General features: G+C 40.7%; 2 protein-coding genes and 1 long non-coding RNA gene across 4 annotated transcripts; 1 reads left to right on the forward strand and 2 right to left on the reverse strand.

Moving 5' to 3' along the window:
• Positions 1-478: 478 nt before the first annotated feature.
• Positions 479-38,025, reverse strand: LOC124146876 (CD151 antigen-like). Of its 2 annotated transcripts, XR_007218719.1 has the most exons (9): positions 37,960-38,025; positions 30,814-31,544; positions 14,563-14,754; positions 11,755-11,829; positions 10,557-10,655; positions 5,170-5,325; positions 3,639-3,722; positions 1,803-2,393; positions 479-1,762 (listed from the first exon to the last, which is right to left on the reverse strand). XR_007218719.1 is itself a non-coding variant. In XM_048385817.1 (8 exons), exons 2-8 carry the CDS (start codon positions 30,901-30,903, stop codon positions 2,328-2,330), a joined length of 762 nt encoding a protein of 253 aa, XP_048241774.1. In that variant the 5' UTR covers positions 30,904-31,544; positions 37,960-38,025; the 3' UTR covers positions 479-2,327. The 2 variants fall into 2 exon arrangements, 1 of the variants encoding a protein (XP_048241774.1); XM_048385817.1 differs by having other exon boundaries at positions 479-2,393.
• Positions 37,960-49,091, forward strand: LOC124146875 (protein arginine N-methyltransferase 1-B-like). Its single transcript, XM_046517395.2, has 10 exons — positions 37,960-38,114; positions 39,931-40,059; positions 40,617-40,772; positions 41,186-41,249; positions 42,954-43,102; positions 43,663-43,750; positions 44,439-44,554; positions 45,386-45,536; positions 47,009-47,133; positions 48,055-49,091. The coding sequence occupies exons 1-10, from the start codon at positions 38,094-38,096 to the stop codon at positions 48,136-48,138; spliced, it is 1,083 nt and encodes a 360-aa protein (XP_046373351.1). The 5' UTR covers positions 37,960-38,093; the 3' UTR covers positions 48,139-49,091.
• A 3,582-nt stretch (positions 49,092-52,673) lies between these two features.
• Positions 52,674-58,256, reverse strand: LOC124146878. Its single transcript, XR_006862743.2, has 2 exons — positions 56,637-58,256; positions 52,674-54,977 (listed from the first exon to the last, which is right to left on the reverse strand). It is a non-coding gene; the product is annotated as an uncharacterized LOC124146878 (long non-coding RNA).
• Between the last annotated feature and the right edge of the window lie 2,370 nt (positions 58,257-60,626).

Genomic DNA, 60,626 nt, shown 5'->3' on the forward strand with positions numbered 1-60,626 from the left:
TCCCTTGCCTCAGGAAGATGCTGCATCAAGGCCGAGCCTATGTATAATGGTGACACAGGGCTTTCAAATACAGGTCTACTCTAGTATCTACACTAAAATATTCAACGAAAGTTACACCCATTCCAATAACAACCAATCATCTTTGACTATATACACAGATATAGCCATTGAAAATAGAACGAACATATACATTTACCGGGATCACTATGACTTAATTTGACACAATTTCAACAGATTGGTTTTTTTCAGTCTAGTATCATAGGATGACTGATCAGCTACAGTAACGTGAAAGTGAGTGAGTGAGTTTGGTTTAACGCCGCTTTTAACAGTATTCCAGTTATATCGCGGCGTGTCAGCTTAATGTGAGAGGAAAGCCCGAAGTGATGCAGGTCTCAGACGTTTACCACTTCGGTGAAACCCACGAGCACAGGTATGGTGCTGACAAACCTAGAAACATAATAGAGGCGAACCGGGATTCGAACCCACAATCATAGGTTTCTGACGTGTCCAGGGGACGCAACTCTGCACAGCGAAACGCGGCGCCTTAGACGACTGGGCCACCCGTGCCCCCGTAATGTGAAAGAATCAGGTGTTGTTGTACTTCTTTGGGTAGTATATACGCAAAGACACCTGTGAGGATATTATATAGATTATCATCACTGTGTATTAAGTTTCCGATTAGCTGTGACAATGGAGTAATGTTAATGTTTGAGGTGCTTCATGTGTACAGTGTCAACATTACCAAGGTCAAGGTCAGCCTACTACTTTTCGTATCTAACAAAAGAAATGATGAAATTGAATTTTTGGATGCATTCATGTTTACAGTGGTTAAATATTTGGGCATCAGTGACAATATTTATGATGTTTTACATGATATATATTTATTTGGGGCTAATCCATTTGAGGTATGTCCAAGGGGTGTAACAATCTACCTGTCTTTTGATCAAAATAAGTGTAATGTATCGTGAGATCATGTACCTTCACAAAATAATATAAATGGGAGGGCATGCATTCATCAAATGATGATGAATTGTTAAAATCACTTTCTTAGGGCACTCGGGACCTTAATTAATAACCTGAAGCCCGTGTCAAGCAATATTTAAGATAGTCTAGTACATTTATTGTTACCCATATGTGCAGGGAATCATATAAAAAAACCATTGAGGTCAAGGTCAAGGTCAAACATTTATCATGTAATGTATCCCTCCCCACTTTATGATGTGAACCATTTCTAGTTACCATGGTTACCTCAAGTAACTAAGTTGTGCAGGATCTAAACTAATGGTGCCACATGTAACTATGGTAATACTATGGTAACCGGTAGTGCAAGTTAAAGATTAACAATAAATAGGATAAATAATGATATTAGTCATTTAGATGATATATACAAATAATAAAGCCGTATAGCCTAAACAGTATGGCCAGAGAGAACAGCGACCAGCTTCACTAAGATGTCTTAGCTATGTCGGACTAGGTCTTTGTTAACATGGTGTCACAAACACTTTGTCAACAAAGCAGTGATATACAAGATATCCTTTGTCTAAGAGGGTGAATTACGGCTGTTTAAAGTCTATGTTCAGAGACAGGGGTTCCATAATTTTAAGATTGCCCTGTCGACAAAGTGAACTTACCACAACTATCCCTCACCCCCACTACTATCACCTCACCCCCACTTCTATCACCTCACCCCCACTTCTATCACCTCACCCCCACTACTATCACCTCACCCCCACTTCTATCACCTCACCCCCACTTCTATCACCTCACCCCCATTACTATCACCTCACCCCCACTTCTATCACCTCACCCTATCCGTAGCTACAATCTAGCCATACTGTTTAAGCCACAGTTGTTTACAACACGAAGCATTTGACTAGAAACAACTGACATGATTCGTATGTCTGGGAAACACATTCTTGCACCAACCTTGAATCACTATTGGCACCCATTACTTACTGCAACATATTCCTATCATCAAGGGAACAAATACCGTGAAGCATTCATAAAATCACTGGAAACAAACTCATAAAAAAGACACAAGATACACCTTGTTCTGTGTGACAATCACATTGGACGTAACAGCATTTCAACAGCATATTGTTTACAATAACTATCTTCTACAAGTACAAATGTGGAAATCTATGGACATTTACTTTTAACAGGGGCTTCCTCTGATAAAATAGCACTTGTTATATGAAGATATTGTTAGGAAGCATGGACGCAAACTTGTCGATATATCAGCCATGGCTAGCTCTGTTCGATCATCTGGCCTGTCAATCTATAGCACTATGTTGACATTCAGACCATCTGACCTTCTTCTTTGATTGTCAGTATCCCTCCTTGCTTTCTTTAATCTTCCGAGCCAGGCAGCAGGCGAATATTATACCAAATATCTGAAACAATTTTAAATTGTAAATATGATTTTTGGTTTGTTGTTTAACGCTGCACTTAGCAATATTCCAGCTATATGACGGCAGTCTGTAAAAATTGACTTGACCTGATAATCCATTGATTGACATCATGAGCATCGATCCACGCAATTGGGATACGATGATACCAAGTCAGCAAGCCTGACCACTCGATCCTGTTAGTCGCCTCTTACGACAAGCAGAGCAGCCTTTTAAGGCAATGTAAATATGAATGCATAACATGCTGATGATGTTTTCAGATGCACAAGTCATTGAGAACAAGCTTGAAATACTCATATCCCCCACCAAAATGACATGTCCGGTTGTGTGCAAGGCAAGATATATCGTACAGTTTTCAAGATCTGCTCCGGAAACGAGCATTTTTCGCCATTTTCAGTCTAAGTCAAAGTAGTTGCTATGGAAACTCAAAAAATAAATTTTTAGAAAATCCCAAACTATCAAAAGGCTAGTTTACCACTAGACCTATCTATGTGCCAATTCTGGTGAAGAAATACTGTACGGTTTCAAAGATCTGCTCCAGAACTGACCACTACCGCCATTTTCAGTCAAAGTCGTTGCTATGGAAACTCGAAAAATACATTTTTTAAAAATCCAAAACTATCAAAAGGCCCCAGTTCACCACTAGACCTATCTATGTGCCAAGTTTGGTTGAGATATCTCTCATGGTTTTTGAGTTGAAGTAACTCTCATGCCGGACGCGGACGGAAGGACAGCACCCATTCTTATATCCCCCTTCCACTTCGTGGCGGGGATAATATAGGAACTAAAGTGCCACTGATGATATTTGTCTTTTCTGTACAGTGTGAAACTAGAACAAATTACATGCAGAAACACCAGAAATCATTACATACTCCAATGGATTTCCATATTCGATACCAGTACCTTTAATTGGGCTCAGTGAGGCCCGGACTTAAGTACCTTGGCTCAAGACAACATGGGGAACCTAAAGGCCTTTCCTCACTGATAACATCACTTCATGTTTACTGTCAAGTCAACTTTAAAACAGATAGTCCCATGCCTTGCTACAAAGTTTCTGAGTAATATGCTCAGGCTATCCATAGTCTACACACATGGCAAACATCACATACCTGTATGAGAAAGTTATTATAGTAATCTCTTAATGTAGATAGATAGCCCTAGATATGAGACACGTATCAGAAAGTTATTGTATTAAACTCATAACGTGGCCAGCTGTCATGTGATGCGTACCTGTATACAACACAGGCCAAGTCCTATCCCACCAATCAGAATCAGGTGCTTCTTGACGGACTCCTCCAGCCGGGGAGAGCAGCCCTGGAACAGGAAGATGAACCATGATTACACAGTGAACTTGGACATCAGCATCAGGTCAATATTGATAAATTACTATTTCCTCAGGCATTGTCAATAGGCTTTGTACATAAAGCCAAACATTTTTATTTTTAATTTTATGGGCGTGCCACCCCTACTGAGAAGCATCTGGAAAAGAAATAATGAAACATAAAACTTAAAAAAAAATAAAAATTGGTTCTCAGACTCTTGAAAATATCATGCTGGCGGGCAGTGGTTTTTTTGTTTTTTTTCTGCTAGTTCAAACTAGTCTGTAACCAAATAAACAGTTGTGTACCATCAACCTGGGAAAGGGCCTCCCTACACAAACAAGCACACAAACTCCTATTGTCACCATGACCATAACACGAGATGCGAAGTGGAGAAGTGAGTATGTAAAAGTAACTGCATGCTATATTGGATCGCATTGTTTTAAGTATCAGGATTTATTTTTTTTAAATTGAAAATGGAAATAAAAACAAAATGTGCGGCAGACTTTATGATGATGTGGGCAGTGCCTGAGAGCCAAACTATTATTTTTTTTAGCTTAATTTTTTTTTGGTTATTATGTCTCCTGCCAGTAATATGGATCCTCATATAAAAAATAAAATATTATATATCAATTCCATGTCTACATCACTATCAGTGATTCAAGAAGCCAGCTGCAGTTTTACCGGCAGAATGACTTTCATAAATAAACGATTGACATAGCTATTTATTTTTGCTTTTATTTCGACCGACCTTGTGCCGAAAAGCTGGAACAAATCCATGAAAAATAAATTAGAAAAAGTGTGGCCTTATCGTATGCAGAAATGCAGGTGATAAAAATCAGATATGCAGTTCCAAATTGAATTTAGCAAGGTTAGATCTACAGGTAAGCTGGCCCTCGTTGAAAACACAGTATGCTTATCTCTTACTGCACAGTCTTAAATAAAGATGACCGGCTTCGTGGTTTAGTGGTAGAGAGTCTGTGTGGAAAGAAGAATGAGTGAGTTGGTTTTAACGCCACTTTTAACAGTATTCCAGTTATATCACGGCGTGTCAGCTTTATGTGGGAGGAAAACACAAAGTGATGCAGGTCTTAGATGTTTACCACTTCGGTGAAACCCACGAGCATGGGTATGGTGCTGACAAAACTAGAAACATAATCAGGAAAACCAGGATTTGAACCCACAATCATAGGTTTCTGGCATGCCCAAGGGACGCAACTCTGCACAGCGAATTGCGGCACCTCAGACGACTGGGCCACCCGTTCTCCCCCGGGAAGAATAAGGTCGGGGATTTGATGCCTTTTGTGCCACACCAAAAGAAGGCACTTGTTGTTACCCTCCCCTAAAACAGCATAGGATGCTGGTGACCAATTCTAACCCAGATCACCCCCAGAGCTCCCATCAAGGAGTGATCAAGGGGTACCAGGGGCAGGGGGTCCTACCTTCCAGTAGATGTTGGAGGGGGAGTCACTCTTGCCGCACCGCAGCGTGGGGGAGATGCAGCAGCTGTCCGGCACCACGTTCTCCGTGGCCGTGTCCATCTTCAGCCAGCGTGAGTAGTGCCAGTCTTTGTAGGAGCCGGCGCCGCAGCACTGGAACTAGACACACCACCACCATGTACAGCTAGTACTGATCACTGGTTGTAATGCAGGGAGTGAGACAATCAAGGTACACTGACATATCAGTTACAGGGGACCTTATCTCCACTGGAATCCCTTTCCCCATCATAGGTTACTGGGGACCTTATCTCCACTGGAATCCCTTTGCCCACCAAGGTTACTGGGAACCTTATCTCCACTGGAATCCCTTTGCCCAGCATAGGTTACTGGGAACCTTATTTCCACTGGAATCCCTTTGCCCATCATAGGTTACTGGGAACCTTATCTCCACTGGAATCCCTTTGCCTATCATAGGTTACTGGGAACCTTATCTCCACTGGAATCCCTTTGCCTATCATAGGTTACTGGGGACCTTATCTCCACTGGAATCCCTTTGTCCATCATAGGTTACTGGGGACCTTATCTCCCCTGGATTCCCTTTGCCCATCATAGGTTACTGGAGACCTGATCTCCCCTGGAATCCCTTTGTCCATCATAGGTTACTGGGAACCTTATCTCCACTGGAATCCCTTTGTCCATCATAGGTTACTGGGGACCTTATCTCCCCTGGATTCCCTTTGCCCATCATAGGTTACTGGGGACCTTATCTCCCCTGGAATCCCTTTGCCTATCATAGGTTACTGGGGACCTTATCTCCAGTGGATTCCCTTTGCCTATCATAGGTTACTGGGGACCTTATCTCCACTGGAATCCCTTTGCCTATCATAGGTTACTGGGGACCTTATCTCCCCTGGAATCCCTTTGTCCATCATAGGTTACTGGGGACCTTATCTCCAGTGGATTCCCTTTGCCTATCATAGGTTACTGGGGACCTTATCTCCACTGGAATCCCTTTGCCTATCATAGGTTACTGGGGACCTTATCTCCCTTGGATTCCCTTTGCCTATCATAGGTTACTGGGGACCTTATCTCCACTGGAATCCCTTTGCCTATCATAGGTTACTGGGGACCTTATCTCCACTGGAATCCCTTTGCCCATCATAGGTTACAGGGGACCTTATCTCCACTGGAATCCCTTTGCCCATCATAGGTTACTGGAGACCTTATCTCCACTGGAATCCCTTTTCCCATCATAGGTTACTGGAGACCTTATCTCCCCTGGAATCTCTTTGCCCATCATAGGTTACTGGAGACCTTATCTCCCCTGGAATCCCTTTTCCCATCATAGGTTACTAGGGACCTTATCGCCCCTGGAATCTCTTTGCCCATCATAGGTTACTGGGGACCTTATCTCCACTGGAATCTCTTTGCCCATCATAGGTTACTGGGGACCTTATCTCCACTGGAATCCCTTTGTCCATCATAGGTTACTGGGGACCTTATCTCCCCTGGAATCCCTTTGCCCATCATAGGTTACTGGGGACCTTATCTCCCCTGGAATCCCTTTGCCCATCATAGGTTAATGGGACTTTATCTCCACAGGAATCCCTTTGCCCATCATAGGTTAATGGGGACCTTATCTCCACTGGAATCCCTTTGCCCATCATAGGTTAATGGGACCTTATCTCCACAGGAATCCCTTTGCCCATCATAGGTTAATGGGGACCTTATCTCCACTGGAATCTCTTTGCCCATCATAGGTTAATGGGACCTTATCTCCCCTGGAATCCCTTTGCCCACCAAGGTTACTGGGGACCTTATCTCCACTGGAATCCCTTTGCCCATCATAGGTTACTGGGGACCTTATCTCCCCTGGAATCCCTTTGCCCATCATAGGTTACTGGGACCTTATCTCCCCTGGAATCCCTTTGCCCACCAAGGTTACTGGGGACCTTATCTCCACTGGAATCCCTTTGCCCATCATAGGTTACTGGGGACCTTATCTCCACTGGAATCCCTTTGCCCATCATAGGTTACTGGAGACCTTATCTCCCCTGGAATCCCTTTGTCCATCATAGGTTACTGGAGACCTTATCTCCCCTGGAATCCCTTTGCCCATGATAGGTTACTGGGGACCTTATCTCCACTGGAATCTCTTTGCCCATCATAGGTTACTGGGGACCTTATCTCCGCTGAATTCCCTTTGTCCATCATAGGTTACTGGGGACCTTATCTCCGCTGGAATCCCTTTGTCCATCATAGTTAACTGGGGACCTTATCTCCGCTGGAATCTCTTTGCCCATCATAGGTTACTGGGGACCTTATCTCCACTGGAATCCCTTTCCCTATCATAGGTTACTGGGGACCTTATCTCCCCTGGATTCCCTTTGCCCATCATAGGTTACTGGAGACCTTATCTCCACTGGAATCCCTTTGCCCATCATAGGTTACTGGGGACCTTATCTCCGCTGGAATCTCTTTGCCCATCATAGGTTACTGGGGACCTTATCTCCACTGGAATCTCTTTGCCCATCATAGGTTACTGGGGACCTTATCTCCGCTGGAATCTCTTTGCCCATCATAGGTTACTGGGGACCTTATCTCCGCTGGAATCCCTTTTCCCATCATAGGTTACTGGAGACCTTATCTCCGCTGGAATCCCTTTGCCCATCATAGGTTACTGGGGACCTTATCTCCGCTGGAATCTCTTTGCCCATCATAGGTTACTGGGGACCTTATCTCCACTGGAATCTCTTTGCCCATCATAGGTTACTGGAGACCTTATCTCCGCTGGAATCTCTTTGCCCATCATAGGTTACTGGAGACCTTATCTCCGCTGGAATCCCTTTTCCCATCATAGGTTACTGGGGACCTTATCTCCACTGGAATCCCTTTGTCAATCATAGGTTACTGGAGACCTTATCTCCACTGGAATCCCTTTGCCCATCATAGGTTACTGGAGACCTTATCTCCACTGGAATCCCTTTGTCAATCATAGGTTACTGGAGACCTTATCTCCACTGGAATCTCTTTGCCCATCATAGGTTACTGGGGACCTTATCTCCGCTGGAATCTCTTTGCCCATCATAGGTTACTGGGGACCTTATCTCCCCTGGATTCCCTTTCCCTATCATAGGTTACTGGAGACCTTATCTCCCCTGGATTCCCTTTCCCTATCATAGGTTACTGGAGACCTTATCTCCACTGGAATCCCTTTGTCAATCATAGGTTACTGGGGACCTTATCTCCACTGGAATCTCTTTGCCCATCATAGGTTACTGGGGACCTTATCTCCGCTGGAATCTCTTTGCCTATCATAGGTTACTGGGGACCTTATCTCCCCTGGATTCCCTTTCCCTATCATAGGTTACTGGAGACCTTATCTCCCCTGGATTCCCTTTCCCTATCATAGGTTACTGGAGACCTTATCTCCACTGGAATCCCTTTGCCCATCATAGGTTACTGGAGACCTTATCTCCCCTGGAATCCCTTTGTCCATCATAGGTTACTGGAGACCTTATCTCCCCTGGAATCCCTTTGTCCATCATAGGTTACTGGGGACCTTATCTCCACTGGAATCCCTTTCCCTATCATAGGTTACTGGAGACCTTATCTCCACTGGAATCCCTTTGTCCATCATAGGTTACTGGGGACCTTATCTCCCCTGGAATCCCTTTGCCCATCATAGGTTACTGGGGACCTGATCTCCCTTGATTCCCTTTGCCCATCATAGGTTACTGGGGACCTTATCTCCACTGGAATCCCTTTGTCCATCATAGGTTACTGGGGACCTTATCTCCCCTGGAATCCCTTTGCCCATCATAGGTTACTGGGACCTTATCTCAACTGGAATCCCTTTGCCCATCATAGGTTACTGGGGACCTTATCTCCACTGGAATCCCTTTGTCCATCATAGGTTACTGGAGACCTTATCTCCACTGGAATCCCTTTGTCCATCATAGGTTACTGGGGACCTTATCTCCACTGGAATCCCTTTCCCTATCATAGGTTACTGGAGACCTTATCTCCACTGGAATCCCTTTGTCCATCATAGGTTACTGGGGACCTTATCTCCCCTGGAATCCCTTTGCCCATCATAGGTTACTGGGGACCTGATCTCCCTTGATTCCCTTTGCCCATCATAGGTTACTGGGGACCTTATCTCCACTGGAATCCCTTTGTCCATCATAGGTTACTGGGGACCTTATCTCCACTGGAATCCCTTTGCCCATCATAGGTTACTGGGGACCTTATCTCCCCTGGAATCCCTTTGCCCATCATAGGTTACTGGGGACCTTATCTCCACTGGAATCCCTTTGTCCATCATAGGTTACTGGGGACCTTATCTCCCCTGGAATCCCTTTGCCCATCATAGGTTACTGGGGACCTTATCTCCCCTGGAATCCCTTTGCCCATCATAGGTTACTGGGGACCTTATCTCCACTGGAATCCCTTTGCCCATCATAGGTTACTGGGGACCTTATCTCCACTGGAATCCCTTTGTCCATCATAGGTTACTGGAGACCTTATCTCCACTGGAATCCCTTTGTCCATCATAGGTTACTGGGGACCTTATCTCCACTGGAATCCCTTTGCCTATCATAGGTTACTGGAGACCTTATCTCCACTGGAATCCCTTTGTCCATCATAGGTTACTGGGGACCTGATCTCCCTGGAATACCTTTGCCCATCATAGGTTACTGGGGACCTTATCTCCGCTGGAATCTAGGGCTGGGCGGGCAAGTAGGATACTCAGGTCAGGTGGGTCCTGAGTAGGACCCAGGTACCCACAGGACTACCTGGACCCGTGGTTAGTCACGTGATATATTGTTATATGACAAAAATTATCTAGAATTCTATGGTTACACTACAAGTCACTAATGTTCACATTTCCTCGTGACTATGTACCCATTCCTTTTGATTTTATATATTTAAATAAAAATAAAACTTCAGTCAGCTTCAGTGTATGCTTGACCAGATCATTTTCTACGTGTATCCAAATACATTTTGCCAGGGCTATGCTCCAACTATTCCCAATCAGACATTTTGTACCCAACTCTTGAGACCTGTAGCAGGTACCCGGGTAGGGTTGGGTAATAGCGGGGTGGGTACCCGGGTAGTAAATTTGGACTCGTCCCAGCCCTACTGGAATCCCTATGACTATCACAACTTGCTGGGGACTGTTGTAACCCTGAATCCTCACAGGAATATTTCAAGACTTATCCATTGAAAAAAATATAGCTGTATTGAATAGATGGATTATTTACTGTGTCAAATACCAACATCAGTACCGTGTGTAAGAAATGCTTTTATTATTTTATTCTAAATCATAAGGAATCATAAAGAAAAGAGTACAAGTTTCATAGCAACAAGAAGGGGAGGCAACTCACCTCCTTTTGCATGTCGTTGACTGCGTCTGTGATGCTGTTGTAGAAGTTGTAGTTGTTGATGATGGTGTGATTCAGGTTCCTCGTCAACTCTTCTCGGATCTGCATCAGTACACAATGTGTTCACAATACCCTGGTGCATGTACTTCAGGAATAACCTGAGTCAGCATTCTCAAATGAATCAATGTATTTGTAATGTATATTGTCAACCCATCCTGTCCCGCACTCCCTACAGAAAACCCACAGATTAGTGTTTAAGACTTGACAGTGCAGTCAGCCACATTCCAGCAACATAACAGCACAGTGATCCCGTTTACTGGTAATTACCAGTTTTTTACCGGTAAAATTAGGCTTGGACCAGTAATTCATGTGACTGCCAGTCCCTATGGACCGGCAAATAAAGTACCTTATAAATCTTTAATGTTGAACAAAACAATGGTGATATTCATAAAAGTATATTTTCCGAACAAAGTCAGCTTGTCTGTTACAATCAGGGTTTCCCCTTTTTGATTTTTAGAGAAAGGAAATAACATTTCGCTTTGCTTAAATATATTTTTGTAGTGACTTGGTCTTGAAATATTCAAAAGAAAGAGAAAATTGTGACTGAACCTTGTGTGAACGACGTGTAGATCTAACTAAATTACTTCAGAGATGACATCATTGCATTGAACATGATGTTGAAAGAATTATGACCAGGTAATTTTCATACGTTTTTTTATTTGTTGAAGTTGGGACTGACAAAAATTAGGGGGGACTGGTAATTTTTAGAGTTACCAGTCCACCAGGACTGGCAGTTTCAAAAGCCAGCGGGAACTCTGCAGCATCTTGTATATAATAGACCATGGATCAGACAAACCCATGATTGATAGCATGAACAATGACCTATGCTGTACGATATCAGATCAAAGGTACGATGACCACGATAACAAACAGCCCAATATCCATTGTAACCATCTAATAACAATTTTAGTTATAATATTCTGCCCTTGAATCCCCAAAGGGAGACAAGTCTTGGGTACAGGGAACCCATTCTGCCCTGGAATCCCTATAGGGAGACAAGCATTGGGTACAGGGAACCCATTCTGCCCTGGAATCCCTATAGGGAGACAAGCCTTGGGTACAGGGAATCCATTCTGCCCTGGAATCCCTATAGGGAGACAAGCATTGGGTAGTGGTGTATACAAAGTGTGAGATCACCTACCGCTCCTTCATACATGTAGGCCAGCACCCCAGCTACAGCCTCCAGCAGGAAGATCACCAGCAGCAAGAACGCGTACTGCAGAGTAGACAAGACACACATAAAACCACTTGTTTTACCATGGAGGGCTACTTACTTAAACAATAGACAGCTACTTACTTAAACAATAGTCGGCTACTTACTTAAACAATAGACGGCTACTTACTGTCACACATAAAACCAATTGTTTTACCATGGAAGGCTACTTACTTACAATAGACGGATACTCACTTAAACAATAGACAGGTACTTACTGTCACACATAAAACCACTTGTTTTACCATGGAAGGCTACTTACTTACAATAGACGGATACTCACTTAAACAATAGACGGCTACTTACTGTCACACATAAAACCAATTGTTTTACCATGGAAGGCTACTTACTTACAATAGACGGATACTCACTTAAACAATAGACGGCTACTTACTGTCACACATAAAACCAATTGTTTTACCATGGAAGGCTACTTACTTACAATAGACGGATACTCACTTAAACAATAGACGGCTACTTACTGTCACACATAAAACCAATTGTTTTACCATGGAAGGCTACTTACTTACAATAGACGGATACTCACTTAAACAATAGACGGCTACTCACTTAAACAATAGACTGCTACTTACTGTCACACATAAAACCAATTGTTTTACCACGGAAGGCTACTTACTTACAATAGACGGATACTCACTTAAACAATAGACGGCTACTTACTTAAACAATAGATGGCTACTTACTGTCACACATAAAACCACTTGTTTTACCATGGAAGGCTACTTACTTACAATAGACGGATACTCACTTAAACAATAGATGGCTACTTACTGTCACACATAAAACCACTTGTTTTACCATGGAAGGCTACTTACTTACAATAGACGGATACTCACTTAAACAATAGACGGATACTTACTGTCACACATAAAACCAATTGTTATACCATGGAAGGCTACTTACTTACAATAGACGGATACTCACTTAAACAATAGACGGCTACTTACTGTCACACATAAAACCAATTGTTTTACCATGGAAGGCTACTTACTTACAATAGACGGATACTCACTTAAACAATAGACGGCTACTTACTGTCACACATAAAACCAATTGTTTTACCATGGAAGGCTACTTACTTACAATAGACGGATACTCACTTAAACAATAGACGGCTACTTACTGTCACACATAAAACCAATTGTTTTACCATGGAAGGCTACTTACTTACAATAGACGGATACTCACTTAAACAATAGACGGCTATACTTACTGTCACACATAAAACCAATTGTTTTACCATGGAAGGCTACTTACTTACGATAGACGGATACTCACTTAAACAATAGACGGCTACTTACTGTCACACATAAAACCAATTGTTTTACCATGGAAGGCTACTTACTTACAATAGACGGATACTCACTTAAACAATAGACGGCTATACTTACTGTCACACATAAAACCAATTGTTTTACCATGGAAGGCTACTTACTTACAATAGACGGATACTCACTTAAACAATAGACGGCTATACTTACTGTCACACATAAAACCAATTGTTTTACCATGGAAGGCTACTTACTTACAATAGACGGATACTCACTTAAACAATAGACGGCTACTTACTGTCACACATAAAACCAATTGTTTTACCATGGAAGGCTACTTACTTACAATAGACGGATACTCACTTAAACAATAGACGGCTATACTTACTGTCACACATAAAACCAATTGTTTTACCATGGAAGGCTACTTACTTACAATAGACGGATACTCACTTAAACAATAGACGGCTACTTACTGTCACACATAAAACCAATTGTTTTACCATGGAAGGCTACTTACTTACAATAGACGGATACTCACTTAAACAATAGACGGCTACTTACTGTCACACATAAAACCAATTGTTTTACCATGGAAGGCTACTTACTTACAATAGACGGATACTCACTTAAACAATAGACGGCTACTTACTGTCACACATAAAACCAATTGTTTTACCATGGAAGGCTACTTACTTAAACAACAGACGGCTACTTACTGTCACACATAAAACCAATTGTTTTACCATGGAAGGCTACTTACTTACAATAGACGGATACTCACTTAAACAATAGACGGCTACTTACTTAAACAATAGACGGCTACTTACTGTCACACATAAAACCAATTGTTTTACCATGGAAGGCTACTTACTTACAATAGACGGATACTCACTTAAACAATAGACGGCTACTTACTGTCACACATAAAACCAATTGTTTTACCATGGAAGGCTACTTACTTCCAATAGACGGATACTCACTTAAACAATAGACGGCTACTTACTGTCACACATAAAACCAATTGTTTTACCATGGAAGGCTACTTACTTACAATAGACGGATCCTCACTTAAACAATAGACAGTAACTTACATACATGATGGCACACCATGGCAACCATGACAACTTTTCTCATTCCAGTATCACCTTTTAGAACTGACCTGTTTGAAACCTGAACTGACAGAATGAGTGAGTGAATTGTGATTTATGCCACTGAATTTGAAATTGAGCGAGTATGTTGAAGTGTAACAAATGTCTCTGAAGCCTTCAAGTATGGGTATGGTATTGACCAAACAAGGATCATAATCAGGACAATTATGGGATTCAAACCTAACACCAGGAGATCCTGCATCTAAGGGAAGCAACTCTGCACAGACAGTTGCGGAGCCTTAGACATGTTATCTTCTGTCATTTTGACAAAGGAGCAGAATCCACATTGTTACCGAGACGAGGCAGCATCGGTTATCTTTGACGGTGCCGAGACATCCGAGGATTCCCACGAAGATGATGATGGTGCCGATGGCGAGGAAGAGGAAGGTGGTGGCAGGGTAGGTGTTGTTGCCAAGGAGACCCACATAACGGTGCTTGTTGATAATTGTCCATATCCCCATGATCAGGAACGCCAGACCAGTCGCCTACAAATCATAAATCATTCCTCAAATTCCAGACCAATGATTAGCACTAGATTCATGCATAGATTTTGTTTGCTGTTGAGCGCTGCACTCAGCAATATTCCAGCTATATGATGGCAGTCTGTAAATAATCGAGGCCGAACCAGCCAATCCAGTGATTGACATCACTGATCTATGCAATTGGGAAACAATGACATGCATCAACCAAGTTGGCGAGCCTGACCACTCGATCCCTTTAGTCAGTGGTGTGCATGGCTAGTGGGCTACTGTAGGCTTGTTTGATTTTTGTAGTGACTGATATATTTAACATTCAAAGACACTCTGGTGATGTATATGAAGTATGATTTTTACCATCAATCAGTGTCTAACTTGACATTCTAAAATATTAGAATATAGATTGTACATAACAAAGAAAAAATATGTCATATCAGGTAAACAAAATATCATTTACAAATCTGCCAATAAAAAACAAGAGAAATTAGTAAAAAAACAGAAATAAGTATAACATGAAAACCCCAACTCATTTACTCTTGCTATCAATATTCAATACAAATTAATTATTAAAAAAATACTGATGGAAACAAATCAGGGAACAATGACAAATATAGCAATCTCATTAAAATCAGATCTTAGTTCCTGCTATCGCTAAACAAAGATCTAAGGACATCCCATTATGGGTCACGTCAGACAACCTTTCGCAAACTTTGACCGACCACTGAAATGACTAACAAGAATCGACATCAGCCATTGGGAAGGCAGCTTTCTCGAGCTTTATGGGACTCGTTTCAACCTGGCGACTTTTCATTTCAGACTACGCTTGAAAAATATGTTAACCCAGTTCTCGATTAAAATTTTGAAAACTGAACAAAAGAACATTGTGGAATGTCTAATATATGGTTGCGATTGTATGGCAGTGCTTCCCATGTACTGTGCAATGGCTCTTTCATTCAAATGTTTCTCCAATGGAAGTGAGAGATAGGCGATGATTTTGACAGAATCAGTTGTACAGGCCGTAACTTAGCGCTAATGTTTTCGAGGTTGCATGATTAGAAAACACATTCCGACTGTCACTTTCATGATCTGGTAAGGATGAAAGGTTGTTCTGACGTGACCCGTAATGGGATGTCCTCAGATCTTTGTTTCGCGATAGGGAGAACTAAGATCTAATTTTAATGAGATTGACAAATATAGTGAACTAAGCTTAACTGTCAGTACATTTGAAATAGCGCACATACAAAATCAACACATGTCAGAATCAAACGTTGAGATGTGTTTTTGTGCATTGTTTCCAAATCGTATTTGGTAGACAAGGCTTGGAACTGATGACAGCACATCTTTTTACTGAGTCAAAAACTAAGTGTTCCCTCATTTATCTCCATCAGTATACGATAATTAACAACTCTTCATGTCGGAAGAGGTGACTAACAACATCGGATGGTCAGGCTCGCTGACTTCGTTGATGCATGTCATCGTCCTCATTATGTGGATCAATGCTCATGGTGCCAATCACTGGATTGTCTGGTCCAGATTCGATTATTTACAGACTGCCATCATATAGGTTGAACATTGAGTCGGCGTTGAACAACAAACAAACAAATTGTAATTAAAACCTGTTGAAAATTTATCTAAATACTTTAAAACACAACAAATTATGATGAACCCGTATTCCACCAGCCAAAACTTTCTTCCCCCTACTTACTTAACATTTTCAGGAAATCCAAAATATGTAAAGATATTGTTGAAACTGGAATTTTAATTCTAAATTATTTTTTTGACCTACCAACACTTACTACTGAATTTTATAAATCTATTGGCTTATTTCCTATGTACTAATTTGGCCACACATTTTTTATTTTTTGTTTCACAGGCCCATCGCCCCTACTGAAAAGCAGCTGGAAAAGCAATAAATGAAACAAAAATATATATTTTGATGTTTCCCACTAGTAATTTATACCCTCTTACACAACATAAAATGTTATACATAAATTCCATGTCTACATCACTGTCAGTGATTCAAGAAGCCAACTCCACGACAGAATGACATTCATATAAGTAAATAGATGATGAACATAGCTATTTATTTTTATTTTTATTTCAACCGACCTTGTGTGGAAGAGCTGGAATAAATCCGTGAAACATAAAATTAACGTTACGCCTCTTATAGCAATATTCCAGCAATATCACGGCGGGGGACACCAGAAATTCATCAAATTAAAAATGTGTGGCCTTAGACTAAACAGTTGCATAGATTCAATAGAGGCATTCATTCCACTCAACACTAGCAGCAAACTGAGACCCCAAACAATCAAACAAGTATTTTAAGGCCTAATTGGTACAAAGTCTCTCAAACTCAGCAGCTGTTTCGTGCAAGATTAGGTCCCCTGTGTTACCACATACTCGCACATGAAACAATCTGCTGACGCGGCTGTTTTCTCACACAGAGGTAACTGGAGCCAGACTTGATACACATCCACACTTGAGTGTATTCCAACCCTCATTAATCTCCCCCCACCGGCAACAGTCTGTACATGGTGGTAAATGCCAGTCTCATAGCTGCTCTCTGTACCGATAAACCCTCTACACCTCCAGATAGACTCACTTTACTGCAGGTTTATAGCATTGTAAAGATGTAGTATGATAATGAGTGTATAAAAGATTGTGTCATAGATGCATATTTTGCGATAGTAATGTCTTTAGGCATATTGCATTAAACTATTTTGATGATGGAAAAACTGTTTATCATAAAGATGATAACGATGAAATTAACCAAATTTGAAATTGTTTTCTGTTTCATAAATGAAAGTTTATGTGCTGTTTCAAATTTAAATATGTCAGAGTAGGCTCATGAGAAAGGCAAGAATTGGTCGACCCAAAGGTATCTTATTCCTGGTCCAGTTCCACAAAGCCATCTTAGTGCTAAGGTGATTGTAACTCCCATACTTTAACACTGGCTTACGATAGTCGTAGCGCTAAGATCGCTTTGTGGATGGTGCTCTGGAACATAATTACCGTAATATACTACTCAAACAAGTTATTTGTTTGTTTGTTGTTTAATGTTGGAGGTCTGTAGATAATCAAGTTTGGACCAGACAATCCAGTGATGGATATCACAAGCATCGATCTATGATATTGGGATACAATGACATGCATCAACCAAGTCAGCAAGCCTGACCACTCGATCCCGTTTATCGCCTCTTATGACAAGCATAGTCGCCTGTTACAGCAAGCATGGGTTGCTGAAGACCTATTCAACCCAGGATCTTCATGGGCCAAAAATTAAAGAACACCCACAATCGGAAGCCTGTGAGCTGCAATGCACACCAGCCATGACATATTAATATAAGTCACATGAAATTGGGTGCACTTTAACCTCTTTTGAGTAGCAGACTTAGAGATAAAGATTAACATGCTAAACAAGTGCCTCAAATAAATCAATAGTAAATTATGTAAGGTTAAGCAAGATGCTGGAAGTAAGGTGAAATGGGGTTAAACGTCGCGTCCAAGATTATTGCACTTATATAGCGACGTGCATGCACGTGTGTGTGATTGTCTGGCTGCTTGTACTAGTCCGGACTGATGCCGATTTATAGTGCTAGCTCACTTGAGATGCCATGCCGCAGTTTAACATGAACACCCCACTCAGACACAGTATACTGACTGCGAGCCGACCAGTCCTTGTTTTAGCCCCTTAATGATGAGGGCCAGACAGGGTAACAACAAGTACCATCTTTTAACGTCTTTTGGTATGATGGGGTTGGGGATCGAACCCTGGACATTCCGCTCTCCAGGCGAATGCTTTACCACTAGACCACGGAGGCGGTCACTCAAGATGCTGGGAACTGTGGTATGTGTGGCATCTATGTCAGACTCAAAGTAAGTACTGTGTATTTAGTGTCATCCTCACCTTTCACCCCCAATTATACATCTAAGCTCCCCCGAAACACTACAAAAGCACCCAATCAATTCCAAATAACTCAATCTGAGCTCAGTGGATTTATGCCAGCACTGGCATACATGCTCATACTTCCTGGGTCATTGAAACTTGCCCCAAATTCAGACGGCAAGTTGAGAACAGTTTCTTTCAAGTTAATCATGGTTATTAATATCAGTCAATGTTTTTATATAATAGTGAGGAGGCCCATTTTGTTGTAACAAAAACACATTTTTATGTTTTGACAATAACATTTGATTTCTCGATATTTCAATACACACTCTCTGCAAGATTTGTTTTCCTACAAGGCAAGGCACACTTTTGATATAGTATTTTGACTAATGAAAAATACAGACAGACAGTTTTTATCCAGCATTTAAACTTAACCTGCCCAAAAGAAAAAAAAGAAAAAATTGAAGCACACATAAATAAAATTACATTATGAAATTTAAAATGTAAAACTTCCATTTTAGACATAGGTTTGTTCTGAATTTTCAAGTCTGTTATATCATGTTTATACATAAGGGGCAACAACCCAGGTAATAAATTTATTACCAATGCAAGTGAATTTATATTGCAAGGGTATCGTAAATGGGAATTTTGTCAAATCTAATGAAAAACGGCCACCACAACTTAAACCTTCCAAACTATGAAACAGAAAATTGAAAGTTGGCAAAGTTAAGCTTTTAAGGTTTCTATTTCCTAAAGCGGAATGTGAAGTGAGACACAAAACAGAGCTTTCCATCTTTCCATTACGGTGTATGGAAGTAAGAAGTTAAAAGTGGTGTTAGGCTTTCAAGTCCCATCGAAAGTGAGAAGTAGGAAGCGTTGTCAAGCTTTCAATCTATCAAAAATAAAGTTTGAAAGACAAATTGTCAAGTGTTGCCCGGCCCCTTTGAGGCCTGTTGTTGTTGTTGCAATGTTTTCTAGTAAATGTTTTTGTGTTACAGAGTAAAGTAAAGCAGGGCTCAATTTAAGAAACTTGATTTTACTTGCACCAGGTGCATGTTGACATGAAAACCCAGTTGCACCAGACACAACTAGGTTGCACCAGACAAAACTAGGTTCCACCAGACACAACTAGGTTGCACCAGACAAAACTAGGTTGCACCAGACACAACTAGGTTCCACCAGACAAAACTAGGTTGCACCAGACAAAACTAGGTTGCACCAGACACAACTAGGTCGCACCAGACAAAACTAGGTTGCACCAGACACAACTAGGTTACACCAAGGTCCTACAAACTGATTAAAGGTGAACATAGGTCAGTCTGCTGCCTAATGATGTATTGCTGTAAAACGTAATAGGAACGTGCACATAATCTTGAAGTACCCCAGTTTGATGATGTCAAGCCCTGACAAACTACACATAATGCAGAGATGAGGTAGGGTTAAATGGGATTTAACGTCGCGTCCAAGATTATTGCATGTGTGTGTGTGTGTGTGTGTGTGTGTGTGTGTGTGTGTGTGTGCTGATGCTGATTTATAGTCCTAGCCCACTGAGATACCAAGCCACAGTTTAATAACATGAATACCCCACTCAGACACAGTATACTGACTCCGAGCCAACCAGTCCTTGTTTTAGCCCCTTAATGCCGAGCACCAGGCAGGTTAAAACAAGTACCATCTTTCAACGTCTTTTGGTATGATGCGGCCGGAGATTGAACCCTGGACATTCTGCTCTGTGGGTGGACACTCTACCACTAGACCACGGAAGCGGTCTAATACAGAGATGAGTGATGTGCTATGGTACATTTTTATGTGGACAAAAAGGGTTAGGCAGACACAAATTTGAAATTTTCTACTTGCACAAATATTAGGGTGCATTTTTCAATAACAGGTTACATTGGTGCATGTTTTATATAGAGAAAATGAGCCCTATTAAAGTGTTGTGATATATTAAGGAAGGATACAGAGAAAGAATACTCCAGATACATGATGACTAGGTACGTCCTGGACACTAGGTACAACCTGTGAAAGTATGCAACACACTGGGTCATGCTAGGTCACGCTGGGTCACGCTGGGTCACACTGGTGAGGTGAGGTGAAATTGGGTTTAACGTCGCGTCCAAGATTATTGCACTTATATAGCGACGTGCATGCACGTGTATGTGTGTGTGTGGCTGCTTGTACTAGTCCGGACTGATGCCGATTTATAGTGCTGGCTCACTGAGATACCATGCCGCAGTTTAACATGAATACCCCACTCAGACACAGTATACTGACTCCGAGCCGACCAGTCCTTGTTTTAGCCCCTTAATGCCGAGCGCCAGACAGGGTAACAACAAGTACAATCTTTTAACGTCTTTTTGTATGACGCGGCCCGGGATCGAACCCTGGACCTTCCGCTCTCCGGGCGGACGCTCTACCACAAGACCACGGAGGCGGTTCATGGGTCACACTGGGTCACACTAAGTGTACATTGGTACATTTGCCAGGAGCTAGTCATACAGCATTAGAAGGCTTTGTATGTAATGCATGTGAGTCATGGCAATTTAGATTCGCTTGTTTATCACATTGACTGATAAAATGGTCGGGACACAGGAATAAGGCCAACAAAACCAATAAGTGGTTACTTTCAAGTTGAAACACACAGTCATGTTTCATACAACACACATCAAACAGATTGTCTCACTAATGTTCTAAACCGTGGGACTTCCGGGTAAGTGAGTGAGTGAGTGAGTTGGGTTTAACGCTGCTTTTAACAGTATTCCAGTTATATCATGGCGTGTCAGCTTGATGTGGGAGGAAAGCCCGAAGTGATGCAGGTCGCAGACATTTACCACTTCGGTGAAACCAACGAGCACGGGTATGGTACTGACAAACCTAGAAACATAATCGGGGCGAACCGGGATTCGAACCCACAATCATAGGTTTCTGGCGTGCCCAAGGGACGCAACTCTGCACAGCGAATCGCCGCGCCTTAGACGACTGTGCCACCCGTGTCCCCAACTTCCGGGTAAGAATATAGGTACTTAGACTAACTCCTAGTCTCTCAAATGAACATATTTTACAGAAAAAACCAGTTGTTGAATAACAGTTATAAAACATAATAGAAAGGAGCCCAGAGACTTTCTTCATTTTCAGATACGGCAGTAATCTAGACTTGCCAAACATTATAGACTCGCATGGACTGTATTGGATATATTTGTTTCAGGGTTGGCATGACAGACGAATAGATCCCTAGCAACCAGCTGGTCGTAAGAGGCGACTAAATGGTCAGGCTTGCTGACTTAGTTGATCACTGTATGCCATTCGATGCTCATGATGACAATCACTTGTCTGGACCAGACTTGGTTATTTACAGACCTCCATCACAAAGCTGGAATATTGTTGAGTGTGTTGTTGAACAATAAACAATAAACAAACAAATGTTCAAATGTTTTCGTTTACATTCTACTGTTTGCTATGGCCCCTAAACTATATTTCTGCACTAATGCTTCCTAAGTTTAACACTACATGTTTGAGTAACTGCAAGGTGTAAAATCAGTACTGGACACAAATTGGCACTTGACCAACCATGCGAACAGTGTCAGTCACGTGACTCCCCCACTCAAACTGATCGTCAACTCACAAGGCCAGCTTGAAACTTAAACGGTTTCATCTGTCACTGTCCTTCTATTCATGGTTTAATACTGCTGAACGACACTGATCACGACAGGGTATTTATCATGTTTACTGCATATTTTACAGGCCTAATAATACCTTGTGTACCGTATCTTGGATCACATTGTTATTAACACATTCATCCAGCCATGCATCACTGCTGAGCCCGTCTACCTGTGTGTGTAAGTCGTCTATAAAGAGACTGCCTTACCTGCATTAACCGTGAACCAGATACCACCGATGTATCCAATCCATGTAGTTTTCTGATAAGATCATATTACACGAGTGTCTTAAATTCTAACGCTAGACTTTAGCATGTGTGTTGTATTGAAGAGGGAAGATGTCAGTGTTGATCGAAAAGGTATTAAGGTACATTTGACACACCTTATATTGTGAAGGACATTAATGATACACATTGATACACCTTGATTATATTGTGAAACACATTGATCATATTGATACACATAGATACACATTGATTATAGTGACACACCTGGATCATATTGATATACATTGACACACCTTGATTGTATTGTGAAACACATTGATCATATTGATACACATAGATACACACTGATTATAGTGACACACCTGGATCATATTGATATACATTGACACACCTTGATTGTATTGTGAAACACATTGATCATATTGATACACATAGATACACATTGATTATAGCGACACACCTGGATCATATTGATATACATTGACACACCTTGATTGTATTGTGAAACACCTTGATCATATTGATACACATAGATACACACTGATTATAGTGACACACCTGGATCATATTTGGAAACACATTGATCACATTGATATACATTGACACACCTTGATTGTATTGTGAAACACCTTGATCACCTTGACACACCTTGATTGTATTGTGAAACACCTTGATCACCTTGACACACCTTGATTGTATTGTGAAACACCTTGATTATATTGACACACCTTGATTATATTGAAACACCTTGATTATATTGACACACCTTGATCGTATTGTGAAACACCTTGATCACCTTGACACACCTTGATTGTATTGTGAAACACCTTGATTATATTGACACACCTTGATTGTATTGTGAAATACCTTGATTATATTGACACACCTTGATTGTATTGTGAAACACATTGATTATATTGACACACCTTGATTGTATTGTGAAACACATTGATAATGTTTGTTTGTTGTTTAATGCCACACTAAGCAATATTCCAGCTATATGACGGCGGTCTGTAAATAATCAAGTCTGGACCAGACAATCCAGTGACTGATATCATGTGCATCGATCCACACAATTGGGATCGATGACATGCTTCAACCAAGTCAGCGAGCCTGTCCACCCGATCCCGTTAGTCGCCTCTTACGACAAGCATAGTCGCCTTTTACGGCAAGCATGGGTTGCTGAAGACCTATCCTACCCCGGATATTCCTTTATTGTTCTGAAACATTTCTTATATCATGTATATTGATGTTACCTAGACTGTATCATGCAACATCTGATCTGTATTACATTTGCAAGACACCTGCATTTTATTGTGCGACACATGAATACCTACTGGAAACACAACTGAAAATGTGTCCTGATAGGACTGACTGCCACACCCCATGCACCCCACCCCCTGGCTCCCTGTACACTACCAGCCCTAGGGGAGGGTCCACCCTGGGGTTTGTAAACACAAAGCTGGCAACCACCTGCTGTTGGACTTCTACACAGGTGGACAGTCTCTTGCCCCAGGGCGATAACCAACTGCCCCATCCCTCTTGCTGATACAACTGGAGAAGTGCTACACCAGTCTTTGTTAACAACTATAGCCTCAGGGCCATGTACAAAATCTACAGGGCCGTGAATTCAGGATGCATACATGTAGAGTTCAACAACAAACAAAACATTTCATTATCCAGCTAGAAATCCTAGATTTCAAAATCACTGGCCCAGGTGTATATTTACTAGCATAGGTCTAGCAGGCCAGTGTATTTGTTGAACATTACAGCAAAATATAATTCCCTCCTATCAATCAATACATCAACTACTAGCATGACTAGCATATAACAGATAAAGAAACAGAAACAAATAACTTTGCTTAGGGCTGATAATAGATTATAGATTGATAATCGGTCTAATCGGTTAATAGGTCTTCCCATTGACGATAATTCTGATTATCGATCTTTTTAGCCAGCCCTAATGTTACTGCGACCTTAGCTTATACCAGTAAAAGTTCTGACACGTCACAACACATGCACACAGCATGCACAGAACATAACTTGACTGTACATTTATCTAACTGCATAATGTAGAACTCATGTCATTGGTCGGGTGAGGTCCGTTGGATAAATGTCACGCCAAACCACTGACAGAGTTAATAGTATCTAAACATAGCTTGTTGTGTTTTCCCATCCCAGTGTGCTGGATAATGGATATAAACGCTTGTATCAACCAGTGTTTCCAGGCAAGCTGGTTAGCTAATCAACTAATGGAGCACAAAAGATCTGTCAGAAATCAAAATAATTTGGTAAGCAATCATAGTAATGGAGTACTGTAGACTGGTCTTGATTAATACAGTTAACTAGGGGTGTGCAATATGACTGGTATACTGGTATATTGCAATACGGCCAGTAGCAACTAACACTTTTAGTGCTCTAGTCTAGGGCTGGGACGGGTAACTCGGGTACTGGGGTCGGGTGGGTACTGAGTAGGACCCAGGTACCCACAGGACTACCCGGACCCGTGGGTAGTCGCCTGATTGTATTGTTTAATGGCAAAAATTATCTAGAACTCTATGGTTACACTATAAGTGACAAATGTTCACATTTCTTTCCGACTATGCACATATTCCTTCTGACTTTATATGTTTGCATATAGATAAAACTTCAGCCAACTTCAGTGTATGCAAGACCAGATCATTTTATACATGTATCTAAATACATTTTGACAGGAGTCAAACATTTCCCAATCGGACATTTTGTACCTATCTCTTGAGACCTACAGTGAGTACCCAGGTAGGGTCGGGTAATAGGGGGTGGATACCCGGGAAGTAAATTTGGACTCGTCCCAGCCCTACTCTAGACCTCATAATGCTAACATATAACAAAGCCCTTCAAAATGGCCAATTTCTACTTGTCCTTATATTACCTTCATAAACTATCGGGCAGTTTGGCAAGGACTACAGGACTAGTGCCAATTTCTAATGCTCAGCAATACATGTATCGCAATACAATGCTTGCATATTGATATTTTTTGATAGTCACAAAACAATTATATCAAATTATATAAATTATATCTACTATCTTGAGGCATTTGGATGGACTGGGTTCCTATCTAAACCATGTAAACAGCACACGCTTCAACCTGTTTACATTAACAATATGTACTGCAATACGTATCGGAATACAATTGTAATACAATTGTGATTTAATGCAATATGATTTATGTGCCAGAACGCCTACACTACAATTCATGACATTCAGTGAGTACCAGAATAAACTAGTGTAAACTAGTGTAATGTTATAAGTTCTGGCCAACAGTCCTGAGAGGTCATGACTAAAACACAGTCAGTGAGCACACACCGTATCCAGAATAAATTAGTGTTACTGTTACACGGACACTAGTTTTCTGGTCTAAACAAGAGTGATAATCTGGTCATGATTCAAAAGGTTCATGACACGAATCCATTGACTACACACACTAACATAGCCAGAACAATTCAGTGTCATCGATACAGACGGCATCTTGTCTTCTAAAACATCCCAATGTGACGATCAACTGACAATCTGGTCATGATTAAAAGCTTTGATATCAATACATATTTCAAAATGGACAATTCATATTTTATTTTTGTCAATGTTTAACTGAAAAAATTAAATACACATCTAAAGAATCAAATACAGTACACTTTCAAAGTCACAGAACAAGTTTAATGTCTTCTCAAACACATTCTTGGTGAATCATCCCTTAACCAATTTATTCATTAATTTATTTATTCATTTCCACACACTAACTCAGTACTTTTTAACACCTTTTAACATGATTAAGTCTCCATCACACTCCATCAGTTTTATCTCAAGGATTTACATTCGGTCCCTGAAATGAAAACATTTTAAGACATATTTTGGGGGAACAAAATGTCTTTTAATAAATAATAGAGCGGAGCCAAGACAATCCCTTCATTTTCCTAAAAATTACGAAACCTTATTGAAAACTTGCTCAAGTATGTAAACTTGCCTAATATATGTAAACTTGCCCAAATATGTAAACTTGCCCACAGTATTGCAAACTTGCCCAAGTATTGTAAACTTGCCCAAGTATTGAAAACTTGCCAAAGTATTGAAAACTTGCCAAAGTATGTAAACTTGCCCAAGAATTGAACACTTGCCCAAGTGTTGTAAACTTGTCCAAGTATTGAAAACTTGCCCATGAATTGAAAACTTGTTCATGTATTGAAAACTTGCTCAAGTATGTAAACTTGCCCAAATATGTAAACTTGCCCAAAGTATTGACAACTTGCCCAAGTATTGAAAACTTGCCCAAGTATTGAAAACTTGCCCAAGTATTATAAACTTTCCCAAGTATTGTAAACATGCCCAAGTATTGAAAACTTGCCCAAATATGTAAACTTGTCCAAGTATGTAAACTTGCCCAAGTATTGAAAACTTGCCCAAGTATTGAAAACTTGCCCAAATATGTAAACTTGCCCAAGCATTGAAAACTTGCCCAAGTTTGTAAACTTGCTTGGGAGATTTAGATAAATTGTGTTGGGTATCAGAGGCAAGGATTTATGCTACATGAATTTGCTGCTGGTTGAAAGGGAAGTGAAACAAACAGTGAGCCAAATTATGCCTCACAGACAAATCATCTATAATTACTGATTACAAATTGTAACACACCAGGCACTTCACGGACACCCAGTCTCTTGTTCCCCTGAGTCTCAGGGCACTCCCTGCTGACTGTCTCCTCCCCTGGGGGCACCTGTCCTTACAGCATCAGGTACTTAACCTACCCACCAGATGGCAGGATAGAGGAAGTCTGTCCTTCCATTTCATTAGCATGTAATATATATTTCCTTTAGGAGGAAATTCATTAACCAGGAATTCACGGTCTGGATTTACAATATTTGAGCATGGAACTTTTATCACTGTTATTAGAGAAGAGTTTTGTTGCTCTTGAATAATTTTAAATATGGTGAGCAAAAAACAGAATGCTGAACAAACAAAAACATATTTTCTTAATTTCTATGTCAAAAAGGAAACAATTTATATATTTTACCCTTTGTTTATATATGATTTATGCTGACATGTTTATGTCAATAAATTAAATTTGATTATATATATAAAACTGTTTTTGCATCAATCATGTTTCTTCAATATGTGGGAAACTATTTAATCAATGTAATCAGTCAGGGTGGTGTCTTGAAAACGTGGATTTTTAATTCCAACAATAAACCCGGTTTTTCACATACTTGATCATTGAAGTACAAATTAAATGACTTTGTTTTGTTTTTTCATTGAATTAAATACAATAACCATGAATATACATAATTCTCAGGTCTCAAAATGCTCTAATTGAATTACAACACAGAGTAATGAAAAATCATCTCTCAGAAATCAACATGAACAGAAGGTTCCTAGACTAACGCTTAGTCTCTGAAAATATATATATTTGATAGAAACAGACAACACCATTTCAATTGAAAAGGAGCCCATGTCAGATGACTTCAGGACAGGAGAAATCTAGACTTGCTTCATTTAGAGCTACATCATAAGGGCTGGGTGGGAGGGACAATATTGAACGGACAATAACATGGTTTAGGGACTGAAAAACAGACCAGAGGTCACCCTGACAATTAAGGCAGTGGTTACATGAGAAATGTGTTCCCACCAATAGTGGAGTACTTCCAGTAAGATCTGCATCCAAGGTATGAATCTGTGACAGTATTCTCCAGCCATGTGTTTTTGAGTGAGTGAGTGAGTGAGTGAGTGAGTGAGTGAGTGAGTGAGTGAGTGAGTGAGTGAGTGAGTGAGTGAGTGAGTGAGTGAGTGAGTGAGGTTTTAGGCTGCTTTTAGCAATATTCCAGCAATATCACTGCAGGAGACACCAGAAATGGACTTCACACATTGTACCCATGTGAGGAATCGAACCAGGGTCTTTGGCGTGACAAGCAAACGCTTTAACCACTAGGCTACCCCACCGCCATCATGTGTCTTTGGTCTCTTCAAACATTTTGCCGACGGTCCAGGGCTTTACCTGGATCTTTCTATTCAAGTCCTGGGGTCTCTCAGTAATACATTTGGGGGTCCAAGACATGAACCTGGGGGTCCCAGGCCGGACAGATGTTGGCACACTTCCAACAATTCTACAGATGTCATATCGTTGGCTAATGCTAAGGTTAGTCAGAAGTCGGAAGCCTATTGTACAAAGGGATTATTCAGTGTTGGATTGAAACGAAGAAAATCAATCACTGACACACTGAACTTTGAGGGTATTTTTTACCAGAATAGCAGTATATGTAAGAAGTAACAGGCAATCTACAATTTTTACAATTCAAATGTCCGTAATTTTATGTACCCTACAGGAATCAGAATGTAAATTATTTGCATCCATTCTCAATTTGGATGCGTGTAGGATGCAATATTCTGTGCGCAGTAAAACCCAGGGGATTATCAAGTTTCCTTACCATGCTTACTGTGCATTGTGTTTACCCATTAAGCATGGAAATACAGCATCAATAATTATGATAATCATGATAATGATAAGTTTTTTATTTATGTTTTATAATCATGTGTTAATCATGTGTTTAATATTTTATTAAAACTTCTTGCAGTAGGAGAACAGCGCAATGATCTAAAAAAATCATCTAAACCCTTACCAGCATAATCTAATTTGTATTGCATTATTCATTGTCAATGGTGTGAACTTGAAATGAACCCCTTGCTGTGATAACATCTTGCTTACCAAGCTTCAAATATGTCAAACACAGTACCATATTTGACATATTTAGAACAGCGGGCATATAAAATATTTAGGTTGCTTATTAAACATGTATAAAATATTATACTTCAATTTCAATGCTTATGGGGGCGGTCGGGTAGCCTAGTGGTTAAAGCGTTCGCTCGTCACGCCAAAGACCCAGGTTCTATTCCCAACATGGGTACAATGTGTGAAGCCAACTTCTGGTGTCCCCCGCCGTGATATTGCTGGGATATTGCTAAAAGCGATGTAAAACCATATTCACTCACTCACTCAAGGCTTGTGTGAGTGAATGCTGTGATCAAGCCAGGAAAACCAGTTGATAGAGCGAGCAATGGCCGACGCCATGAGGGCTCAATGTCACAAAAACAGATAGGCCAAACATCTGGATCAATGGATCCTCAGTCATGGGTTTTTACATCAATAATTGGGTAACTCCATTTCGGAAACCCCATAGTGTTCAATGAACTGGGTGGTTAATACATCGAATATCGTAAGCTATGGAGTTTGATGATACAGTTTGGAGTACTGAATTTAATACTACATTCTTACACAATGTACAGCCTAAACAAACAGTTTCGTGATGTTTATAGACACATATTTACTGATCGTGATGATAGTATCTGATAATGGGAATGTTACACCATGTAATATAACACTGAGTACATTGTCTATATACACAGTTGCCCCTTACACTATCAATTTTTTTAATAAAAAACTTGGTCAATGAAAACTTTGAGCAAGATACTTTGGTCAAAGTTGGGCTGTTTACACTCATCAAAGTTTTGGCGGGAATTATCTCACCAAGATGGATGCTGCTGAGGAAGAATGTTTGTTTTTATGTGTATTTTGTGAATTGTCATGTTACGAAGGCAGTGGCAAAGGAGTATATGGGCTGCAGAGGAGGGACCAGCTTAGTGCCTACACTACTCTCCTCCAAGAGTTGGATAGAGAAGATTCCACGCCTATGTCAGCTGTCTAAGAATTAACAAGGAAACGTTCAGGATTCTTTTTTGAAAATGTGAAGGCTTACATTCAAAGGCAGGACACAAGACTGACAGATTGCCGTAAAAGGCGACTTTGCTATGTCATCGATCCCAAATGCGTGGATCGATGTTCATGATATTAATCACTGGATTGTCTGGTCCAGACTTGATTATTTACAGACCGCCGTCATATAGCTGGAATATTGCTGAGTGCGGCGTAAAACAAAAAACAAACCAAACCAAACCAAGATTGACGGTTTCAACTACTAGATGTTTCTTGCATTCTGATTGGTTAAATTACATCAAGGTCCATCAAAGTTCGATGAGAAATAGGATCGGTTTCTATTCCATCAAAGCCAATGAAAAACTTTGACAAAGTTTTTGACGGCATGTAACACTATCAAAAACCTGGTCAAAATATCAAAGTTTTTGATAGTGTAGTGGGGGCTTTAGTCTTGATATATACATAGTTGACAAAAGTCCTATTAGACAAGATACCTCATGACATGTCACATCATATAATAGTATTCACATACAAGAACTGATTAACATTATAGAGAGCACTTACCCAGAAAAGGACGTTGAAGACAAACAAGACATATCGTAGAAACAGCAGACTGCAACAACCGTTGTCCGCTCGTCTGTTTCGAGGTGCCATCTTGTCAGCTTAAAACTTGCTGTGAAATTGAATCCAGGAGATTTAAGTTCCAAGTCAAACAGACATTGACAGAAATTCCTTAGAATAACCCAGAGGAGATCTTTCCTGCTTTCAAAAACGCGGAAAAACTTCCAAATTTCACAAACACACTTAACTTCACAGAGAAGATGCTGACAACTGCTACTTTTTATCCAAGGTTTTCTTCCGTTGACACAGAATCACTGCAAGAACCCAGACAGCTGGTCTGTAGCAAAAACCAGCCTAGGATGGTCCCACAGGAAGTTTGCTGATTTAAGACGTGTTATTTTTCCTGGTATCAGGGAATTTTGGTCGGTTCCTGCTAATACATATACTCCTAGATCAGGTGCACCCTCTCCAGCAGCCAGCACACACTAAGCAATGAGTCCACACTATCAAGCTCTGCCCAGCGAGCTGTGAGGCCAATCTGATTATTTTGTGTGGGAAGTTTTCAATCTCTTGTTTTTGTTTGGGTCAGTGGCTGTGGGCTGTGGGCTTGATTGAAGTGCTGGTCCTACTTTGCTGTTGGTTGGCTGTTGATGGGATGGGCGGACACAGCTGGTGTTGAGGTCAGGGGACTCAAACACATCCTATGTACACTAAGTCATGGGGGTCGTGCTGGACTGGAAAAATAAGCGTGGATGTCAGGACAAATATGTTGTTTATTACCTTAATACTTTTTCAGCATTATGACACAACAATTAAATGTTTTATCTATTTCACAAACATGATTACACATCTGAAAAAAAATATTTGTTTGTTTAATGTCTCAATTCTGCAGCTATGACAGCAGCCTGCAAATAAACCGGACCAGAAAATCCAGTGACTATTAATCCGAACAATGACCCACGCAGCCTGCATTACGGGCATATGTAAAACAAGGACTGGTCTGCTCGGAGTCACTATAATGTGTCGGGAGTCGGTATCCTTGATAAACTGCAGCAGGGTATCTCAAAGGGATATCACTATAAAACCAGCAATAACACATGTCCGTGTTTCATCCTCTCAATGCCAGGTGCCAGGCAGGAAAACAAAAAGTAACCTTTTAACCTTTTTTTGGTAAGACACAACTGGGAATTGAACCATCTGCCTTCTGCTCTCCAGGCAGACACTCTAACCACTATCTCCCAGATCCTAGAGAAAAAATTACCAAAGGAGTCTAACTCAAATCTAGAGTGATTGGCAAGTCTAGATTGCCTCAGTTCCTGAAATTAAGGATTGTTCTAGACTCCATTTGGATTTTATTTTATATTTTGTAGATATATATGTTTAGATGAGATAACTTTATTTCTGGGACTAGATGTCAGTCCATAACTACTGTTTCAGGAAATATAAATGTTGGTCAGTTGAGGAATTCTTTAAGTCATCCTTTCTAACTAAACTGAAAGAAGTTAATGACAACGTTATAAACTATTTGAGCAAACTGAAGCATATGATGAGGCAGATGTGCTGTGAGACTTATCGGGTCGTCGTTAGGGCAGGAAGTAATTTCACACTGCTCTGGATCTCATCAAATGTAGTAGATTAGATACAACTGACTTTACAGTTCTCCTGCTCAGCCCCAGCAGACAGTGTCTGTCAGTAAGTACTCAATTACACTTCCACACCGTTTCCAGCAAGATTAATGTCACGTCTATATTAAGTAATATATTATGTATGTATTGAAAACAGATACAGACACAGACACAGAGACACATGGAGACACAGTGAGAAAGAGACACACAGAGAGACAGACACACATAGACAGGCACAGACACACACAGTCACACACACACAGACGCACGCACACAGACACACTCACACATACATACACACACATCTCACAGACAACACACAGACACAGACAAACACACATATAACACACATACACAGAGACAAACACACACACACACACACACTCACTCACACATACACACACACACATCTCACAGACACAACACACAGACACAGACAAACACACATATAACACACATACACAGAGACAAACACACACACACACACACACACACACACACAGCCTCACTTACTGATTCCCCTGTGTGCCATGCTTGTAGCAAAACAACACTCACTACCCCACTTCAGGGAAGATGTATCTGTCCAGTATTTGATAAACATGTCAGTTATGGGATTAGGGCCTGTAACACTATATTAGGCATTTATCCAGGAGTCTAAACTAAGTGCCCTTGGAAGGCAAATTGGAATTTTATTTGTTTTCTTTCAAAAGTATTTTTACAATGTGCTTTCATATTCCATTCAATGCAATGATGTTTGTTTGTTGTTTAGCGCCTCACTCAGCAATATTCCAGCCATATGACAGCAGTCTGTAAATAATCGAGTCTGGACCAGACAATCCAGTGATTGACATCATGAGCATCGATCAACTCAAATGGGATATGATGACATGCATCAACCCAGTCAGCAAGCCTGACCACCCAATCCCGTTAGTTGCCTCTTATGACAAGCAAAGTGACCTTTTATAGCAATCATGGGTTGTTGAAGACCTATTCTAACCCGGATCTTCACGGGTCAATGCAATGATGTAATTCCAAGCATTAAAGCCTCTTCATTGGTTCTGTTATCAGTGACATACAATCAATTCTATAAAACAACAACATCAGTCAAACTGTATTAGCACCAACAAATGATTAATTCCAATTTGGGAATTTTAACTAATATTTGCTGCAGACTTGTTGCCGAATATCGGCCTCTGATCCTGTCTAGACAATCCCTGTGTACCCATTACCCTAGCCTTACTCCAAGGCTGTACTGAATGATAAGTCCATGGGTGTATAGAAATTTATCCTTAAATAGGCAAGTCTAGATAAGCAGACCTTATAAGGACTCCAGTCTCTTATACAGACAACTTATTCTTATTATTTATATAATCTGCAAAATTATGATTTAAACTAATATTTTTTGCCTCAGAGACTTTTGCAAGTCTACCATTACCCAGACAATTAGACAATAGGGCAACTCTTCTGATCCGGTAACTATACACTGTTACGGAAATTACACAGCGTTCATTCATCAGCCACATGAGAACTGGTAAGTAAAATTACACCAGTAAATTCACTGTATCCATTTGAAATACACACATCACTCGCCTCGATCCTTTTGTCTTCCTTGAATATGCTACCACACCATGTTCACAAAAGTGATGAATATTCGTTGCCTGAATTTGACCTTTCGTTTACTTTGGTCACATATAGGAAAAGAATCCACTCACGTTTTGTTGTGCTGTCTGTTTTGTTGTGATTAGAAAAGGAGCAAAAAGACTGTACCGCCATGGCCGATTTATTATTGTGTGTGGCAATTTGCATACAAAGACTGGCATACTGGAAAGGTTAATGCTAGCGGTGAGGGGACATTTGGTTAAACGTTGCGTTCAAGATTACTGCACTTATATAGTGACTGGGTCACGCGCTAGCTCACTGCAGTTAGCATGGATACCCCACTCAGGCTCCATGCCAACTAGTCCTTGTTTTATCCCTTTGATTTTGAAGCTGAGCGCCAGGCAGGGTAACAACTAGTATCATCTTTCAATGTCTTTTGGTATGACATGGCCGAGGATCGAACCACCAACCTTCCGTCCTCTAAGTTGTTTTTTTTAGGGAGCCAATTTAGGTTGCCAGCCATAGGTTCAAGTCGTATTTGGCCACCATAATGATCGCTACTTAGAGGGCTGCCCTCTGGGCAGATGCTCTCTTGGAGGGGGTCATGAATGCTAGAAAACAGTCTTGACTCTGTGGGATATATTTCCAGGCCCTGATGTCACCCTGGGGTGGACAAGCAGTGGTCGACAGTGCGAGCACCAACTACTGACCATACTAGTGTCGGCTCACACTTTAATCCCAGGCTGTGCAATGAACATGTCAGTCCAGAGCTCCAGATAAGCTTTTGGTGTTGTGGGTATTTTATCCATGCATTTTAAAATCATTGGGTATCAGTAATTCTATCTGCGTATTCAAATGTCTGTTACCCACTAGTTTTTACACATGTGGGTATTTAAGTTTAATATTTAAAAACACTATTCATCTAGTCCCTGCAAACTGGTGTCGTGTGGGTTCGAGAGCTTTATAGGACTCAAAAATACCACGATACTTCCACAAGAAAGTGTGATGGCAAATGATCATGATGTAACTGTCATCGTGGAGTTGCTGATTTGCTAATCGAATACGCAGAGTTACTTCACAATATTTTGATGATACGCACAAGTTTTATTTTTGTAGCGTATCTGTAATGTTCGTTGCGTATTTGATACGCTTGGATTATATTTTACTGTGTATTTCTGCATTTCTGATGCGTATTTTACGCAGATACGCAGCTTATCTGGAGCTCTGTCAGTCATTTAACTCAAAATTGGCATCATTTTCAAACTAATACATAAATTTGGTTAAGTGTTGACAGATATTACAGATTTTTTAATGAGAAAACAAACGTTTTCACCAAGTAAGAAAAATAATACTTTGTAGACAATGATTAATTTTTGTCTAACTTACAAGGGGTATTCAGTAAATAAATAATTTGTTTCATGAAAATAATGTCTGTTTGTTTGTTGTTTAATGTTACTCAGCAATATGCCTGCTGTATGATGATGGTAGGCAAATATTCAAGTCCGGACTAGACAATCCAGTGATTCACATTATGAGCATAAATCTACGCTATTGGGATTCAATGACAGGGATCGACCAAGTCAGTGATTCTGACCACTTGATTCTGTACTTCCCTCTAAGTACAAGCATGGGATGCTAAAGACTGATCCTGATCTTCACGGGATTGATGAAAGTACTGGTAATAGTAATGACATACATGTACTTGACTTATTCAGAGTTAAAGATTGCTTAATACTTCAAGTATATAAATATTCTTTAAAAAACACTGAAAAACATTTATTTTCACAAAAATATCCTGCTTATTAAATTTTGAACTGAAAATCGTGGCATGCAGTATTTCATAGGTTGAGCTTCAGAATTTGGAAAAATCTATAAATGAATTTGAACTCTGCAGAATCCTTTATAGGCTTTGTAATAAGCAACAATGTCACACACAATAAAGCGTTACATTTGGCAGGCAAAGCGTTGAATAACTGCTATTATCATACAGTCTTTTATCTTCAATTAGATATTCACAGCATAAATCAATATGTTCAATGTGCTGAAAATATGGATTGTACATTTATGTTGAGTTGAAAGCAAAATTATCAATGCTTTCAACAAAAACATCAATAATTTGAACATGTGGCATTTGATAGCAACACTTGGGTCGCTATGAGGTCTATAATCAGGTGCAACGGTAAACAAAATGAAAGTAAGTTGTGAAGAAAAAAAACAAACCAAATGGTACTATACTTTTCAGCTATGAAAGTTTGATTTCTTCCTAAGATTTATGACTTAAGTCATTCATTATTTTAACTATTACACACTTGCATACATATAATTTTACTTATTAACAAATATAATGGAAATAAAATCATAAAAGAAAAGAGAACACTAGATAAGCCTTTGGTAATTTGGGTATTTTACCCAGGGGTTTTATTTTGATTGGGTATCCACAATTTTTCGGGAGTAGTCAATTTTTTTTACCTACCCAGCTGTTTCTTGACATTTGGGTATTTTAACTCGAAAACCTGATTCATAACTATCACTGTAAATCATTTAAAACTAAATGAGTAATAGTCTGCATCTGCTTGCGGCTCCCTCTCCGAGAAGCCATTTTTGTTTGCAAAACCTCACAAACCTGTTACATAACTATCACTGTAAATCATTTAAAACTAAATGAGTAGTAGTATACTCGTCTGCATCTGCTTGCGGCTCCCTCTCAGAGAAGCCATTTTTGTTTGCAAAACCTAGCATTGTAAGAAAGGCGCTATTTTTTTATCACCAATCAGCAACTGTTTAAGATACATTGACTAGACATGATGTGCTTTCAATTTGAATCTCGTTATTTGAGTTTGTCATACAAAAGTTTCCGAATGGAACTGTCATTTTGTGAATTTTGCATTTGGTTTATGCAGTTATTTTATCTATTTATGCAATCTTTTTATCTTATAGTTGTAAATAAGCATACATTTTATTTCAATAGCATATTTATTTTTGTTGTTGCGTATTTGACAAGCTAGGATTTGATTTGTCTGCGTATTTCAGTATATTTAAAGCATATTTTGCATGTTGTTTTCTAATTCTTTATTAGCCAGATCGCTTTATTTTTTAGTCTTACAAAATGACTTAAACTTTATAATTCTTAAGCACAAAAAGGAATAATTAAAATACTGTGCTGGATTGAAAATGTACTTGTTTTACTTACTACTTTCTTAAATAGTACAAGTTTATTAAAGCATTAATAACAGTAGTACTTTCACTTGCTCAAACATGATATAGACATATAGGTGTGTTACTCATAAACGATTTATAATCATATTAACAAATACTTATCAGTTGTCTACAAATTCAGAATTTATATAGGCCTTCTCTTGTCCAGGAGCATCAATTTATGATTTTAATTAGTTATAACTCATAAAGAGACTAAATCGTGATTACATTTTACCTGTATCACAGTCCAACACATGTTCTCCAAACAATAAATGCACTGGATAATATTGTAACTCAACATTTGTGACAGGACGAACACTTTATCCTAAAACAAAACGTTATTTTACATGATACATATATTGCACGCAGTTTATAGATTTATGTAAAATATATTTTATCATGTTAATTATTATGCACTGCGCAAAATCCCCAAAACGGCTGATTATATAGTTTCAGGGACAATCGTCCCATTGCCGACCGACGGGACAGTCAAAGAGTCAAATTTCAAGTTCATTCACTACTGTTCGCACAGCCCATGACAATGTCAAGTGCGCTGCACATTTGAGGTTTAACCAGTGCATTAAATCAGCTGTCACTTCCATTGACATGTCATAGCAATTCAAACAGAGTTGATACAGGCATTATGTAATAATCAGAAATCACCTTTATCAGCCAATACACTATATTGGCAAATTCAGTGTGATGTAATTTACATCTGAAAATAACTTACTATTTCAGACAGCTGCTTGTGTGCGACGGCGAATAGGTAATGTGTGACCCTCGTCATTGGTTGGTGTGTAGGCAAGAAATGATGACGTACTTCACAACCATGTGCGCGCAGTTCAGAATTTGAGAAAGACGAAAATGGCTGACGAACAAATGGAGGTAAGCTTACATTCGTGTTTTCTTGTTAAATTGTTCAAAATAACAACGATTAAGAGTTAGACTAACATAGAAAACAACTTTGTTTATGGACGGAACAGATTATAAGGGATGATAGTGTCATTTTAAATGAAATTTCTTTATGATCAATAATGACATGGGATCTGCGTGCTGAACACGTGAATTTGGTTGGCAGCTTTTTAAATGCTGCTTGTTAGGACTGCGTTTGTATTTTGAGATAATGTTTCAAAACTGTTCAAATATAGCAAACGTTTCGGCACTAATACATCAATTAACAATATCGGTAACAATGTTTATCTATCAAAATGGCCCCAGACTTCATCGGATGCAGCTATTGACCATTTAACCGGTAGGTACGATAGGATCTTTTGAAAGTTTTATTTTGGACACGATCGTGTGTTCAAATGTGCATTTGTCATTCACTATGTAGGCAATTATTAGGTTTGATAACTAATTGGAAAGTGGAAGATTATGTTAATAGTTTAAGAAATTAAAACATTGTACTAAACAGAACACAAAGGGTTAACACATGGCGAAGCCACTGATCAAGCATGGCGTTAGGTAGAGCCCGGGTCTTTCAATTTGTCGTATTTGGACTGTTGAAGTTCTTGGTAGTATTATAAAATCCATTTTGAGGGAAAGTGATAATAACATTTTAGATTTGTTCGGACTTGATCAGCAAATCGCATGATCTGTCCATATAGAATCTACCTAGCTATTATACCAGAGATAGATCCTGGATCTTCCAAAGGCTGTTTCAAATTTTGATTGCTTCACTTCAGGGTGGGTGAGGGGTGTTTAAATCAGACCAGCAGGGGTGCTGCATGATGAAAACTTAATGTTTGGAGCTGCAACATCATGATAGTGAATGGTTACCATGCTGGTGCTTTAGCACTTGATAACTTCACCATGTCCAAAATTTCAACAATTCAAGCAAAGACAAAATGGATAATAATTCTGTTGCAAAAGCACATGTAATACTTATTTGGCTACATTAGAAATGGACTATAGTAGCACCAAGAATCCAAGAACCATGCACAGATCATGTGGGTCTAATCTAAGTGATTGCCTCTCCAGAGACTGCATATTTATTCTGGCTTGGGCTGGCAGCATTTGAAGTCAGCTGTCCTGTACAATTCAGTGCTTGTACTGCTACCACTTTTAACATTGAGTAGCTAGTGTATCTGTGCAGATCTGTGTAGTTAAAATAATAAATATTTTCTAACCCTCGTCGCCCATACATGGTGGTTATTTTTCTGAGTAAGCATGCCCAGTGCTTCAAATTGGCTGACCTACGAGACCACGGCATGACAGATTAGCTATTATAATACAAAGAAATCAAGTTTTTTAAACTTCTCTTGAGTAGTATGTATAGTTTTGTAGAGATAACCTCGGACTAACATTTAGTCCCAGAAATAGTTATTGCTTAAAAATATGTATCTACAAGATATGAAATAAATTCTAACCCCAGAGCTGAGGTGATCATTCTAGACTTTAGTTGGATTCCTTTCTAGTTTATTCTCTAGGCTCTGGGAAACAGACTAAGATAATCTGGTTTCACTGATAACAGGGTCAACATATATAAGAAGAGATTTTAATCATTGGTTTCATATTTTTGCATTGAATGCAGTATTTAAGTAGAATCCTAGAATACCTCTAATTTTTAGAAAATGGGAACATTAAAAAATTCCAATTTTGAACAAGATAACATTTTCCCACAAAATTTGCCTGTCGGAGACACTTAGCTTTGAACCCTGGATAAATCCACACAACAGGATTTTAACATGAATGATTCCAGGCTACACCCAGCAGCAGCAGCGGCACCACCAATGGCCCAGCCGACCCCGCGGGCCCCGCCCTCCCAGCGGAGGACATGACCTCCAAAGATTACTACTTTGACTCCTACGCACATTTCGGCATCCATGAGGTAAGAGTATAAAAAAAACACAGAGCTCCAGATAACTTTTTGAGTAATATAGTTTTAACTCTGGGGTTTCTATTTTAATTGGGTTATTACACTTTTCATTGGGTAACCAATATTTTTTCACTCATCTATTCGTCACTCTATTGGGTTTTCCCCACATTAGTGAACATTTTAAGATTTAAAACAAATTAAATAATGTTTTAGATGTATACAACTGTTTTCCAATGTTATATAGGCCTGACTTGGAAAGTAAATTAGCTCGTAATTGTGTTTCGGAAATTAGCTCATTTGTACGCATGCTGAAAAAGCTTCAATGGGTAATTACGCATGCTGTTTTTATACATTTGAGTTTTTCATTTAATGCAGGTGTCTCTGGGTCCATGTAAATCTGTTACTTCAGGCATTTATTAAAAAAACTGCAAGTGGTTATTTTTAAATTACACTTCTTTTGTTCATCTTGACACTCTACTTTAAACTAAGACATAACCTATCTGTTTTATGGCATTGTTTTAAAAATTGTCATATTTTAGACAAGTGATATAAATATTCTCTTGTTTCAGGAAATGTTGAAAGATGAAGTGCGAACCTTGACGTACAGAAACTCCATGTATTACAACAAGCACCTATTCAAGGGAAAGACAGTCCTGGATGTTGGATGTGGAACAGGGATCCTCTGTATGTTCGCAGCCAAGGCTGGTGCTGCCAAGGTCATCGGCGTAAGTGGTCACTATTGTATGATGGTAATCTGGAGTACAATCCCAGCTGTTTTCATAGATGACAATAAATGGAAACATGTTTGACTGCTTTCTGCTTTCTGCACTAAACAAGAAAGGTTAGGGATGATGAATATTTTTTGCGATATTTATTTATAAAATTGTTGCTCGATGTTCACTACAAGACAATATCCCCAAAATATTCATGATCCCTAACGTTTTTGTTCAGTATGTACCATGTATTTGGACTGGTTACGACCCTCGAACACCCATCTGTGTGGAATTATCAATCACGGGCATGCAGCATTCTTGTCTGTTGTGTTTAAAATATTTTTGTGTAAAGTTATGCCTGTTTTGTTCCTCACATTTGAGTGGAAATAAGTGTATGGTAGTAACCATGGTTATTGTTTTTCCAGATTGAGTGCTCAAACATCATTGAGTATGCAGAGAAGATAGTGAAAGCCAATCACCTTGACAACGGTATGTGCACAGTTCAGTCTTCCCTGTGAGTGAGGCAAGGGTGGTCTACAATACTTTGCTTGTTGTGAAAAAGCTTTGTGGAGTTTTGTTGTTTCGCGAAAAGATAACAAACACATCTATCCATGGGGAGATTTGACCCGTGATGACCAGTGTTGGTCTTCCAACCAATTGGTCTTCAGCAGCCGAAACTTGTGGTAAGAGGCGACCAAAGGAATCAGGTAGTCAGACTCGCTGACTTGGTTGATGCATGTCATTGAATCCCAATTATGTGGATCGATGCTTACGATGATAATGTGTGGATTGTCTGGTCCAGACTCGATTATTAACAGACCGTCGTCATATAGCTGGAATATTGCTGAGTACGATGTTAAACGGCAACAAACATGGGGAGATTTTCTTTTCTACCAATTGGAATTCCCTTGACAACATCCATGCTTGTAAAGTAGACTGGAAATGAGGATCTCAGTATTTTTTTTTGCTATCAAGGATTTATCTAAACATGCTCAGAGGCCTCAGGTGTGCAGTTAAGACGGTTAAAATTCCCCCACCTCTCCCACTTCTCTCTCCCCACCCATTTGCTTGCCAAAAATTACTTGGTTTGAGGTCAGTGTGGGTTGTTGTTCATGCTATTGACCTCTGGGAACAGTTTCCACTCGACATACGTATACTGAGCGGTTGCCTTATTCATATCGGAACACACAATCTTAAACCTTTCCTATTTGCCTTCCCTAATTTTACAAGAAAGTGAATGTTTAAACATAAGATTTGAATATGAAGAACATTTGAAGGTATTCTTGACTAGTGACCAGATCCGAACCATGTGGGTTGTTCAGGGTTAGAACTAAACTCAAAAGCTTTACCAGTCCGGGAAAAAGACAAAACGCCCTTGTAATGGTAACACAATGGGAAAATTTGTACCAATCTCATTAAAATCAGACCTTAATTCTCGCTACCTCTAAACAAAGATCTGAAGACATCCCATTAGGGGTCACGTCAGAACGACCTTTCATCTGACCAATCAGTGCGTTGCTTACCAGATTATGAAAGTGACAGTCGGAATGTGATTTCTAATCAGGCAATCTCGAGAACTTTAAAATGGGGTTTTCCGAAGGATAGTTACCGGTTTAACGACTGAATCCTTACAATCTAGACCATCTATTAGCCATTCCAGAATGTTTTTTTGTTCAGGTTTCAAATTTGTAATGGAGAATTTGTCAAAATATGTTTCGAAGCGTAGTCGCCAATTTGAATTTTGTGCCGTAAAGCACGAGAAAGCTGCCTTTTGATTGGTCATTCCATTGGTTGGTCAAAGTTTGCACAAGGTCCTCAGACCTTTGTTTTTAATGAGATTGAATTTGTACTCGCCTGCAGGAATTTGTACATGCCTGCAGGAATTTGAACTCGCCTGCAGGAATTTGAACTCGCCTGCAGGAATTTGTACTCGCCTGCAGGAATTTGTACTCGCCTGCAGGAATTTGTACTAGCCTGCAGGAATTTGTACTCGCCCAAGGCAAACAGGCTAGTGTTAAGTTCTAATCCTGTTGTTGCTTACCATATCAATCACAGGTTTGTCTGGTTCAGACTTGATCCTTGCCATCATGTAGCTGGAGTAATGCTGAGTGCAGTTGCATTACGACAACGGAAAGTGCAGGGCTTTGAAATCTTTGTATCTTCAGAGATCATGGTATTATGTGTCTGTTTCAGTTGTCTCCCTTGTACGAGGCAAGGTGGAGGAGGTCGTGCTTCCCGATGGTATAGAAAAGGTGGACATCATCATCAGTGAATGGATGGGCTACTGCCTCTTCTACGAGTCCATGCTCAAGACGGTCATCTTCGCCAGAGACAAGTGGCTGGTAGGTTGCGATGATGTGTGCACTCTGATCATTGGTATCTGTTTCTTGGGCACAGTTGTTACGGAGGATGGAGCCCCCAGTTGTGATTCATATAAGATATGTCATCATGTTTATTAATGCATGATGAAACATGGATACATACGACAACATGTCCATTGTTCTTGGCTCAGTTTCTGGATTATTTTAAGGTTCGACACATGGTTCTCAGTTTTCAATGTCAAGCGGCCAGTCATTCTCTCACATACAAACTAGAGGTTAAAAAAGACTCATACAACAAAAAACAAAAGGAATATTATGGAACGAAACTGGTCTGGGAGATAAATAGAAATGGTCTGTAAATAATCGAGTCTGGACCGGACAATCCAGTGATTGATATCACGAGCTTCAGTCTACACAATTGGGATACGATGACATGCATCAGCCAAGTCAGTGAGCCTGACCACTCGATTCCATTTTTGTCGCCTCTTACGACAAGCATAGTCGCCATTTATGGCAAGCATTATTTCCAACTGGAACCATGGAATTTGATTTGTTAAATTAATTGTACTGCTCATTTCCAGGCACCAGGGGGTTTGATCTTCCCTGACAGGGCGACACTATACATCACAGGAATCGAGGACCGTCAGTACAAGGATGAGAAGATTAACTGTGAGTGGTTCAGCCTGGTCCCGGGGGGAGGGGGTAGTTACTTGCCATCCTTAGGGAGCTGGGCCCTGTTCCATGAAGCCATCTTAGCACTAAGGTGATAGTAACTGACACCCATTAATATAGGCTATGGTGCTTTATTTGTTTACAGGGGCGATGGTTAATAGGTCAAATAACACAATCTTTCTTGTATTTCAACTCATTTCTTCTGATGAGATATACACAGCCTGAGATTTTAGCCATTTCTGGTCCAGAAAAATTCTGTTAATGTTAAGGTAAGATCTGCTAATGGTGGTCCATATTATAACTCTAAATTTGACTGAAATGATACTTAATAGTCGAGTCTATCATGAGCATCGATCCACACAATTGGGATTGATGCCATGCATCAACCAAGTCAGCGAGTCTGACCACCTGATCCTCATAGTCGCTTCTTACGACAAGCATAGTCTCCTTTTACGGCAAGTATGGGTTACCGAAGACCTATTCTACCCCGGATCCTTATAGGTCTCTTCGATACACTTTGAGGTTGAGTTGTTTGGGATTTTCTTTTAAAGCAACCGATGATTGGTCATGAAGGAGATTGTATTGGGTTCTAAACACTATAACACTTCCATAGTGTCTCCCACTAATCCCCCTTCATCTTAGTTCTGTATTTCCATTGTGTTATGTAGAGATTGTGATGTTTCAGGGTGGGACAATGTCTATGGATTTGACATGAGTGTCATACGAAGTGTAGCAATCTCAGAACCCCTGGTGGACGTGGTGGATCCAAAACAAGTTGTCTCCAATTCTTGTCTTATAAAGGTAAGCCATGCATTATTGCATCTTCTGCAGAACCTCAAAGTTTTCTGCTACAATTCCAGAATAGTTCAAGAAACTTAAGTTTCAGGAAGAGGTGACTTCAGTTAGAAAATTAAGATATGATGTAGCTGACTGCAGTCCAACCGTGCATTATCTGTTAGCATTGGTAAAGGGCACTGCAATCCAATGTGCAGTTACTTCCCTTAGTCCTTACCAGGATCAGGTGCCCAATGATGTTCATCTTGACAATGATCCTTGCAGTGTCAGCATTGCACTTTAAATGTGGCCCAGTGGCCTGAGGCGAAGCATTTCACTGTCCAGAGTTGCTTCCCTTTCGCATGCCAGAAACCTATGACCAAGGGGACCCTGAGGTTGAGTCCCAGATTCCCCCTGATTCTGTTTCTAAGTTTGTAAGCACTACTCACACTTGTGGGTTTCACCAAAGCGGTGGTCCTACATCCTTTTTAGCTTTTCTTGCACATTAAGCTGACATGGAGTGATATAACTGATGTCTTTTCAAAGCATCGTAGCTCCATACCTAAATTTTAGATGGGGAATATTATTTTGAAGTTTTGAAAATTAAAAAATCACTTGCTCCTCACAAATGTCCACTGATGGTAAGGTGATGATGTAAGGTTTTTAGGTTTTATCACACTACTGATTGGATGATATCAGAAGCGGTTGGGTAGCCTAGCTTGTCGCGCTGAAGGCCTGGGTTTTGATTCCTTATATGGGTACGATGTGTGAAGCCTATTTCTGGTGTCCTCCATGATATTACTGGAATATTGCTAAATCAGGTAAAACCATAATTACTCTCTCACTTGATGATTTCAGGAAGTTGACATCTACACAGTAACAGAGGATGACATGACCTTCACCTCACCGTTCCACTTGCAATGTCGGCGTAATGACTACTGTCATGCATTGGTCACTTTCTTTAACATGGAGTTCACAAAATGCCACAAGCGAACAGGTTTCTCCACAGGTGGGTTCAGGTCTAATGGAACGTTTCGGAGTATATGCTTACTCCTTCATCAGATGAAGGAGTAAGTATCCAAAACGGTGTGTTCCTCATAATAAAGAAGTTGACATCCATAAATTCTCTTCCCTATTTCACATAGCTGCTCATTGCTATAATGACTGATCTTTACATGTACTGTTGGTTTGTCAGCACCATTGGAACAGTTTGAAGACTCTTGTCTAAAGTTGCTTGTATAAACAATTTGAGGTGCATGGTATTACCGGTATACCATGATTTGTAATAGTGATGAACATATATCACAAAAGTAAAGAAAATACCTGTATATTGCGGGTTTTTTACATCGTGTATTTTTCGTCTTTTGAAGTGAAATAAAAAAATTAGAAACTGATTCCTGTGATGGAAAAGGTAGAACTATTCGCAATAAGCTTTTTGTTATGCATGAGTTGTAACCATAGCAACATCCAACAAAATGGAAGACAACTGCTTCGGTGTATGGGTCTGTCAGACTTTAAAGAAATAAAATATGGTCAGAAATTTGAAGATAAATTTAATAATGTATTCAACGTAGTTAGCACCTCGCTTGCATAAGCGCTCGCTGTGGTATTTTCTAAGGATGCACATGGTATTATTTGTGAGACACATAAATCTCTCAGGGGTAAAATACGGACACAGATACTTTTCTGCGTTTGCCAAACTGCGAATTTTATGATCTTTCAATTCTGTTTTTAACCAAAATTGCATTCTAATAAGCGCATTCAATTTTCTAATTTTGAGAGTGTCCTGGTCGCTTATTGTGTCGAATACGGTAATGCACAAACAGCAACCATCATCCACTGAAAATGCTCATATTCATATCCAAGTACAAATATAAGAACACATGTAATATATTGTGGTACATACTGCAATGCATAAATTTGTAGACCCGTGAAGATTTCGGAGTAGAATAGGTCTTCAGCAACCCATGCTTGTCGTAGGGGCGGTCGGGTAGCCTTGTGGTTAAAGCGTTCGCTCGTCACGCCGAAGACCTGGGTTCGATTCCCGACATGGGTACAATGTGTGAAGCCCATTTCTGGTGTCCCCCGCCGTTATATTGCTGGAATATTGCTAAAAGCGGCGTAAAACCATACTCATGCATTCATGCTTGTCGTAAAAGGCGACTAACGGGATCGGGTGGTCAGGCTCGCTGACTTGGTTGATGCATGTCATCGATACCAATTGCGTGGATTGATGCTCATGATATTAATCACTGGATTGTCTGGTCCAGACTCGATTATTTACAGACCGCCGTCATTTAGCTGGAATATTGCTGAGTGCGGCGTTAAACAACAAACCAACCAACCATATGAAAGTACAAATATAAGAACGCATGTAATATATTGTGGTACATACTGCAATACGTAAAGTTGCATTGTAATAACTTGCAGTCCCAAGCCAGGTCAATACCCATCACTCTATTCAGTGTTGCTTTGTTACAGCACCCGAGGCGCCGTATACCCACTGGAAGCAGACCGTGTTCTACCTGGGTGAGAACGACCTCACTATAAAGAAGGGAGAGGAGATCTACGGAACGTTTTCCATGACACCAAACAAAAGCAACAATGTGAGTAGCAAGGTTTTATCTGGAACTGTGCCCTTCGACCGTCCTTGTTACTGGAGGTGACGGTGAAATAGTGGTCTAGACTTGCGTGTTGCTTGTATCCCATCCCGATGGCATGGATCGTTACTCATGATATTAGTCACTGGTTTACAGGCTGCTGTGCAGCTGGAATGAGTACAATTTTGAACAGTTAAACAACACTCATGCATGTCCAGTGTGCCTGGTTGGCCCAGTCGTCATTACGCAGAGTTGCGTCCCTTGGGCACGCCTGAAATCTTATTGTGGGTTCAAATTCCGGTTTGTCCTGATTATGTTTCTAGGTTTGTCAGCACCATACCCGTGATCGTGGGTTTCATCATAGGGGTAAACGTCTGAGACCTGCATCACTTCAGGCTTTCCTCCCACATTAAACTGACACCCCATGATATAACTGGAATACTGTTCAAAGCGGCGTTAAACCCAACTCACTCACTCACTTGACACAGAATTGGCTCAAATCCCTTTTGGAGTCTGTGGTGTTTAAGGAGTCAGAAAATTCTTTTGCAATTTGGGGGCGGTCGGGTAGCCTAGTGGTTAGAACGTTGGCACGCCACGCGGAAGACCCGGGTTCGATTCCCGACATGGGTACAATGTGTGAAGCCCATTTCTGGTCTCCCCGGCCGTGATATTGCTGGAATATTGCTTAAAGCGGCGTAAAACCATACTCACTCACTCACTCTCATTGACTTGGTTTGTGTATGTCATTGTGTCCCAATTGTGTGGAGCGATGCTCATGATGTCATCACTAGATTGCCTGGTCAAGACTTGATTATATACAGACTGTTGTCATTTAGCTTGAATATTGCTGTGTTGGAAGTTAAACAACAACAAAGGTAGTCATTTGTAGCCTGCACATCTAACAAATTTGTGTTTTTTATGTTTCAGAGAGATCTTGACTTTGTGGTTGACGTAGACTTCAAGGGTGAACTGTCCGAAATGAGCGACACATTAAAATACAAGATGCGCTAGGTATTTTAAGTAAAGGTCTGGTTTAGAAGCTGCTGATGCTGCCTGAGAGGAGAGGAGTGAAGTGAAGTGGGAGAAGCTATGAAATTGGAACCCTACGATGATGATATAGACTCTGTTATCCGTGTGTTCCTACTGCTGTGGTGCAAACAGTGATGGACGTTGCTTGAGACGTGCCTCCTGATTTTGGAGCTCGACATCAAGCATTGCATTACTCGACAGATACCTGTGATGTCATGGAGCGTGATTTTACAGCTATACCTGTCAGAATACTTATTATTTTTGTGTAGGAATTACATTGAAATGTTCGTGAATGTGTCTTGGTGGTATTTGTACTTGAAATCATGCTTCAGCCGAAACTAAAAAACATTGGGAACTGAAATGGTGTCCCTTATAATGACATAATCAAATGTGCTTTCAATCATGTTCATTTGGGAGACTCATTGTGTTTTCATATCCTTAAATTCTGGGACTTGAGGGAAACTGCTTAAGTGGCAGCATGAGTTGTCGCCATTTTAAAAAGATAGTTTTAACGAAAATAAACTGTTTGTACAATAAAAGGTTTTTTCTTGTCAGCATTAAGAAACGAAAAATATATCTATTTGTATATGTTTAGTATTTTAAGCATTTATATGTCGCCATCATCTCATTTGATGCTCATTGTCCACACTGTTGCCATGGTAACTCACTGGGGAGAGTATAAATGTTTTAAGCTAATTTTCAAGTAAAATATTCGTTGGTATTTGGGGTTACAAAATGAAGTCAACATGTGTCTTTCATATTCAGATGTTGACAAACTATCTGTACCTTTTTACTGAATGTTTATTTGGCAATATGGTTATGACACTGTCCCTATCATATCTTGGCAACAGTATCAAGCATGTCACTACTTTCCTGATTTCTCAAAATATTTATCACTGTAGGCAACAATAAAGAAATGTCACTTGTTATGCTTAGTAGAATGTTTTATTTGAATTTTTTATGAAAACTGAAAGGTCAATGAGACATTTTTAATGGCTGTGGGTTGACCTGCGATATGTGTTACTGTTGGAGCCATGACAAGATGACAGTCTGGACCATGAGCCCAGGCCAAGGAGTGGGCTTGCAGCAACTACGCTGTGGCTGCTGTGGGTCCTGCGATGGAGCTGTGGAAGTCACAGCGTTGTTTTGTAGAACTGAAAGAACAGCACGTTGGTGGTGTGAAATCATTTTGGAGTTTGTAAATGACTGCTAGATCTGTTGCAGACTTTTGCATAAAATCACAAGTAAACAGCCGAAGGAGCTCACATTGGGTGTTGTGTTATCTTGTTCACAGAAATATTGAAGGCGTCCTTCAAAGGAATGGTTTTTATCCCCTGCCGGGCAAGAATGGCCGAAGGGGGATTATGTCGTGGCGCAGTCCGTTCGTTCGTCTGTCAGTCCCACAGAGGGTACTAAGCTTGTGAAATCAACTCCTACAGTTTCCAGAGAATATCCCTGACACTCTTCACACAAGATGTCGACATGTTGATACGCATATCGCAGTCCCGTTTCATTTCGACTAATTTTGACAGAGTTACTGCCCCTGTTTAACAGCTTCAAATGACTCGTTAAATAAATTCATGCGGGGGATGTTGTGCTCTCAGAGCACTCTTGTTTTTATACATTTGATCAATATTTTAGCATTTGAGTGTTTCTGCTGCGAAAGTTGACTTCCCTGATATGATGAATCATTGTTTGGTGTCTGAGTGGCTCGATCTGTTGCTTGCTTGTCACTCATAAGATCAGGGTTTGATGGCGTCAGTGGGCATGACCTAGCAAATCAGCATGACGCGAGCAGACATTTTCCAAATCTTATGTTTTAACCAAGGCGCCCACATGATTTCATGCACTTCGTGAAATAAGACCTGTTGTATTATAATATAGATCTTGATGATCGATCAGATCGTCTTCACTGGGGCTGCCTTTATGTTTGATGCAAGTGATATGAGAGGTGGAATCTGATTGGTCAGTTGTAGGAGCGCAGAAGGGACATGATGTGTAATAGCCACTGGTTGCGCCAAGATCAAGCCAAAAAATTCGACAATGATGGAAACTGGACTAACTCCCTTGCCTTGGGAAGTTGTTTGACATGAAATTTGGGAGTTCTTTTAGTACCTTTTGGGAAAGTGAAAGGTCAAGGTCACAAGATTTAAAGTATCTCTTAAGATATTTGTTTACACTTTCTCAAACTGTATGTTCCTTCATTTAATTGGCCCAGCTTTGAAAATGTTTTTGTGTAAGTCAAAGATCAAAATCATTTTTCAGGTTGTGAAACATGGTATGTTATTTTCAGTTTCTGAGGCATGAATATACACTCGACAAAAAAAGATTGCAAAGGTGATTTTAGATGTATATTTAACATATTATAAAAATAATAACTAATCAAATGTTTAAAACTGGCAAACATATGAACACGCATGGAACAATAGATTTTCAAGATGGCCATCTGTTCTCAATTCTTTTATGGCCACCATGACTGGAATCTTTAGCCCTTGGAGTGAGTTGGTTTTAACGCTGCTTTTAACATTATTCCAGTCATATGGCGTGTCAGCTTAATGTGGGAGGAAAGCCCGAAGTGATGCAGGTCTCAGACGTTAACCACTTCGGTGAAACCCACGAGCACGGGTATGGTGCTGACAAACCTAGAAACATAATTTGGGCGAACCGGGATTCGAACCCACAATCATAGGTTTCTGGCGTGCCCAAGGGACGCGACTCTGCACAGCGAATCGAGGCGCCTTAGACGACTGGGCCACCCGTGTCCCCTAGCCCTTGGAAGCAATCAGATCCCGAATTGTGGCCTGTGAATGTTTACTAACTCTACCTGCAGTACTTGCAGTACTCTACCTGTTTCTGATGTGCCGCAGTCATTGATCCAGTGCATCCCAAAAATGCTCGATTGTGTTTAAAACTGGAGATCCGGAGGGCCATGGCAGGACCCGGATGTTGTGATTCCTAATAAATGCTATTGTCAGTCTTGCCGTGTGAGACCGCCTAATTAGTCTAGTGGTAGAGCGGAAGGTTCGGTGTTCAATCCCCGTTAGCGTCATACCAAAAGATGTTACTTGTTGTTACCCTGTCTGTCGCTCGGCATTACGTTCGTATGTTGCATGATGGGAAGGACGTGTGGGCGAAGAATCTCATCCGTGTAACTTGCCGTTAAATGCCCCAGAATGTGCACCAGGTCTGTTCTACCACTGTAGGAGATTACTTCCCATATCGTCACGCAACTACCACCAAAACTGTCCACTTCCTGTATGCAGCTTCGTGCGTCACATTCCCCGCGACGCCTGTAATCACGACGTCCACCAACCGCCCGGCGAAGCATATAACGTAAGTCATCACTAAACCAAACTTGTCTCCATCGCAGTCGCAGCCGACGATGCAGGTCCGTCTAAATGACACCTCGAACTTGTCGTCTGGAGCGAATACCATCAGCGCGTAAACAACCGCAGCTCGATCTTAATTCTGTCTCACGACCATTTGTTGCTGAAGTGGTGCTCAGCGCTCGTCACGTGATCGAGAGAAGTTTGTTTATTGTTTAATGCCTTACTCAGCAACATTCAAGCTTTTTGACGGCGGTCTATAAATAATCGAGTCTGGACCAGACGATCCATTGATTGACACCATGAGCATCGATCGACGCAATTGGGATAGATGACATGCTATAACCAAATCAGCGAGTATGACCACCTGATCCCGTTAGTCGCGTCTAACGACAAGCATGGGTTGCTGAAGACCTATTCTACCCCGGATCTTCACCGGTCAATCGAGTGATCCCTAACTTTGTTTTGATCAATATAGATAGATGTATCGGAGTTGACAGTCAGTAAGGGGATTGTCTGGACAATTGTCAAGCAAGTATTCACCATGTTTCCGCGTTAACTGACTATAAAAGTCTACTTTCCATGGGGCTTTTATTGTCAGTCTACTCCTTTGCCTGGGAGGGGCGGTCGGGTAGCCTAGTGGTTAAAACGTTCGCTCGTCACGCCGAAGACCCAGGTTCGATTCCCGACATGGGTACAAAGTGTGAAGCCCATTGCTGGTGTTCCTCGCCGTGATATTGAAGATTCCGGGGTAGAATAGGTCTTAAGCAACCCATGCTTGCCGTAAAAGGTGACTATGCTTGTCGTTAAAGGCGACTAACGGGATCGGGTGGTCAGACTCGCTGACTTGGTTGATACATGTCATCGATTCCAATTGCGTGGATCGATGTTCATGATATCAATCAGTGGATTGTCTGATCCAGACTCGATTATTTACAGACCGCCGTCATATAGCTGGATTGTTGCTGAGTGCGGCGTTAAACAACAAACCAACCAACCAACGTGATATTGCTGGAATATTGCTAAAAACGGCGTAAAACCATACTCACTCACTTCTCACTTTTGACTCGGGAAGATGGTTTGCGACCATATCTGTCCAACAATAAGGTGTCATTCACGTCAAGATTCAGTTGTCGAAGAGAATTAAATGTCTTGTGTAAGATGCGACTCTTGACTAAAGAAAACAGAGAATGATGCAAATGTTCAGTATTTTAATTGCATTAATAACAGTTGCTACAGTACTGTAATTGATAACCACAAAAACTATAGTACTGGGAGGTGAGGCGAAGTGGGGTTTAACGTGGCGTTCAAGATTATTGCACTTACATAGCGACATGCCTGCAAGTGTGTGTGTGGCGGCTTGTACATGTCCGGACTTGGGCGGTCGAGTAGCCTAGTGGTTAAAGCGTTCGCTCTTCACGCCGAAGACCCGGGTGTCCCCTGCCGTGATATTGCTAAAAGCGGCGTAAAACCATACTCACTCACTCACTCACTCAAAAACACATGGCTCGAGAATACTGTCACGGATTCATACCTTGGAAGCAGATCTTACTGGAAGTACTCACTCACTCGCTAGTCCTGACTAATGCCGATTTTATAGTGCCAGCCCACTGAGATACCATGCTGCAGTTTAACATGAAGACCCCTCTCAGACACAGTATACTGACTCCGAGCTTGTTTTAGCCCCTTAATGCCCAGCACCAGGCAGGGTAACAACAAGTACCATATTTTAACGTCTTGTATCATGACACTGCCGGTGTTTGAATCCCCGACCTTCCGCTCTCTGGGTGGACTCTCCACCACTAGACCACGGAGGCGGTCGCCTTGGGAAGATGGTATTACAGAAGGAAGTAATTTACTGTTAAGGTGACTAAACAGACAATAAATTTAAAATAAACGACTTGTTGACTTCTATAACACAAATGTCTTAGAAATACTGAAGTGCAAATAGATTCTAGTATAAATCAGAAAATATGTATTTCTTCACTATAACAGTAACACGGGATGTCGTGTAGACATCAGATACAAATACTTCACCCGTTACTCATCTTTTTTTACTTTTGTTGTATAATTCCGACAAATCTGTGCTCACTGTCAACACTTTCGTTACGAATGTTTTTTTATTAATCGGTTTACGGACCCGCCGACCGTAAAAATAAGAAAATTAAATTAAAATTCTCATTTTAGAGTTTTCTTTTTTAACTGCCGGGTCTGAAAACCCCATTTAGCAATAAAAAATATCACAAACTGTTTTTATGCATGTCCCGGCACAAGATATTTAACTCACCACGACAGCATTTTGTTAATAATTGTTTAGGATCTTGGCCTATGACCCTGAATTATTATCCATACTTTTTTAATACCTACCGACTGTATGTTTAAACAAAAGACAAACAAAATTGAAAGTGGTTTTTTTCGACCACTGGCTTGAAAAATCCGTAAATCAACAAGAAAGGTATTAGGGGCAAATCCACCACAGAATGTAAGCGGTTCAACTATGAATAAAAAATGATGGAACCTTCAATGGTGTCTTCACTTTTTCAAAAATCTCCAAAGAAATAACAGTAAAACATTTGAAGCGGAGACTGCAACGAATGTGTGAAAGAAAGTCGATGTCAATACGCTCCTCAGGGAAAACCCCGAAGACCTGTTTCGCCGTCCGCTTCGTTCACTAGCTTGGGACACGTAGCTCGTTGTCACCGTCAACGCGTCGATCACATCCCTCTGTTCGCTCGTCATCTCCTCCTCAATGAGCTCAAAGTAAAGTCTAACAAACTGCTTGCAATATTCAAGACAGTCAGACGCTAACAGAAGATACGTTTTTTCTGCCAATGTCGCCATGATGACGTCAAGCGAAAGCCTTGGAATCGTCAGCGTGCCAATATATAAGCATGAGTCATAGACCGGGGAGCTCAGAACGAGGCTGTCAACCTGAACATAGAAGCGATCTGATTGGGCGTCGTAAACCACGTGGTATCTCCTAATACTGCAGCTTGGTTGTATGTATTCTTTTATATCTACATTTGTGACATAACGTTTAGAGACCAGGCCTTCAACATTTTTCAAATATCGGTCCGTGACGGCCCAAACTGCAGCGTGGGTGTTGTGGACGACCAGAAAGTATACCCATTCTGCATCAGGTTCATCCTCTAGGTCCGGGTGGTCAAATACACTATGCCGACCTTGCAGGATGTCCCAAGTTATCTTCATAATACTACGGTCAAAGTTGCTATGGATTTGGTCACCTTGTCGTAACCCAAGCTTCTCCTCAAGCTGTTTCTTGCGAAGGTTTTGTTTTCCCGCCATGTCAAATTGGTAAACACAGTCGGTTTTTGTCGGCTGTTTCCGTGAAAATTCTTCCCGAGAAATTAATCGACACAAGTAAATTTACACTCGGAGCCTGTAGGTGTGTCAACTGATATCGTGTGTTGTTATCTTGACTCAGACCCGGGGGAGCAACTCCTTCTTTCGGTGACTGGCGCTAGGATCACGGATCTGTAATACGAAACCAAATATTTAAATCGTTTTGAATGCAGACTGCATGACTCAGGAAGTGTACATGTAGATATACCGACCTAAAAAAGGGATAAAGTTTTTAGGGAATTAGACTGAGCACACAATTTCTTATTTCACATCTAAAAATATTTAATGATCCCAAGCTGATTTTGTTCAGTATGTAACCTAGCACACACACACACACACACACACATACACACACGCACGCACGCACGCACACACACACACCACACGCACGCACACACACCACAAGCACGCACGCACACACACACATACACCACACACACTTGATTTCAACTATATGACATGTACATCAACATAAATGGAGTAAGTTACCGTTGTTTTAAGATTTTATAACAATCCATGTATTAATACTTTTGGCAATTTCTTAAATAGCCAAAATGACTGTATACTCAGAAATGTAACCTCCTCCGTGGTCTAGTGGTAGAGCGTCCGCCCGGAGAGCGGAAGGTCCGGGGTTCGATCCCCGACCGCGTCATACCAAAAGACATTAAAAGATTGTACTTGTTGTTACCCTATCTGGCGCTCGGCATTAAGGGGCTAAAACAAGGACTGGTCGGCTCGGAGTCAGTATACTGTGTCTGAGTGGGGTATTCATGTTCAACTGCGGCATGGTATCTCAGTGAGCTAGCACTATAAATCGGCATCAGTCCGGACTAGTACAAGCAGCCAGACAAACACACAAACACATACACGTGCATGCACGTCGCTATATAAGTGCAATAATCTTGGACGCGACGTTAAACCCCATTTCACCTCACCTCACCTCAGAAATGTAGGTAAGTATGTGAAGGAAGCTCTATTATTACGTACAAAGACCCAATACTGTGCCCTAAGAATTGTTTTCAATGTAAATTGCCTCAATTGTGTGTTACTATACCTAACTGAAATGTACATGGGCCTATGGCCTCCTAAACATAAATTAAACATATATTTTCGCCGTATTAGACATAAATGGAAATACACATAACTGATACAACAAACCCCCGTTGCGAGAGTAAAGGTCTCTCTGTGGCTTTCTGGACCAACTTCCACCCCCAACCCCGGATTTACCACCGACTCATATCTTTGTTTGTTTGTTTGTTTGTTGTTGAACGCCACACTCAACAGTATTCCAGCAATATGACGGCGGTCTGTAAATAATCGAGTCTGGACCAGACAATCCAGTGATTAGCATCTTGAGCATCGATCCACGCAGTTGGGATATGGTGACATGCATGAACCATGCGAGCCTGACCACCCGATCCCGTTAGTCGCCTTTTACGACAAGTATAGTGGCCTTTTACTGCAAGCATGGGTTGCTGAAGACTTATTCCATCGAATCATATGTATGATCAATAACACACATCATAGGAGCAGAGCGTATGAATGTGAGCTTGTTGCTATAATGAGGGTGTTTGTTTCCGTTGCAACCTCGTTATAAAATCATGCCATTTTAAGGTTGGAAACTCCTGTTTAAACAGTGTTAATCTATGACACGTTTCTATGATATGATTATACCAGTGCCAAAAACGGGGTGACCTGTCTTAACAAGGTCAGTGTGACCTATGGTTGCCAGCTGCTGGCATACGAGTCGTGCGGGTGATGTGCGGTTGGGTTGAGTGAAAGACATCTTACCTTATTGTAAAAAACTACTTGTCTCTTAGGAATACTTGTTACACGCCTTTCAAATATGGAACACGGGAGGTTACTGTTATAAAGTCTTCCTTTAATAATGTGCACATTAAAATACATCGACACACATCCTTTTTATTGGAAATCCCAAAACTATTAATAGATTCCGGCCTCTTGAAAACACCACCAGTTGACGAGTCAAGTTTTCCTGGAATCATTGAGGGTCCAGACAGATGAGCCCGGTACATTTTCTTTTTAATTTTTTTGTCAACAAAAATATTACTTTTTCCATGGATTCCAAAAGAATACTGATTTCAATATTGTTCCCTGGTACTGTCACTGAACAGGTACCGTACATGGTGTAAAAGTTTGAAATATAAACTGGAGTAGGCCTACTCCATGAAGCGCCTCATCAAAAACACCATCACGAGACTTGACAAGGCGGAAGCAAGGACAACCTGACCAGGGGATGACATAATAAAACTACGGATTACTGTTCCAGACAAATAGTATTTTCGTCCGCTTCTCTCGCTGAGCTGAGACATAAATATTGTCATTACTGTCAATTTCTCAAGCAATTCTTTTTGTTCTTTGTCCATAGTATTGCTAGTCATTTCAAAATATTTGTACACAAACGTTTTACAGTATTCCAAACAATCTGACACCAATAGAAGATAGGTTTTGTCAGCCAGAGACGCCATCAAAACATCCAAAGCTCGCTCCGAGATCGTCAGCGTTCCAACATACAAGCATACGTCATACTTCGGTGACGTCAGAGTAAGGTTGTCGGATCTGACAAAGTAGGAGTCGGAGTCTTGGCTGTAGACAACGTGATATCTTCGGATCAAGCAGTTTTCTTCCAGGGAAGATTCGAGATCGCATGGCCACACATCCCCGTTCGCGACTATATCTTGAACTCGACTCAACTCGCTGTCCCTAATGGCCCACAACGCTGATTGTTTGTCTTTGACGACGATGAAAAACAGCCAGTCTATATCACCCTCTTGTTGTAGCTGTGGGTGGTTGTAGATGTCGTACTTGCCGTTCACGACGTCCCATGCAATGGCAAGAGTCCGTTTGTCAAATTTAGCTTCCGTATCACCAGCTTCACCTAATCCAAACTTGTCCTCGAACCGTTTCTGTCTAGTCGCCATTTTCTAGGCATGAAGGATATGTAATGACACCATGTAGTGCAACCTGACGCGAGTACTTACCGTTTGACAATGTAACCACTCCAGCTGTGCCATAGACTTGCACAAGTCTCAAAGGCAATAATTATTAGTTTAAATCACACAAGTTGTCCTGTAAGAGACTGGAGTGACGAGTCCGTACTGTCCTCATATCTAGACTTGCCTATTAGGAGGAAAGGATCACTAAACATCCATAGACATATCTTTCAGTACAGCCTTGGAGCAGGGCTAGATGTATCACTACGCAAGCTGACCAATGACGGTCCTCTATATAATGGCCCCTATCCACACGCAATCATTGTCACAGGAGCGAAACAAGGTTTTATAGAGCTATACATACACGTGACGTCACCGTGTTATAAACCGGATGCACCTCCGCGATTATAATGACTGTTACGTGCTGTTCGTCTAATCTGCATGTTTTTCTGTTGCTGTATTTAAGAGGTCGTTCAGGCTTGAGGATTAAATTTAGTAACTGATACACTGCAAATGAATTCACGAGAAGTATGGTGCACCGTTCATGTCATAAATCTCGTGTTCAAGTCACTGATCAATAAAAACCTAAGTTTCCGTATTTGAATAGTGCAACTCGGATAGTCAAGGGTATTTCTATTTTAGAAAGTGAATTTGGGCCAGACCCATTCTATCCGATAAACAGAATAATACCCCTGTCATGTGTAATACCCACATTCACGAAATACCCTTACTTCCGGTATATTGACTTTTAACAGGAACTGAAACGAATGACTCATTCGTACGGTTTTATTCTCAGGACCTTAGACGGTTCCAAGTCCGCCAACGAACAACTGAAAAGCAAATTGGCTGCGGCAGCCGTAGTGCAAACATTTACTTATGCACATATGTGTTACATCTTCTCAATATACCACAATGTAGAATCTATATAGTTTGAAGACAGTAGTTTTATTGTGCTGTGTGTTGAGTATACAGCCTCCACATGGTCAATGATATAAGGGAGATCACTCTCGCATCTTTACAGGCATGCATAACAGAGCTAGTAATGTAACAATTGTTATATGTGCGGATGGTAGACGTCGTGTTCACAGGCGTGGCGGGGAACGTTATGCACGAAACTGCATACAGGAAGTGAACACATTTGGCGGTGGTAGTGTGATGATGTGGGCGGACATCTCCTACACTGGTGGAACAGACTTGGTGCCAAGACTTCGGCCACACGTCCTTCCCATTATGCAACAAGCGAACGTCATTTTCCACACAAAACAACGCCCGACCTCACACGGCAAGACTGACAACAGCCTTTTTCAGGAATCACAACATACAGGTCCTGCCATGTCCCTCCAGGTCTCCAGATTTATACCCAATCGACCAGTGATGGGATGCACTGATTCAACGTCTGCGAGCACGTCAGCAACAACCAACCACAGAACCTCCGACAGTTGGCACAAGGCACTGCAGAGTGGGTGAACATTTCCCAGGCTACAATTTGGGATCTGATTGCTTCCATGGGATGAAGATGCCAGTCATTTTTGGACTCTAATGGTGGCCATATAAATTATTGAGAACAGATGACCTTCACCTTGAAAATCTACTGTTTCGTGTGTGCCATATGGAACCTGGGTCAACGAGAATGATGTGTGTAAATTTTGAACAATCGATCGCCACCTTTTGTGTATTTATATGATAGATAAAATGTACATCGAAAATCACTTTTACGTTTCTGTTTTGTGTGCAAAGTAAGGTATTCCAGTTTTAACCATGACATGTCGTAGTGGACCAGGTCTTAGATATTTACCAGTTTGGTTAAACCCACGAGAATGGCGCTGAAAAACCTGGAAACAATCGAGACGAACCGGGATTTGAACACCAAAATAATTTATTTCTGGCGTGCAAATCTGTACACGGTGTCGCCTTTGACGACTTGGCCACTTGTATACCCCCCTCCCCCCGACATCACAGAAATTGGTAGTTTCCAGAGAGTTCAGTTTCATAGTACTACTATTTTATACCCTATATACAGACATATACATAAAATCATGGGGACCTGGAGTAGAATACGTCCCTGATAGTAGATGCTTGACAGAAGAGACAAGGACTGACACAGAATCAGGTGCATTGCACCTCATGCCATCAACCACCAGGGCCCACTTGCACAAAGCGATCTTAGCTCTACGACTATTGTAAGCCTATGTTAAGTATGGGAGTTACGATCATCTTAGCGCTAAGATCGCTTTGTGCAAGTGGGCCCTGACCAAACTTACAGCCTGCGGAGATATAACAATTCAAAACTTATTGGAAGTTTATTTGTAGAAACAGCCATTGACAGCAAACGATTGAAGCGCTAGTAAAATGTCAAGTGCTAGAGTTACTGCCTATGGCTGTTGTGACAAACGTGGCCGCCTTGATCATCAGAGATGTTCCATGATGGGACAGTTTCTAGAAGGCTGGCTGTACGTGTATAAGAGCAACACAAGGGCAATTTGTGGACTTTCACAATCTAAGGGTGTGTTTTATCTACCTGCCAAGGGCGAATGTGTTACCTACCAGCTTCCAACACTTTTTCTGCATTCAGGAAAAGAGACGGGCGGTTTCAACACATTCGACAGTGAAAAATTCTGGATATTTGTTAGTGCACAGACATTTAGTACAGGTCCTGTCTCTTATTGCTGTTGTGGTTGGTTGGTTTGATGTTTAACGCTGCACTCAGCAATATTCCAGCGATATGACGGCGGTCTGTAAATAATCGAGTCTGGACCAGACAATCCACTGATTGTTATCATGAGCATCGAGCCACCTAATTGGGATCGATGACATGCATCAACCAAGT

Source organism: Haliotis rufescens, unplaced genomic scaffold (genome assembly GCF_023055435.1).
Source record: "Haliotis rufescens isolate VD_foot unplaced genomic scaffold, xgHalRufe1.0.p SCAF_6, whole genome shotgun sequence".
In the NCBI taxonomy this organism is placed as follows: Eukaryota; Metazoa; Mollusca; class Gastropoda; order Lepetellida; family Haliotidae; genus Haliotis; species Haliotis rufescens.

What these genes read in the sequence shown, in the direction of transcription:
- LOC124146876 (XM_048385817.1), bottom strand. Translation starts at nt 30,903, where the DNA reads ATGGCACCTCGAAACAGACGAGCGGACAACGGTTGTTGCAGTCTGCTG. An exon ending in ACCGATGCTGCCTCGTCTCG is followed by an intron (nt 11,830 to 14,562) that starts GTAACAATGTGG and finishes TCTACTCTGCAG; the next exon opens with TACGCGTTCTTGCTGCTGGT. An exon ending in TTGGCCTGTGTTGTATACAG is followed by an intron (nt 2,394 to 3,638) that starts GTACGCATCACA and finishes AAATTGTTTCAG; the next exon opens with ATATTTGGTATAATATTCGC.
- LOC124146875 (XM_046517395.2), top strand. Translation starts at nt 38,094, where the DNA reads ATGGCTGACGAACAAATGGAG. An exon ending in CCAATTCTTGTCTTATAAAG is followed by an intron (nt 44,555 to 45,385) that starts GTAAGCCATGCA and finishes TGATGATTTCAG; the next exon opens with GAAGTTGACATCTACACAGT. An exon ending in GCGAACAGGTTTCTCCACAG is followed by an intron (nt 45,537 to 47,008) that starts GTGGGTTCAGGT and finishes GCTTTGTTACAG; the next exon opens with CACCCGAGGCGCCGTATACC.